Here is a 60,948-nt window from a genome sequence, read left to right as displayed (position 1 = left end):
TGGTTGTTAAGGCCTATGCAGGCACGGAATGTTGTGCCACAGGTTGGGCAGACATGGGGGCACCATTGTCAGAGCATTTGCATTTGCAGCCCTGGCTGTGTGGAGCGCTCGCTTCTCTACTGCTCAGATGTCTGGCAGCCATGGTGGATCAGCATGCACCATGTCGGTCAATCTTGTGCCAGGGTTTCCCAGGAGGTCGTGTTACTATTGAGGGACTTGAAGGGCAACATATTAGCACTTCTTGATGGAGCCAGACATGACATCACTTTCCTAATGTCAACCATGGGAAACAACTACAACATCCCACAGATTTGTATGTGTTCCGTTATTTGACAAAATGAGTGGATTGGTGACAATGGGCAATGGGATTGGTGACAATGGGCCGAGTGGGTGACAATGGGCAAACCAGAAGTCCATTTTTCTGAACATTTGATTTGCCCATTGAGCAGTTTTTTTGCACTCTGGGACTTCAGGGAAGCTTCCCCCAAAATCAGCTGGCTAGCATGCACATGTGCACTGGAGCTGACATAGAGCAACGCCTTGTGTGCCATAAGTTCACCATCACGGACCTACACCACAATTAGGTAACACCAGTCAAGTGTTATAACCACCTAGGGAGTGCTAGCATTAACCAGATATTAAAATATTAACAACAACCCATAAACTAGTTAATTTTCTACCCAAAGGTGTTAGTAGCAGCCAAGTTGGATTAATAAAAAGCTAACATTACTAATTAGGTTTTACAATATGCCTAATTTGGTGAATTATTGAGATTTTGTTTGGTCTTTTCCCCCTTGATTTGTATATTGGAAGGTGTTGGTGTTTTTATCTTTATTTTTTTTAAAATTCCCTTTATTTTTAATGGGCATTTACTAATAAAAAAGGTTAATAAATATATATGAAAATTGAAATGGAAGAGATGTGGAGAAATTTGAAATACTACAGCCTAATTAACTTGAGGCATTTAAAATTTGGATCAGCTTAAAAGATGTATTAGCGAATAGCAGCTATTTATTATCCAGATGTCAAAAGTAAAGGAGGTAGCATTGGATTTGTATACCATAATTTTAAAAATTAAATTATTAATGTATTTAAATAATTTGATGCTGTTGGTACTTTACATTGTACTGTGATTGGTGAGAAAATAAAAAAATTCTGTGAAAAAAAAAGAGCTGGAGTAGATGCACCCATGAAGCACCACTGGAAACCCAGCAAGAAAAAGGCAGGGACCTGATTTCAAATGACCACCATGTTTACAGTATAATTAACACTCTGCCCCATGCCTTGAATGCTGTGCATTCCTCCAGATCCAAGAGGAGAAGGAAGGAGGGAGAATTTGGTTGGTTGTGTGTGTGTGTGTGTCCAAGGATGAAGCCTGGCAGGTCTGGGGTCCCAACAAGGATCCAACAAACCTAGTTCAATCCTGGGCCTAGAAAGCCTAGAACTAAGACGCCTTAAACAAGATCTAAGTATTGCCCACAAGATCATATGCTGCAACGTCCTGTCTGTCGGTGACTACTTCAGCTTCAACCACAACAACACAAGAGCACACAACAGATTTAAACTTAATATTAACCACTCCAAACTTGACTGTAAAAAATATGACTTCAGTAACCGAGTTGTCGAAGCATGGAACTCATTACCGGACTCCACAGTGTCATCCCCAAACCCCCAACATGTTACCCTTGGATTATCCACAGTTGACCTATCCAGATTCCTAAGAGGTTAGTAAGGGGCGAGTACAAGTGCAGTACAGTGCCTTCCATCCCCTGTCCTATTGCTCTCCTATATCTCCTATACCTTTCTTCTATTCCTATATCTCTTCTTCTATTCTTTCAGTGATATGTTCTATGCCTATAACTTCTCTTCCATTCTTTCTTAGATATATTTTACTATGAGTATATCCTCTATAACCTTCATCATGTATTTTACTATGTATATACCCACTAAAACCCTCATTGTGTATTGGACAAAATCAATCAATCAATAAATAAATATGATTGATTGTCTGGTAGTGGGATCACTGAGCACATGTTATATGTTGTGAGTCTGTTTTACATTATAAAACTCAATAAAAATATTAATAAAAAAAATAAATAGTTCCTTCTGAGCAGGAATTCAAAGGAAGAGGATGAAGAACTGTTTAAACCTCCTTCTGCTTTTCCACTGGTTTTTGCTTTTTAAAAAAATGTGCTTGATGCATTAATAACAGAGTTGGAAGGGACCTTGAAAGTCTTCTAGTCCAACCCCTAGCTTAGGCAGGAAATCCTACACCAATTCAGACAAGGGGTTATCCAACATCTTCTTAAAAACATCCAGTGTTGGAGCACCCACAACTTCTGGAGGCAAGTTGTTCCATTGATTAGTTGTTCTGTCAGGACATTTCTTAGTTCCTAAATTGCTTCTCTCCTTGATTAGTTTCCACCCATGGCTTCTTGTCCTGCCCTCAGGTGCTTTGGAGAATAGCTTGACTCCCTCTTCTTTGTAGCAACCCCTGAGATATTGGAACACTGCTATCATGTCTCCACTAGTCCTTCTTTTCATTAAACTAGACATACCCAATTCCTGAAATTGTTCTTCATATGTTTTAGCCTCCAGTTCTTCTTTGTTGCTCGCTCTTCTCTGCACTTTTTCTAGAGTCTCAACATCTTTTTTACATTGTTACCAAAACTGAATGCCGCATTCCAAGTGTGGCTTTACCAAGGGATTATAAAGTGGTATTAGCATTTCATGTGATCTTGATTTTATCCCTCTCTTAATGCAGATTTGATGCAGATTTGTGTTGGCTTTTTTGGTAGTTGCTGCACATTGCTGGCTCATATTTAAATGATTGTCCTCTCATAGTTACTACTATTAAGCAAGGTACCACATATACTGTATGTGTGCATTTTGTTTTTCTTGTCTACAAGTAGAACCTTACTTTTTTCACCATTGAATTTCATTTTGTTATATAGCTCTCAATGTTTAAGTATGTCAAGATGCTTCTGTGTCTTGAGCATATCACAAAGCCAACACAATCCTAAGCTGCATCAAGAGGGGAATACACTCCAAGACCAGGGAAGTCTTAATACCACTCTACTACGCCCTGGTCAGACCACACCTGGAGTACTGTATTCAGTTCTGGTCACCACACTTCAAAAGAGACATTGAAACTCTGGAGAAGGTGCAAAAAAGAGCAACCAAGATGATTAAGAGATTGGAAACCAAGACTTATGAAGAGAGACTGAGGGAACTGGGCATGGATATCCTAGAGAAAAGGAGGGCCAGAGCGGACATGATAGCAGTCTACAAGTATATGAGGGGATATCACAGAGAGGAGGGGATCACTTTATTCTTCAGGGCACCAGAGGGACGAGTAACAACGGCTGGAAGCTGACCAAGGAGAGATTCAACATAAGGAGGAACTTCCTGATGGTCAGAGCGATCAACCAATGGAACAACCTACCAGCGGACGTTGTGAACTCCAACACTCTGGACATTTTAAAGAGAAGATTGAACTGCCACTTGACTGGTGTACTATAGGGTTCCTGCTTGGGCAGGGGGTTGAACTCGATGGCCTTCATGGTCCCTTTCAACTCTAACAATAAATAAACAAACAAACAAACAAACATACATACATACATACATACATACATACATACATACATACATACATCTTCTGGAGTGTTGGCTATTTCTATGCCAGTTTGGTGTCATCTACAAATTAGATGAATTTCCCCCCTATCTCTTTGTTTGAGTCATTAATGAAGATGTTGAAGACTACTGGGCCTAAAACAGAGCCTTGGGTACGCCGCTGCATACTTCCTCCAAGTAGATATAGTTCTATTGAGCACTACATGTCGTGCAGTTGGTCAGCAGTTTCGAATCCCTCTGATGGTGTTGCTGTATAAACCTCATTTTTCTACTTTATCTAGTAGCAGGTTACGGTGTACTTTGTCAAATGCCTTACTGAAGTCAGGTGATATAAGAACATAAGATCATGTCAGGATTAAGCTATATCCTGAGGTAATATCCCAATGTAGAAGGAAGGAATACAAAGAGAGTGCTGAATCATTCTAAGTCAATTAAATATACAGCAACCTGATTGGGTGATAAATATATAAATATGTAAGAGCTGTTGTATTGCTGCTCTGATGCTGTTGGTTTTCCCTATTGCTTTTTGTTGCTCTCTGTTGGTTTCTGTGAGTTGATCTAATTGAGATTGTTGTAATGGTAGTAGTGATAGATAGTAGGCTAAGTAGATAGATAGATAGTAATGTAAATAAGAAATAAATATATTTTTGCAAGAAATCCTGTTGCTGTGTTTCATTGAACACTTCGGAGACGGGCGGCATACAAATCTAATAAATAAATAAATAAATATTTATTGGCCTATGCCTGGCTGGCTGAATTTGGTAAGCTTCCGAAAGTGCAGCTCTGACAGAACATAAGAAGAGCCATGCTGAATCAGGCCAAAGCCCATTGAGTCCAGCATTCTGTGTCACGCAATGGTCCACCAATTGTACATGAGGATCTTGAGCAGAAAGAGAAGGCAAAACCCTCCCTTTCCCTTGACCATACTAGGATGTGGATGACACAGTGGATATGGAAGTTATGGGTGCAGCTCATCACACCAATAGTACCATTGGTTCCAATAGTCATTTCAGATTATTTGCAAGATCTTATCTTTCTCTTTCATCCAAATATCACCAAGAAAATTTGTGAACTCCATTATGGGATGACAGTGAAGTTTCTTTACTAGAGTGACTTACCTTATGTGTGGCCAGAATCTGAAAATAACATTTAACACAGCACAGTACTTGAGCAAAATGGTTTGGGTGAGAACGGCATATATGGGACTGGTTGGGCTAGATTACATAGCTCACATTAGAGAAACATCTTTCAGCTGTGGCGAGGGGGGTGTTTGCCCAGGTTCTCCTGGTGCACCAGTTGCAGCCCTATTTGGACCAGGAGTCACTGCTCACAGTCACTCATGCCCTTATCACCTCGAGGCTCAACTACTGTAATGCTCTCTACATGGGGCTACCTTTGAAGAGTGTTCGGAAACTTCAGATTGTGCAGAATGCAGCTGCAAGAGCAATCATGGGCTTCCCCAAATATACCCATGTTACACCAACACTCTGCAGTCTGCATTGGTTGCTGATCAGTTTCCGGTCACAATTCAAAGTGTTGGTTATGACCTATAAAGCCCTTCATGGCACCGGACCAGATTATCTCAGGGACCACCTTCTGCTGCACGAATTCCAGCGACCAGTTAGGTCCCACAGAGTTGGCCTTCTCCAGGTCCTGTCAACTAAGCAATGTCATTTGGCGGGACCTAGGGGAAGAGCCTTCTTTGTGGCGGCCCCGGCCCTCTGGAACCAGCTCCCCCCGGAGATTAGAATTGTCCCCACTCTCCTCTCCTTTCGTAAGCTTCTTAAAACCCATCTTTGCCATCAGGCATGGGGGAATTGAGATATTCTTTCCCCCTAGTCCTTTACAATTTATGCATGGTATGTTTGTATGTATGTTTGGTTTTATAATAAGTTTTTTTTTAGTTTTTTTAGTCTTCGGAGAGGGGCGGCATACAAATCCAAATAATAAATAAATAGATAAATAAATTGGATTGTTATATGCTGTTTTTTATCATTGTTGTTAGTCGCCCCGAGTCTACAGAGAGGGGCGGCATACAAATCAAATAAATAAATAAATAAATAAATAAACAAACAAACAAACAAACAAACAAACAAACAAACAAATAAATAAATTGTAGGAGTGACACCAAAATATAATTTTACCATATGTTATATGGTAAATATGTTATATGACAGACTTGGTCTTCATTGACATTTCATGCTAATCTTATTAAGTCCTCTGCATGTTCTGCACAACATTATTTGAAAGAATATATTAAAATTTTGTATTTCATTCCAATTTAATTTAAAACTGTTTTTATCCAATTCCATGTTAAATTGTTTTTATCAGATTTTAGTAATAATTTGTGCCTGGAATTTTGCACTTTTTATGGCTAAAGGCTGATCAATAAAGTAAACTAAAGCTAGAATGAAGAATCGTCTGCATTTGCAAGTTCCATTCCAACTATTTTTGCTTGCTTGTTGGTCTGAAAATGGGAGTGTACATTAGCTACAAATTGGACTTCTCTCTCTTTGGCATTTTCTGCTTCACAGATTCACAAAGTACCTCCATATAATCATTGAAGACTGATGTGCATGCTTGATGTGCAAGAACAGTGATTTACAATTGATAGCAATAGCACTTAGACAGTACTTTTACACAGTGCTTTTACAGCTCTCTCTAAGAAGAGTTATCTTATTGCTCCCAACAATCTGGGCCCTCATTTTTACTGAACTCAGAAGGGTAGAAGGCTGAGTCAACCTTGAGCCTGATGAGGATCGAGCTGCCAAATTACAGGCAGCAGGCAATCAGAAGAAGCAGTCTGCAGTACTGCATTCTAACCACTGCACCATCTCGGCTTCAATGCTGAACAAATATGCCCCTGAACTTGATTATCAGCCTTAACAAGACTGAATACTTTACAAGACTGAATACAGTACCAATTTGCCTTCATTGTCATTTAATAAATTTGGTCTGTTGAAACATGTTGAGAGTTCAAATTCCTCTGCCTCTCATTTACACATTTTTTCTGGTTGTAAGCTGCTCCTTTATATTCAGGTCTGGCCTCAGAATGATAATATAACACTTGGGGATGAAGATGCAGACAAGCAGACCAGAACTGGAGGCCAAGATGGAGAAAACCTGCACAGCCACCATGTATTTCCCTTTGGTGCTCAGATAGGTGGGGACAAAAGTCACCCATACACTGCAGAAGACCAACATGCTGAAGGTGATCAACTTGGCTTCATTGAAGGTCCCAGGAAGATGTCTGGCCAGGAAAGCCACCATGAAGCAGATAGCAGCCAGGAAGCCTAAGTAGCTGAGGGTGATGTAGAACATGAGAACAGACCCTTCATTGCATTGCAGGATGACTGCTACAGGCTGGGAATGAAAGTCAGAATCGGGGAATGGGGGAGAAACTCCAAGCCAGAAGAAACAGATGATAATTTGGACAGCAGAACAAGAAAGGATGATGGAATGGGCCAAGCTCTTCCCCAACCATCTTTTCATTTTGTTTCCTGGCTTTGTGGCCAGGAAGGCCAGCACCACCATTATTGTTTTAGCCAAGAGAGAAGAAATGGCAATTGAAAAGGTGATACTGAAAACCATTTGTTGGAGAAGGCAGGTGACTTTCCTTGGTTGACCAATGAAAAGAAAAGGAGATAAGAAGCAAAGCAAGAGGGAGATCAAAAGTATGTAAGAGAGGTCCCGGTTGTTGGCTTTCACAATTGGAGTTTCTAGATACTGTATGAATATGATTAAAACAAGTCCTGTAATTAGGAACCAGAATAGCACAAATAAGACCAGAATGATGCCCAGAGGTTCTTCATAAGTCAGGAAGATTATAATTTTGGGGATACATTTGATTTGGTCTTCATTTGGATGCTGATTATCTGGGCACTTGGTGCATTTTTCCATATCTAAGAAAACAAAAAAAAGCAATACTTATTTAATATTTTGCACTTTTTGCCCATTCCTTTTTCGGACAATACCTAATGGCAGGAGCATTCTCCAAGTTGCATTTCTTAGTATTTCCATAGAAAAAAGAAGATAAGAGGAACATCAATATCTGTTGGTTATGACCTATAAAGCCCTTCATGGCATCGGGCCAGAATATCTCCGGGACCGCCTTCTGCCGCACGAATCCCAGCGACCGGTTAGGGTCCCGTCGACTAAACAATGTCATCTGGCGGGACCCAGGGGAAGAGCCTTCTCTGTGGTGGCTCCGACCCTCTGGAACCAGCTCCCCCCAGAGATTAGGATTGTCCCCACCCTCCTTGCCTTTTGGAAACTCCTTAAAACCCACCTATGCCGTCAGGCATGGGGGAATTGAAACATCTCCCCCTTGCCCATGTAGTTTTTGTGTATGATTCGATTGTGTGCTTCTTTTGGATTTTTAACTTAAAACTGTAATTTAGATTGCTAAATATTAGATTTGTTACTATGTATTGTTTACCATTGTTGTGAGCCGCCCCGAGTCTACGGAGAGGGGCGGCATATAAATCCAATAAATCTAATCTAATCTAATCTAATCTAATCTAATCTAATCTAATCTAATCTAATCTAATCTAATCTAATCTAATCTAAATATATATTGTATATATATAACCCTAGACACAATCCTAACCTATTATGCCCTCCTATCTCTATTTATCCCCTGCTTCAAGATCTTTTATTTCTTTTAGATAAGGAATTGCACAATTAGAAAACAAAAAAGAACCAAGCTTCAATCCGTCTTTTATGAAAGTCTGTCTTGCACTTACATGAAAATACTCTGGATGAATCCACTTTCACTAAACCTGCTCTTTGATTCAAAATCCTCTCCTAAAGTGTTACCCACCTTCCTGAGTGGATATGCTCCCCTCTGGACAAGAAACACAGTCATAGCAGCAAATAGGTTCTCCCTCCCGAGCTCGCTTCACAAATCCAGGATGACAACTTTCCACACATTTGGACTGAGGCAGAGACTAAGCAGGAAAACAAGAAATGCCAAAGAAAATGTGTTAAGACTCCCAGCGACCGATTAGGTCCCACAGAGTTAACCTACTCCAGGTCCTATCAGCTAGACAATGGCGCCTAGGGGTAGAGCCTTCTCTGTGGCAGTCCCATCCCTTTGGAATCAGCTCCCCCCTGAGATTCGCACTGCTCCCACCCTCTTGGCTTTTCATAAATCTTTGAAACCTCATTTTTGCTGGCAGGCTTGGGGCTGATGACCATGGACACTCTGCTCTGGCCATGAATGTCAGTAGAATGAATGTGATTGATTTTGTTTTATAATAGAGGTTTTAGATAAATTTAGATACTTGGGGTTTTAGATAAACAGGATTATTATTTTTAGATAAACTTAGACTGCTTTATTTACTGGATTTCTTATATGTTTTTGTATTTGGTATCCTTCTGCACCGGCTGGAGGGGTTGGGAGTGGGAGGCACTGTTCTTCAGTGGTTCTCTTCCTACCACTCCGGTCGGTCGCAGTCAGTGTTAGTGGGGGGTCAGAGGTCGACCTCTAGGTCTCTCCCTTGTGGGGTACCTCAGGGGTCAGTCCTCTCCCCCCTGCTATTTAATATCTACATGAAACCGCTGGGTGAGATCATCCAAGGGCATGGGGTGAGGTATCATCAATATGCCAATGATACCCAGTTATACATCTCCACCCCATGTCCAGTCAACGAAGCAGTGGAAGTGATGTGCTGGTACCTGGAGACTGTTAGGGCCTGGATGGGTGTCAACAAACTCAAACTCAACCCAGACAAGACGGAGTGGCTGTGAGTCCTGCCTCCCAAGGACAATTCCATCTGTCCGTCCATTACCCTGGGGGGAGAATCATTGGCCCCCTCAGAGAGGATTCGCAACTTGGGCGTCCTCCTCGATCCACAGCTCACATTAGAGAAACACCTTTCAGTTGTGGTGAGGGGGGCGTTCGCCCAGATTTGCCTGGTGCACCAGTTGCGACCCTATTTGGACCAGGAGTCACTACTCACAGTCACTCATGCCCTCATCACCTTGAGGCTCGACTACTGTAATGCTCTCTACATGAGGCTACCTTTGAAAAGTGTTCGGAAACTTCAGATCGTGCAGAATGCAGCTGCGAGAGCTATCATGGGCTTTCCTAAATATGCCCATGTTACTCCAACACTCCGGAGTCTGCATTGGTTGCTGATCAGTTTCCGGTCACAATTCAAAGTGTTGGTTATGACCTATAAAGCCCTTCATGGCACCGGACCAGATTACCTCAGGGACCGCCTTCTGCTGCACGAATCCCAGTGACCAGTTAGGTCCCATGAACTAAACAATGTCGCTTGGTGGGACTCAGGGGAAGAGCCTTCTCTGTGGCGGCCCCGACCCTCTGGAACTCCCCCCAGAGATTAGAATTGCCCCCACCCTCCTTGACTTTCATAAGCTGCTTAGAACCCACCTCTGCCGCCAGGCATGGGGGAAGTAAGATACACTTTCCCCCTAGGCCTTTACAATTTTATGCATGGTATATTTGTATGTATGACTGGTTTTTATATAATGGGTTTTTAACTGCTTTTTAGTATTGGATTTTGTTATACTGTTTTACTGCTGTTGTTAGCCGCCCCGAGTCTGCGGAGAGGGGCGGCATACAAATCCAATAAATAAATAAATAAATAAATACATACATAAATAAATAAATAAATAAATAAATAAATAAATAAATAAATAAATTGTTCTGTTGAAAGCCGCCCTGAGTTTGCGGAGAAGGGGAGCATAGAAATCTAAGTAATAAATAAATAATAAATGAATAAATTTATGGAAAATGGAAGTTGACATAAACATAAGCCAAGTAGAACTGCAGAAAAAACAATTGCTGCCAATCCGCCTTCCATTGAGGACCTGTATACTGCACGAGTCAAAAAAGAGCTGTGAAAATATTTACTGATCATTCGCATCCTGGACATAAACTGTTCCAACTCCTACCCTCAAAACGTAGCTACAGAGCACTGCACACCAAGACAACTAGACACAAGAACAGTTTTTTTCCTGAACGCCATCACTCTACTAAACAAATAATTCCCTCAACAGGGTCAGAAGGCGGTCTCGGAGATATTCTGGTCCAGTGCCATGGAGGGCTTTAAAGGTCATAACCAACACTTTGAATTGTGACCGGAAGTTGATCGGCAACCAATGCAGACTGCGGAGTGTTGGTGAAACATGGGCATACCTAGGTAGGCCCATGACTGCTCTCGCAGCTGCATTCTGCACGATCTGAAGTTTCCGAACACTTTTCAAAGGTAGCCCCATGTAGAGAGCATTACAGTAGTCGAACCTCGAGGTGATGAGGGCATGAGTGACTGCGAGCAGTGAGTCCCGGTCCAGATAGGGCCGCAACTGGTGCACCAGGTGGACCTGGGCAAACGCCCCCCTCGCCACAGCTGAAAGATGGTTCTCTAATGTGAGCTGTGGATTGAGGAGGACTCCCAAGTTGCGGACCCTCTCTGAGGGGTTCAATAATCCCCCCCCCCCAGGGTAATGAAAGAACAGATGGAATTGTCCTTGGGAGGCAAAACCCACAGCCACTCCGTCTTATCCGGGTTGAGTTTGAGTCTGTTGACACCCATCCAGGCCCCAACAGCCTCCAGACACCGGCACATCACTTTCACCACTTCATTGACTGGACATGGGGTGGAGATGTAAAGCTGGGTATCATCAGCGTACTGATGATACCTCACCCCGTGCCCTTGGATGATCTCACCCAGCGGTTTCATGTAGATATTAAATAGTAGGGGGGAGAGGACCGACCCCTGAGGCACCCCACAAGGGAGAGACCTCGGAATCGACCTCTGACCCCCCACTAACACCGACTGCGACCGACCGGAGAGGTAGGAGGAGAACCACTAAAGAACAGTGCCTCCCACCCCCAACCCCTCCAGCCGGTGCAGAAGGATACCATGGTCGAGAAGCACCAGGACAGAGGATAAACCCCTGTCCCGGGCCCGCCAGAGGTCATCCATCAATGCGGCCAAAGCAGTTTCCATGCTGTAACCGGGCCTGAAACCCGACTGCTGGGGACCTAGATAATCGGCTTCTTCCAAGGATCGCTGGAGCTGGAGTGCCACCACCTTCTCGACAACCTTCCCCATAAAGGGAAGGTTGGAGACTGGCCGGTAGTTGTTAAGTACGGCTGGGTCCAGGGAAGGCTTCTTGAGGAGGGGGCGCACGAGCGCCTCTTTATAGGATGATGGAAAAGATCCCCTCCCCAAGGAAGCATTGATAATCTCCTGGACCCAGCTCCGTGTCACCTCCCTGCTGGCCAAGACCAGCCAGGAGGGACACGGATCCAGTAAACAGGTGGCGGAATTCACAGCTCCAATGGCCTTGTCCCCTTCATCAGGTGTCACCAGATCAAACTCTTCCCAGACAGGTGGACAAGTACGGGCCCCAGTCACCTCAACTGACTCGTTGTCAGCCGACTCTGTTTTATTTATTTTTATTTTTATTTTATTACTTCGATTTGTATGCCGCCCCTCTCCGAAGACTCGGGGCGGCTCACAACATGTAAAAACAAATCATAAGTAATCAAACAATTTAAAATTTTAAAGATTTAAAAAACCCCATATACTAACAGACACACACACAAGCATACCATATATAAATTAAACGTGCCCAGGGGGAGATGTTTCAATTCCCCCATGCCTGACGGCAAAGGTGGGTTTTAAGAAGTTTACGGAAGGCAGGAAGAGTAGGGGCAGTTCTAATCTCCGGGGGGAGTTGGTTCCAGAGGGCCGGTGCCGCCACAGAGAAGGCTCTTCCCCTGGGGCCCGCCAACCAACATTGCTTAGTTGACGGGACCCGGAGAAGGCCCACTCTGTGGGACCTAATTGGTCGCTGGGATTCGTGCGGCAGGAGGCGGTCTCGGAGATATTCTGGTCCAGTGCCATGAAGGGCTTTAAAGGTCATAACCAACACTTTGAATTGTGACCGGAAACTGATCGGCAGCCAATGCAGACTGCGGAGTGATGGAGAAACGTGGGCATACCTAGGTAAGCCCATGACTGCTCTCGCAGCTGCATTTTGCACGATCTGAAGTTTCCGAACACTTTTCAAAGGTAGCCCCATGTAGAGAGCATTACATTAGTCGAACCTCGAGGTGATGAGGGCATGAGTGACTGTGAGCAATGAGTCCCGGTCCAGATAGGGCCGCAACTGGTGCACCAGGCGAACCTGGGCAAACGCCCCCCTCGCCACAGCTGAGAGATGTTGTTCTAATGTGAGCTGTGGATCGAGGAGGACGCCCAAGTTGCGGACCCTCTCTGAGGGGGTCAATAATTCCCCCCCCAGGGTAATGGACGGACAGATGGAGTTGTCCTTGGGAGGCAAAACCCACAGCCACTCCGTCTTATCCGGGTTGAGCTTGAGTCTGTTGACACCCATCCAGGCCCCAACAGCCTCCAGGCACCGGCACATCACTTCCACCGCTTCGTTGACTGGGCATGGGGTGGAGATGTAAAGCTGGGTATCATCCGCATATTGATGATACCTCACCCCATGTCCTTGGATGATCTCGCCCAGCGGTTTCATGTAGATGTTAAATAGCAGGGGGGAGAGCACCGACCCCTGAGGCACCCCACAAGGGAGAGACCTAGGAGTCGACCTCTGTCCCCCCACTAACACCGACTGCGACCGGCCAGAGAGGTAGGAGGAGAACCACTGAAGAACAGTGCCTCCCACTCCCAACCCCTCCAGCCGGTGCAGAAGGATACCATGGTCGATGGTATCGAAAGCCGCTGAGAGGTCAAGGAGCACCAGGACAGAGGATAAACCCCTGTCCCGGGCCCGCCAGAGATCATCCATCAACGCGACCAAAGCAGTTTCCGTGCTGTAACCGGGCCTGAAACCCGACTGCTGGGGACCTAGATAATCGGCTTCTTCCAAGGACCGCTGGAGTTGGAGTGCCACCACCTTCTCAACAACCTTCCCCATAAAGGGAAGGTTGGAGACTGGACGGTAGTTATTAAGCACAGCTGGGTCCAGGGAGGGCTTCTTGAGGAGGGGGCGCACAAGCGCTTCTTTATAGAGTGATGGAAAAGCTCCCCTCCCCAAGGAAGCGTTGGTAATCTCCTGGGCCCAGCTCCGTGTCACCTCCCTGCCGGCCGAAACCAACCAGGAGGGACACGGATCCAGTAAACAGGTGGCGGAACTCACAGCTCCAGTGGCCTTGTCTACTTCATCAGGTGTCACCAGATCAAACTCTTCCCAGACAGGTGGACAAGTACGTGCCCCAGTCACCTCGACTGACTCGTTGTCAGTCGACTCTGTTTTACAATTGGAGTCGAGGTCGGCCCGAATCCGAGCGACTTTATCAGCGAAAAACGTGTTAAAGTCCTCGGCACTACTCTGCAAGGGCTCCCCAACTCCCCCCTGATTAAGAAGGGAGCGGGTCACCCTAAACAGAGCGGCCGGGCGGGATTCCGCTGATGCAATCAAGGTGGCATGGTACGCGCATCTTGCCGCCTTGAGCGCCACTTTGTAAGTCTTAATAAAAGCTCTTACAAGTGTTCGATCAGATTCAGACCTACTCTTCCTCCATCGCTTCTCTAGACGTCTCTTCTGGCGTTTCAACTCCCAGAGCTCCTCGTTGAACCATGGAGCTCTACGGGGTCTAGCGCCACGGAGAGGTCGCAAAGGCGGAATCCGGTCAAGGGCCTCTGCTGCAGCCTCGTTCCAGGCTTTCGCAAGACACTCTGCCGAACTGTGGACAAGTGCCTCTGGGATAACCCCAAGCGCCGTCTGAAAGCCCTCTGGGTCCATCAGGCGTCTGGGGCGGAACATCTTAATTGGTTCCGCCTCCCTGCGGGGAAGGATTGGAGCCAGGAAGTCAAGCCGTAGTAGAAAATGGTCTGACCATGACAAAGGCACTGCTTCTAAGCCCCTTAGTCTCAGACCATTACTCAATTGCTCAGAGAGGAATACCATGCCAGGTGTGTGTCCTCCCTCATGAGTCGGACCCTGAACTACTTGAGTCAGGTCCATGGCTGTCATGGTGGCCATGAACTCCTGTGCCAACCCAGTGGTTTCGCCGAGTGACGGCAGGTTGAAGTCCCCCAAGACAATAAGTCTGGGGAACTCCACCGCCAACCCGGCTACCTCCTCGAGTAGCACAGGCAGGGCTTTTGACACGTAGCTGGGAGGCAGGTACGTGAGAAATAAGCCCATCTGAACCCCTAAGTCCAACTTCATCAGGAGAGACTCGCAACCCGCAATCTCTGGAGCAATGAGTCCACATAGGCAAAGGCGCTCCCTGGCTATAATAGCCACTCCTCCCCCCCTTCCCTGGGGTCGAGGTTGATGCCATATCTGAAACCCGGCTGGGCAGATTCCAGAGAGAGGAACTCCTCCCTCTGGGCCCAGCCAGGTTTCAGTAATACATGCCAGGTCGGCCTCCTCATCCAGGATCAAATCCAGGATGAGGAGAGCTTTATTTACCAGCAACCTGGCATTAAGCAGCAGCAACCTGAGCCCAGGGCCAGAATTGCACTCATCACCAGCGTCCAAGGTTGGGCTCACGGAGCCAGAACAAGGGATCATTATAAGGCAACGATCCCTCGTTCCCCTGGAACGGCTAACTCCGTGGCCCCCGCCATATCTGCCTCTCCCCAGCAATACCGGGATATTCCGACCCTCTGCCACCCCAGAGATCGATGCCCCTTCCCCTCCCGCCTCTCGGGTGTCAGGTGGCCCAAATCCGTCATTCATACTGTTACCATTCACCTCATCCATACCGTGACCCCCCCCAACCATCCCAATCATACCAATCATTCGTCTCATGCACAGTGTTACATACATCCCAATCATCCATAGTTAAGAAATCCCCAATAGTTAAAAATAGATTAAATTAATAAAATAGTTAATAGTCATAAAAACATTACTAAAAGTCTCAGAATATACAATATAAAATAGAATATAAAAATAGAAAGAATATAAAGTGCAAGTTCTACGATGCTTAAAATTCTTAAGAAATATAGGAAGTAATTAAAAACAATTGTCCATCAGGTCAGCAATGCAGCTCTCAGTCCCTGGGGGGGGGGGGATTTGTTTTGTTTTTTGGGGGTAGGGATGTTCAGGGGAAAGATGTTCAGGAAGAACGTCCTGGTATATTTTCCTTCAGGTCTGTGGTGACAGCCCCTGCCACAGGCCGGCACCCCTGCCACAGGCCGGCACCCCTGCCACAGGCTGGCACCCTCATGTCTTTCTCTTGTTCTCCTAGGTATATGAGTTCTGTCCTCCAAAGTCTCTGAGGCAGGCTTTTCAGTTCTCTATATATCAGCCACCAATCTCGGCCCCTCTGACTCAGCAGTGCCGCTCAGCTCTCGATATTCCACCTAGCCTCTTCCCCGTGTCTCTGTTGTTGTCAGGTGATGCCTGTTGTGTTCTGTTGTGTTCTGTTGTGTTCTGTTGTGTTCTGTTGTGTTCTGTTGTGTTCTGTTGTGTTCTGTTGTGTTCTGTTGTGTTCTGTTGTGTTCTGTTGTGTTCTGTTGTGTTCTGTTGTGTTCTGTTGTGTTCTGTTGTGTTCTGTTGTGTTCTGTTGTGTTCTGTTGTGTTCTGTTGTGTTCTGTTGTGTTCTGTTGTGTTCTATTCTATTCTAAAATGTTTTACTCCTCATCCAAGAATCTCCTTCAGACCTGACCAGATGGTGGTCCTGGATCCGTCCATTTCCCACCATCCAGCTCTCTACATGGGGCTACCTTTGTAAAATGTTCGGAAACTTCAGATCGTGCAGAATGCAGCTGCGAGAGCAATCATGGGCTTCCCAAGGCATGCCCATGTTACACCAACACTCCGCAGTCTGCATTGGTTGCCGATCAATTTCCGGTCACAAATCAAAGTGTTGGTTATGACCTATAAAGCCCTTCATGGCATCGGACCAGAATATCTCTGGGACCGCCTTCTGCCACACGAATCCCAGAGACCGGTTAGGTCCCACAGAGTTGGCCTTCTCCAGGTCCCGTTGACTAAACAATGTCATTTGGCGGGACCCAGGAGAAGAGCCTTCTCTGTGGTGGCCCTGACCCTCTGGAACCAGCTCCGCCCAGATATCAGAGTTGCCCCCACCCTCCTTGCTTTTCGAAAGTTGTTTAAAACCCACCTCTGCCGCCAGGCATGGGGGAACTGAGATATACTTCCCCCCTAGGCCTTTATAATTTTATGCATGGTATGTCTGTATGTATGATTGGTTTTTATATAATGGGCTTTTAACTGTTTTTAGTATTGGATTTTGTTATATATTGTTTTATTGCAGTTGTTAGCCGCCCAGAGTGTGCGGAGAGGGGCGGCATACAAATCCAATAAATAAATAAATAAATAAATAAATAAACAAAGAAACAAACAAACAAATAAATAAATAAATAAATAAATGAATGAATGAATGAATGGATAAATAAATAAATAAATAAATAAATAACTTCTATTTATGGTGCACCGCAAATGCACAGCCGGTGGTTTGTTTAAAGCCGCTGGCTGAAATTGCCACAGGGCGGGGGCGACGCTGAGCCAGCTCTTCTCAGGGCTCAGCACTTCCGGGTTCATTCGGAACCCGGAAGTTCGGCTTCTGGCAGCGCGCCAATGAAAGCGCGCTGCCGGCTTGCTCTGCCGGGTCCCTGATCGCCCTATTTATAGGGCGATCCGGAAGGGACCCCCATGGCGCTTTACAGCGAACAGAGGAGTGACCAGACGTAGGCTGCTCGCTCGTCAGGACCACGTGGTGGGGCCTAACGAGGCCTCATCTCAGGCTTGTCGGGTCAGTGGCTTACGGGCCTCTGACTTTTTAATTTTCTTTCATTCATTTATTTTAGGAGTGAAAGTGTAGGATGGCCTACTCTCGGGACGGGTGTGGGGGTGTAGAGGATAACGAGGCCTAAGGGGCCTCACCCAGTAGGCAATTTTTCTTTAATTTACTATCTTAGTTGAAATAATTTCATTTTGTAAAAAATAGAGGAAATAAAAATAAATTCATTTTGGAATTAATTGATTAATTATTTAATTAATATTGAATTAATAATTAATATTCAATATTAATATTAATATTAATTTGGGACATTTTGTGGAGTTAATTCTCGATTAATTAATTATTTAATTAATATTTAATTAATATTTAATTAAGTCTTTAATTGATTAGCTCAGCTAAATTAATTTATTTTTGTAAAAATAGAAAATAAAAATAAATGTCATTTTAGGAACGGGATTTTGTTTGCGTTGGGGGTTAGCGGGCAGGCCTCTCTCCCCCCTTAAGGGGAGTCAACCCCCCCACACGCACGCACACACCACTTCCCCCCCCTGCCCCCCCAATTCTCCACGGGGGGGTGTGTTTTACTAAGGTGGGCTGGTAAGGGCTAAAGGAAGATAAGCCTCTTGATTTGGGACAAGGGGATTTGGGCACTTCGAGGCAAGGGTGGCCTTAGTGCAGGGTAGTGGGATCAAGTACTGCACCTAGTGGTGCGATCTGGTCCCAGCCCCCCCCCGTTCGGGTGTCTTGGCCTGGGTTGTGGGGGCATCCAGGTTTTTCCCTGTTAACAGTGTCCCAGGGTTTCCTGAACCCCAAGACCTCCCTTCCGGGTGGCTGGGGGTGAGCAGGCCTGGTTTGGGCCTACGATCTTAACTTTACCCCTGGATTTTAGAGGGATTGTCTACATGGCTCCCAAGAGGCGTGCCCCTACCCAGGGCCCCCTGGATCCTCGCCCTCGGAGGGCGAGGGTCCCTTCATTATGGGCTAGGGAGGCGGGGGAGATAGTTCCTACCCCTCGTGCGCAACCCTCTCCTGTCAGCCAAGCCACCCCAGGCCCCGAACCCATTATCTCGGCTCAATCTTTTTCCGCTTTACTAGATCGCCTAGTAAATGGACGCCCGCTGGACGCCCGCTGGGAAGCCGCCTTCGGGGCACACAGCGGATCCAGGCCCTCGGCAGCATTGGGAGCCCCACAGCGGATCCAGGCCCTCGGCAGCATTGGGAGCCCCTGTCAGCAGGGATGCACAAGATCCAGCTCCGGACCAGAGCGACCCGACGGTACAGGATGCCAGTTCAACGGCCGGGGCCCTCGGGGCCCCATTGGATGGCAGGGGTGAGTCAGTATCCATTGCACCCACACCGGTTGTACGGGGGTTATCCACCGTAACCCCCCCGGCGGGGCCGGCCAGCATGGCTCCCCCTTTGGGGTCCAGCACGCCTACGGTATGCTCCCAAGTTTGGGGTGCGACCGTGCAACCGGCTTTGGTCCCGGCCGGGGCGCCAATGGTGAACACGGGGTCCACCGCGGGGGGGAGCCAGGGTAGTATTTCTAATACACAGTGGCTCCAACCATTGCCCGGATCTTCGGGGCCAACCGGGTCATCGCTCAACATGACCCCAGTGGAGGACCCCAGGTAGCTCCTGTTGGGGTAGCTGGGTCGGTGACAGTGCCGGGTTTTTCTTCCCTTGCGGCGGCCTTTTCTGTGGCAGGGACGGCCAGTAACAGTGTGGCCACCTCGACCGACCCCATGGCTGCTGCCATGGGGGCGGTGCCTGTAGGCCTTCCATCAACCCCCTTGGGATATCATTTGCACCCCTCGATTAGGGATAAGATTTGGAGGGGAGAATATATCGACCTCTATACCCTGTTAAATAGGGAGGTTCCCAAGAAGGAGAGGGAGGAGGAAGCTTGGACCGATCGGGCCAAAAAGGTCAAGGTCCCCAGAAGTTTCAGGTCTTGGCTGTATGCCTTTTTGACCTATGCCACTGTTATAATACAAAAGGAACCGGGTAGGGCTATGGCACTACTTAAATACATCGACCTCATTGCCATGGCATACTTCGAGGTCAAGGGGGATGCCTGGCAGAACTATGATGAGGCATTCCGGATGAGGGTGGCTTTTGACCCTTCTCTCCTCTGGGATCGGGAAGTGCCCGACCTATGGTTTCAGGCGACCCGTAAGAGCGGGTCGGGTCAGCGGACCGATAGCGGTCATCTAATGGAGGAGGAGCCGGCTGCACCCCGCGCTGCTGCGGGGCAGGGTGTTCGAACCACCCAGCTTTGTTTTGAGTACAGTGCCAAGGGCTCTTCTTGTAAGTTCCGGCATGCTTGCGGTAAGTGTGGGGGTTCCCATGCCACCCACATGTGCACACGTCCCGGTGGAAACAGGAACAAAAGTAAGCTAGCCGTTCCTGCGACGCAAGGGGCCCAGTCCGGTCAAGCTTGAGCGCTTGGACGAACTCCTGCAAGGGTACCACCCACCAGAGAGGGTGGCTGCTATCCTTTGGGGCTTTTGTGAAGGCTTTAGTATCCCTTATCGGGGTCCACGTAAGGCCTTTATGTCAAAGAATTTGAAGTCAGTTTTGGGTAATGACGATTTAGTTAGAGCTAAGATTAAGAAAGAGGTAGACGAAGGGAGGGTCCTGGGCCCCTTCCCCCCATGCCTAATAGGAGGGTCCCCCCCCTGGGTGGTGCCCAAGAAAGCCCTAGGGGAATATCGGCCTATTCACCCCATAAAAAGGTAACCCTCAAACAGCTTCTGGAGCTTACAGGGCTGCTTAACTTCGCATGCCGGGTAATTGCTCCCGGTAGGGCGTTTTTACGCAGACTGTATTCCTCCATGCAGGGATTAAGCTCGCCCCATCATCGTGTGCAGCTCAATGCAGGGGCCAGAGAAGACTTGCGGGTATGGCAGACATCCCTGGCCTGATTTAATGGGATTTCCTTCTGGCAGCAAGATTTGCTTCTCCAAGCAGACTTGCCATTGCACTCCGATGCCTCGGGTTTCCTTGGCTTTGGGGTGATGCTAGGAGGAAGGTGGCGCCATTCACTGTGGCCAGCCGAATGGGAGACAGCAGGAATTTGTAGGGATCTTAGGGAACCTGGCGGGGCTACAGAACCAGGGAGGCAGGAGGCAGATCGGGCCTTTGGGCTGTCAATTGCTCCAAGCACCCGGGCTGCATACCACAGGACAGGTAAGGAATTTTGGAGTTCAGGGCTAGCAAGGGTTACAGGCAGGCCCCTTCCATTCATACGTTAGGCTTCCCCGATAGGGACCCGGGTATTGGCCGTTTTAATTGTTTGGTTTGTTGTTTCAGCCGTTGCTGTTTTTCCGGCCCATGGTTTGGCTTTTGGGCCGGCTGTTTTGCTGCGAGGTCTCCTGTCGGATCGCAGTTTTCCTTGGGCTCCAGGATGGACGTCGTCTGGATGGGCCGCAGGGGAATGTGCTGGGAGGGGCTCTGCCCCCTGCTTTTTGAGCAGTGTCGGTCCGGGAGAGCCCCCGAGTTGCTGGTGATCCACCTCGGGCGCAATGACCTCAGTGTTTTGAGTGGCTTGGCGGTGAGCATCCAGGCTCGCGAAGATCTGCAGGCCATCACCACTGCATATCCAGGCACACGCATAGTGTGGTCAGAGATTCTCCCCAGACTGGTCTGGCGGAATGCTATCTCACCTAAAGCTGTGAACTAGGCCAGGTTAAGGGTCAACCAGGCCATTGGAAGGGTGGTGGGGGAGTTGGGGGGGGGTGTAGTGAAGCATCCCCTGATAAAATTTGGAACCCCCTGGCTCTACCGGGCCGACGGCGTTCACTTCTCAGATGAGGGGGATGCCATTTTCCTATCGGACCTGCAGAGGTGCCTCCAGGAACTAGTTTAGGAGGCTGGGTGGGGGTTGGGTGGGCCAAAATTGAGATCTGACCCCCCCTCCGTGGCAGGTTGGGGGCGGAAATGGACAATTAGAAGCAACTGCGCATGCTCCTTTCGGGCATCATTTAAGGGTGATGGACCGCCTCTCTCCAGGAACTAGAGGTTTGAGCAATATCGGGGATTGGAGAGAGGATGTCCATGGGAATCATCGGATCCAATCTCCCCCGGGGATTGGAGGGTGAATTCCTCCCACACGAAGGGGCGTGGTTTGATCCAGGTGAAGGTGGTACCTCCACCTGGTTCAGCAAGGAGTTCATTGCCCAATGTTGCCAAGGAATGTTATGGTAGGAATTTCCGCCCCGTTAGTTTGGCTCTGCAGGTCCTTAGTCTGTTTGAATTATATATTCAAAGTTACGTATTTAAATTTATTTAAAGACATTTAAATTTATGATAATTAATAAATGACCCTTAATCCACAATATATGTCTCAGCGTCTTTACTCTGCCTCTGGGGGGCAAATGCACAGCCGGTGGTTTGTTTAAATCCGCCGGCTGAAATTGCCACAGGGCGGGGGCGATGCTGAGCCAGCTCTTCTCAGGGCTCAGCACTTCCGGGTTCATTCGGAACCCGGAAGTTCGGCTTCTGGCAGCGCGCCAATGAAAGCGCGCTGCTGGTTTGCTCTGCCGGGTCCCTGATCGCCCTATTTATAGGGCGATCCGGAAGGGACCCCCATGGCGCTTTACAGCGAACACCCGCCCACCCTCCGCTATCAACAGTGTGTCCTAAGGAGGTCGCCTTAGGGGCCGAATAGGAATTTTTTGTGGCCTCCCCTTTAGAGGCGGCCGTTTTTTCGCCTATTCCACACTGACGGTGCGGACTGGATTGGTTAGGGGGTGCGGTGCTTTGAGTTGTTTAAATAGGCCTCCCTTTGGTCACTGGGGGTTGGCAGTTTGGGGGCGGAAATGGGCAATTAGAAGCAACTGCGCATGCTCCTTTCGGGCATCATTTAAGGGTGATGGACCGCCTCTCTCCAGGAACTAGAGGTTTGAGCAACGTCGGGGATTGGAGAGAGGATGTCCATGGGAATCATCGGATCCAATCTCCCCCGGGGATTGGAGGGTGAATTCCTCCCACACGAAGGGGCGTGGTTTGATCCAGGTGAAGGTGGTACCTCCACCTGGTTCAGCAAGGAGTTCATTGCCCAATGTTGCCAAGGAATGTTATGGTAGGAATTTCAGCCCCGTTAGTTTGGCTCTGCAGGTCCTTAGTCTGTTTGAATTATATATTCAAAGTTACGTATTTAAATTTATTTAAAGTAATTTAAATTTATGATAATTAATAAATGACCCTTAATCCACAATATATGTCACAGAGTCTTTACTCCGCCTCTGGGGGGCAAATACATGTTCTCTCAAAATATGTTACTTGGTGGAATCGTCTGTATCTAAGCATAGAATCTAACTGCTCAAATCTTGCTCTAGTGAGTGCTGTTCTATGGTATTGGCTCAGACCCATTGTCAGGTATTTTTCTAGTTGAAAGGCTGTTTTGTTCTTGGCTAACCATTTCAATGACCTGCACTTAGCAAGTGCCTCAATATCAGTTTGTGCATTAACATCTAAAACTCTTTGTTTAAATAATTAAGAAATCTCTAGTGCTCTATTCTTCATATTCAATTCTCAATGAAAGTGGTGATCAGGCTTAATCCACTTGAAATGGGTCCCATAACTTTGGAAAACACAGACAAGACAGCAATATACCCCATACCTTGTTGAGGAAGATCAGCCTTGAAATAGCATCTTGGTTGATGCTAAGTCTCTGCCTTTCAAAACTGCCCAGCTGCTCTTTGATGGGATCCCCCTTCGGGAGAATGACCAAGCTCAGGATGTTCAGATCTGCTGCTACATCTCCATTTTGGTCTAAATACAGTTTTTGCTGGGATAGATTGCAAAATTCATTGTTCTCCAGAAATGGATGGAACTAGAAACATAGAAAGATAGAAGTCTGACGGCAGAAAAAGACCTCATGGTCCATCTAGTCTGCCCTTATACTATTTTCTGTATTTTATCTTAGGATGGAGATATGTTTATCCCAGGCATGTTTAAATTCAATTACTGTGGATTTACCAACCACGTCTGCTGGAAGTTTGTTCCAAGGATCTACTACTCTTTCAGTAAAATAATATTTTCTCATGTTGCTTTTGATCTTTCCCCCAACTAACTTCAGATTGTGTCCCCTTGTTCATGTGTTCACTTTCCTATTAAAAACACTTCCCTCCTGGACCTTATTTAACCCTTTGACATATTTAAATGTCTCGATCATGTCCCCCCTTTTCCTTCTGTCCTCCAGACTATACAGATTGAGTCCATGAAGTCTTTCCTGATACGTTTTATGCTTAAGACCTTCCACCATTCTTGTAGCCCGTCTTTGGACCCGTTCAATTTTGTCAATATCTTTTTGTAGGTTTCCAGAACTGAACACAGTATTCCAAATGTGGTCTCACCAGCGCTCTATATAGCAGGATCATAATCTCCCTCTTCCTGCTTGTTATACCTCTAGCTATGCAGCCAAGCATCCTACTTGCTTGTAGTAATTTTAAAAGCAGAAAACCTGTTTTATCCCACATGGTCTCTTCCCATTTGAATCTCCCTTCTACATTTTGTTGAACTTGTAAATATACTTGCTTTGATGCACAAGTGTCACCATGATCTTCAAAAGTGAAAACAAAGTTTCATCAAATTTCACAAACTGATATTGACAAAATGCAACTGCAATTATAGGGAGAAAAAGGTAGGGAAAATGCTAAGGCAAGTAAATCAAACACATAACCAAAAAAATTAAGAAAAAACAACAGGGAACAATCCATAAGGCATAGATTTTTCAAAAAGAAACTTCCCAGGTTAATCTTTTACCAAATAAACCAGACGAGAAACAAGAACAAGTGAGTTAATTATATGTATATTGTAAGACTATGGGAGATAAACAGAATCCACAAGAATCTCAGGCCTAAACATTTTGGTTTGGGGAGATTTCAACTCAAGTAAAAGTCCCCTTCCGGGCATCACACTTGGAGAAGACATTGCAGAAAAAGTGGATCCCATTTAACTAATGGTAAAGAAACCAAGAAAGAGATCAATGGAGCTTTTGTTAGTCTTGAGGAAAGACAACAAGGAGAAGAGCCATGTTGATCTACAAGAGCTGAAAATAAGAAATATGAGAGGATCTTTTTCAAGTAACAATCTCTTCTTTGCAGAAATTGAGAATAACATGCTCATCCAATAAATGAAGAATATTTCTCAGAAGTTTATCTCTTTATCTCTTTATCTCTTTATCTCTTTATCTCTTTATCTCTTTATCTCTTTATCTCTTTATCTCTTTATCTCTTTATCTCTTTATCTCTTTATCTCTTTATCTCTTTATCTCTTTATCTCTTTATCTCTTTATCTCTTTATCTCTTTATCTCTTTATCTCTTTATCTCTTTATCTCTTTATCTCTTTATCTCTTTATCTCTTTATCTCTTTATCTCTTTATCTCTTTATCTCTTTATCTCTTTAGCTCTTTATCTCTTTATCTCTTTATCTCTTTAGCTCTTTAGCTCTTTAGCTCTTTAGCTCTTTAGCTCTTTAGCTCTTTAGCTCTTTAGCTCTTTAGCTCTTTAGCTCTTTAGCTCTTTAGCTCTTTAGCTCTTTAGCTCTTTAGCTCTTTAGCTCTTTAGCTCTTTCTTTATCTTTGTATTTATCTATCTTTTTATCTTTACCTTTACCTTTCTATCATTTTATGCCTTGTGGGATTGGATTGCCCAGTCTGTGGGGTCTTTTGTAACATAAAGAGATTGAGATGGTTCTACCTTTTCTCCTTTGAATTTCTTTATGGGATTTCCTACCTGCCATGACTGTAGTCTTGGATATCCAAACATCTGTTTGCTCTCCTTACTTCTCCTCCTTGATCTGGAGGAATATGCAGCATTCAAGACATGGGCCAGAGTCTTAACAACAGTATAAACACCGTACTTATTTGTTATCTTAATCCTGTTCCATTTCTCTTGGGTCTGCAGTGGAAATTTCTGGGTGCATCTTCTCCGGCCTTTTACAGAAAAGAGGTGCTTTGAAAAGAGACAGTGAAAAAACCAACCTTGTAATGTAGGTCCCGCAAAGAATTTGGGATAAAAGGCATGATCTTTTGGGGTTTTTTTCTCCTGAAAAGCAAAGGTCCAAATACTATGGAGGTATTTGAAAAGTTTGTGCTTTCTCATTGAAAATCCCCCTAAAACTGTCATAATCCAGACTTTCCCTTCAGTGGGTCCTGGCAAATGTATAAGTGCTAAATGGAAAGGAAGAATTCTGTCCAAAAGGGAAATGTATTCTATGAAGTGAACAAAGACATTCACTTGTCTCCAGTTAGAGATGGCATCCCTGAGGGATTCTGTAGGTGCAATTGTTGATATTAGTTGTGATATAACCACACAAATACCATTCCTGAAAAGCAAAGGAGTAAAAGTTCTCATGAATTTTTCTCCATTCTCTACATTTGGAGCAAACAGACCAATCAAGGTCCACCTGAAATGGAGGAGCAATTGGACAATTCCTGGATAGTGGATCCCTTCTTTGGGGATAATCCGGTGGAAAAAAGGGAATTGACTTTTATCATTCAGATCTTCTGAAGCAGTTACATAACTGATCTAAAAAAAGCAATGAAGAGTGCTGTATTATATAGTATTTGGAGTCAGATCAAGTTTCAAATACAGTGGTACTTCTACTTAAGAACTTAATTTGTTCCGTGATCAGGTTCTTAAGTAGAAAAGTTTGTAAGTAGAAGCAATTTTTCCCATAGGAATCAATGTAAAAGCAAATAATGCATGCAAAACCAATAGGAAAGGAATAAAAGCTCAGAATTTGGGTGGGAGGAGGAGGAAGAAGAAGAGGAGGAGGACAGTCACTGCCCAGAGTGAAGGGAGTGTTTCTTTTCTCTGGTTTATTCCCTCTCCAAGCGCCCAGAGAAATGAAAATGCTTCATTCACTCTAGGCTGCCAAAGTCTCTTTAAGCGCCACCGAAAGGCTCCTCTGGCAGCCCAGAAAAGCCCGAGATGGCAGGAAACTGGCTGGGCTTTTGTGCCACTCTCAAATTTCCTGGGAAATTTTTCCGGGCTCAGATTCTAAAGTAGAAAATGGTTCTTAAGAGGAGGCAAAAAAATCTTGAACACCCAGTTCTTATCTAGAAAAGTTCTTAAGTAAAGGCATTCTTAAGTAGAGGTACCATTGTATTAGGGTTTCTTTTTAATAAAAACAACTTTGCACATCAGAGCATATTAGAATTGTTTATTGTTGATTGGCTATTAGGCAAATCAAGATACATAATATAATAAGAGTGTATATAAAATAAAGAATCTTTTGGATGAAAAATATTGAAATAAAGAATGCAAATCAAGCTTCTATATTACCCCTAGAAATTACTACAACCAGAACCATATATATAGAAACATAGAAACATAGAAGACTGATGGCAGAAAAAGACCTCATGGTCCATCTAGTCTGCCCTTATACTATTTCCTGTATTTTATCTTACAATGGATATATGTTTCATATATCTCATTTAAACTTTTTTGTTCCAATAATATATGCAAGTATTAAATTCTGAGTGCATGGGAAAGATATCAACTAAACGTGAGCCAACAATGTGCAGCAGCAGCTAAAAAAGCCAACACAATCCTAAGCTGCATCAACAGGGGAATATACTCCAAGACCAAGGAAGTCTTAATACCACTCTACTAAGCCCTGGTCAGACCACACCTGGAGTACTGTATTCAGTTCTGGTCACCACACTTCAAAAGAGACATTGAAACTCTGGAGAAGGTGCAAAAAACAGCAACCAAGATGATTAAGGGATTGGAAACCAAGACTTACAAAGAGAGACTGAGGGAACTGGGCATGGATAGCCTAGAGAAAAGGAGGGCCAGAGCAGACATGATAGCAGTCTACAAGTATATGAGGGGATGTCACAGAGAGGAGGGGATCACTTTATTCTTCAGGGCACCAGAGGGCCGGACGAGGAACAACGGCTGGAAGCTGACCAAGGAGAGATTCAACATGGAGATAAGGAGGAACTTCCTGACGGTCAGAGCGATCAACCAATGGAACAACTTACCAGCGGACGTTGTGAAGTCCAACTCTAACAATAAATAAATAAATAAATAAATAAATAAATAAATAAATAAATAAATAAATAAAAAAAGGCAATATCTTATAATATAAGAGATCCCTCTCTTTCTAATGCAACTGACATTAAAATAACACATGTGTTACATCTTCTACCTCAGAAAAAACAATTACTGCCAACCTGCAATTGAGGACCTGTATTTGAGTCAAAAAGAGAGCCGTGAAACTCAAATCCTGGACATAAATTGTTTCAACTCCTACCCTCAAAATGACACTACAGAGCACTGCACACCAAGACAACTAGACTCAAGAACAGGTTTTTCCCAAATGCCATCACTCTGCTGAACCAATAATTCTCTCCCCACTGTCAAACTATTCGCTAAGTTCACTGCATTATATTGTTACTAGTCTTCTCATTGTTCCTATCACCCATCTCCTCCCACTTATGACTGTAACTTGTTGCTTGTGTCCTTATGATTTACATTAATATTGATTGTTTCCTGATTGCTTATTTGTACCCAATGACAATCATTAAGTGTTGTAGCTCATGTTTCTTCACAAATGTATCTTTTCTTTTATGTACACTGAGAGCATACTTGTTTGTTTGCTTGTTTAATATATTTATATGCCCACCAAAAACAGAAGGACTCTGGACGGCTAATTTGTCATATGCACTAATGACAAATTCATTGTGTGTCCAATCATACTTGGCCAATAAAGAATTCTGTTCTGTTCTGTTCTCTGCTCTGCTCTGCTCTGATCTGCTCTGATCTTCTCAGGAGCTTTGCATATACAAATCTGTTCTTTATAAGAGAATTGGATACATAGTTCATATTTAAATATTGTACCTAGCTGTTCAAATTTTGCTTCAGTAAATATTCCTAATGATGTTTAGGAATTTTTGTGTTTAAATACTTGACAATTAAGAAATTGTCATTTATACTGTCTCATTTGTTTTTATTTATTTATCTTATCTTATCTTACCTTACCTTACCTTACCTTACCCTATCTATCTATCTATCTATCTATCTATCTATCTATCTATCTATCTATCTATCTCTATCTATCTATCTAATTCGATTTCTATGCCACCCAATCCCAAAGGACTCAGGGTGGCTTACAACAATATAAATACAAAATGATGAAAAAGAAGTCCAATTTAAAATCTTAAAAATTATAAAACCATTATTATTATTATTATTATTATTATTATTATTATTATTATTATTATTATTATTATTACTACTACTACTATTGGCTAATACTCACAACACCCCAATTTACATCTAAAAAGCCAAACACAACAGGCACCATATAAATAACACATATAGAATAACCCAAAGTGTTCATCTTTGATGACCACATATTCTCTAGTCTCAGTTGAGCATGGATTTGTGTTAATGGTTGGGGGATAGTTGTGGGAGGAATAAAGTTAATCTTTAAATAAAGAATTTCCTATGATTATTATTGGGTATTATAATTGTCCTATGTTAATAAGGTTTATCCACTGCTGTAGTTAATCCTAATTGTAACTATACGTCCATGAAACACATTGAAGAACCAATTGTATTGAATCTGGGTTTGTTCATAATTGAAAACATTAATTTTGCTATACAAAATATGACCATGCCATCAGTGCTGCACCATCCTTTTGTACAGGATTTTTTCAGTAGACATAGAGCCTCTCTTCAACTTCAAAAAATGTGCATCAGGAGACACTGAAACAATAAGTATGGTGTCATAAGACACCTTTGATCCCTGTCCACTGTGGATCTCAATCCCTGTCAATGACACATACAATGGTCATAGAAACATAGAAACATAGAAGACTGATGGCAGAAAAAGACCTCATGGTCCATCCAGTCTGCCCTTATACAATTTTCTGTATTTTATCTTAGGGTGGATATATGTTTATCCCAGGCATTTTAAAATTCAGTTACTGTGGATTTACCAACCACGTCTGCTGGAAGTTTGTTCCAAGGATCTACTACTCTTTCAGTAAAATAATATTTTCTCACGTTGCTTTTGATCTTTCCCCCAACTAACTTCAGATTGTGTCCCCTTGTTCTTGTGTTCACTTTCCTATTAAAAACACTTCCCTCCTGGACCTTATTTAACATATTTAAATGTTTCGATCATGTCCCCCCTTTTCCTTCTGTCCTCCAGACTATACAGATTGAGTTCATGAAGTCTTTCCTGATATGTTTTATGCTTCAGACCTTCCACCATTCCTGTAGCCCATCTTTGGATCCGTTCAATTTTGTCAATATCTTTTTTTAGGTGAGGTCTCCAGAACTGAACACAGTATTCCAAATGGGGTCTCACCAGCACTCTATATAGCGGGATCATAATCTCCCTCTTCCTGCTTTTTATATCTCTAGCTATGCAGCCAAGCATCCTACTTGCTTTCCCTAACGCCTGACTGCACTGTTCACTCATTTTGAGACTGTCAGAAATCACTACCCCTAAATCCTTCTCTTCTGAAGTTTTTGTTAACACAGAACTGCCAATAGAATACTCAGATTGAGGATTCCTTTCCCCCAAGTGCATTATTTTACATTTGGAAATATTAAACTGCAGTTTCCATTGCTTTGACCATTTATCTAGTAAAGCTAAATCATTTACCATATTACAGACGCCTCCAGGAATATCAACCCTATTGCACACTTTAGAGTCATTGGCAAATAGTGGAAAGCAGTTCTTAAATTCCACAGAAATGTTATGGTTGGATCATTCACCCACTACTACCCCACTCACTTTACCAGATAGAGAAAGATGCACACAAACAAACCTGTGGGGTTTTGTACATGCCTACTAATGTTGACATTTGGATAGAGATGTCACTTTTAGCTCCATCAAGAAGAGTCAAAAGGTTGTCCTTCCTTCCACAGCTGTAGTTGGGAACATTGGCTTCTCCAGTAGAGAGCATGTCCAGCAGGGCATCTGAAGTGCCAAGAGTGTTCAAATAGTTGTCATGGATGTTGTAGCCAAGAGTGAGATTTTGCAGGAGGTGGGGAATCTTGTTCACCACTTGAATGGCAAAAATGAAGCATAGAATTCTAGACTGATCAGTAGATAATTTACTGTAAAAAATGTTCATGTTATCATCATCATTAAAAAAAATCAAATATGTTTATTTATTTATTCCTCTTTTTTTTCCAGAACTCTATTGAGTCTTAAGTCAATCTTGGTCCAAAAGCCAAGGCAAATTATAATCACGCATTACCATTCATTTTCTAGGAAAGTTGAGAAGATGGGTTGGAGATACTCATCCAGCAGACTTAATAATCACAAATATAGCATTATTTGTAGAAGTGCTGGTTTTTATTTGTCCAATAACTAGACTCCAATGTCATTAAATCATGAAAGAACCATCAAAGAAGGAAGAGGATCTTTCATAAGATCCCCACACATATGTGCCAATCGTGCCTGCCTCTAGGGCAGTGGTTCTCAACCTTTCTAATGCCGCGACCCCTTAATATAGTTCCTCATCTTGTGGTGACCCCCAACCAATGTTCTCTCTAATTTTTTTCTGGTGTGGGCGGAAAGGTATAGTGTCTGAGCAGCAGTCCCCTGGGCAGCATAGAAGTGTAAATAAATAAATAAATAAACAAATAAACAAATAAATAAACAAATAAACAAACAAACAAACAAACAAACAAATAAATAAATAAATAAATAAATAAATAAATGATAGATAGATAGATAGATAGATAGATAGATGGATAGATAAATCCCTTCTTTTTTATTAAAAGAAATTAATAATTTAAAAAAACCAAAATCCATTACTATTAAAACTAAAACAACCAGCAAAACTATTCATAAAAACAGGTGAGGGTTGGGGGTTTTTTCTGTTATTATTTAAGTGCTTTTATCATATGCTTTAAATCAAGAGTCACTTCTCTCTCTGTTTCTCTCTCTTTCCTGTCATTCTCTGCCTCAATCATTTTCTCATTTCTCTTTTTTCTCCCCTTTTTCTATCATTTCTCTCTCTCTCTTCCTTCCACTCTTCTCTCTCTCTTTCTTCCTCTCTCTCACTCTCTTCCTTCCTCTCTCATCTCTTTCTTTCTTTCTCTCGCATTCTCTATCTTGCTTTCTTCCTCTCTCTCACTCTCTTCCTTCCTTCCTCTCTCATCTCTCTCTCTCTTTCTTTCTCTCTCTCTCTTTCTCTATCTCTCCCCCTCTTTCTCTATCTCTCCCCCTCTTGCTCTCTCTCGCGCGGGGGGGGCCTTTTGGGGTGCACTGGCGGAGGTGTGCGCAGCCTACAGGGAACGGTGCCCCCAACTATACATTTAGTGCCAATTCTTCCAACAGATCTTTAAGCTGATTAGCAAGAGGTCAGAGGGACACCCCCCTGTAAATGCCTGATCGGTTGGATTGTAAAAATATGTTCCGAGATGCCAGAATAGAAGCTTTAGTTGCTAACACCACTGGAAATTTGTCTTTTCCCATGGTCTTAGGCGACCCCTGTGAAATGGTCGATCGACCCCAAGGTTGAGAACCACTGCTCTAGGGGGTGGTGCTACTCTCCATTTCAAAGCCAAACAGCCAGCACTGTCCAAAGACCTCTCTGTGGTCATGTGGCTGGCATGACTAAACATCAAAGACACATAGAACACTGTTACCTTTTCACCCAAGGTAGTTCCCAGTTTTCTACTTGCATTTTTACGTGGTTTCGAACTGCTAGGTTGGCAGAAGCTGGGACAAGTAACTGGAGTTCACTCCATTACCTGTCACTAGGGATTCGAATCTCCAAACTGCTGACCTTTCTGATCGACAAGCTCAGCATCTTATTCACTAAGCTACTGTGTCCCGCAAATGTTTCATAACTGACTAAGAAGAGTAACAATATCTGTATTCCTACAAGGATCAGGCAGTGAAGAACCAAAAATCAGTTATAAAATATGGAAATGGGCTGAGCAGAAACATCTACAGACATAGAAACATAGAAGTCTGACAGCAGAAAAAGACCTCATGGTCCATCTAGTCTGCCCTTATACTATTTTCTGTATTTTATCTTAGGATGGATATATGTTTATCCCAGGCATGTTTAAATTCAGTTACTGTGGATTTATCTACCACATCTGCTGGAAGTTTGTTCCAAGGATCTACTACTCTTTTAGCAAAATAATATTTTCTCATGTTGCTTTTGATCTTTCCCCCAACTAACTTCAGATTGTGTCTCCTTGTCTCCTTTAACATATTTAAATGTTTCGATCATGTCCCCCCTTTTCCTTCTGTCCTCCAGACTATACAGATTGAGTTCATTAAGACTTTCCTGATACGTTTTATGCTTAAGACCTTCCACCATTCTTGTAGCCTGTCTTTGGACCCGTTCAATTTTGTCAATATCTTTTTGTAGGTGAGGTCTCCAGAACTGAACACAGTATTCCAAATGGGGTCTCACCAGCGCTCTGTATAGCGGGATCATAATCTCCCTCTTCCTGCTTGTTATACCTCTAGCTATTCAGCCAAGCATCCTACTTGCTTTCCCTACCGCCTGACTGCACTGCTCACCCATTTTGAGACTGTCAGAAATCACTACCCCTAAATCCTTCTGACGTTTTTGCTAACACAGAACTGCCAATACAATACTCAGATTGAGGATTCCTTTCCCCCAAGACATTTCAATAACTAAGCAAATTATTGGATTGAGGGGGATCTAGCTTCCCCCCACCTCAATTTTCTTTTTGCCCCATCTTGGGATTTGAGTCTCTTCCACAAAAAAGACAAAAGAGGGGAAACAGTATAATCAAAACTATTCAAGAAGTTAGTCAGATCCTGCAGTATAGGATTACAAGAAGAAAAGAATGGTAAATAGAGGGAATGCCACTCCATCATACTGAATGACTTACTACTCAGACTGTTTGTAAGGAGCCATGTTGAAAGGCAATGCTGAATGTGTTATTCTTGTTGCAGTGAGGACTATACTAATGAGATGGTCTCCTGGCCTGTAATAACTCCATGGTCTTATTCCGTCTTGGTGTTTCAAACTCTGAGAGCACTTCCTTCCAAGCTTCCCAAAGACTGGCTGAAATACCAGAAGCATCATAAGTAGAAGCAGAAACAGAAGATGCATATTTTATAGGGCTGAATCAATCCCCTTTCTGCATTACATTAAAAGTAGATTCAGAAGACTGCAAAGCACTCTCAGAAAAAGGAAATGCTAGTGGCTTTCCTGATTCAGAGACAAACCAAGCTTCACTGGGAAAGGAGACAAAGGGACATTGGAGAGCACAGCCCCTGACTATATCAAAACTTGTGCCACACAGAGGCATTTATTGTTTTCTAATGCAAGATCTCTTCCATATTGCTTCAGTTTGATGTATACATCAAAGGGAGTCACTGGAGAAGGAGCAGAAGACTGGGTGGCAATAATTATAGTGGGAAGTAACTACTCTGGGGAACTTGAATTTCTTTGGAGTTCCATGTGCAGAGGCACTAACATGAAAAACATGTTAGTGAAAAATCAGAGATATAGAAACATAGAAACATAGAAGACTGACGGCAGAAAAAGACCTCATGGTCCATCTAGTCTGCCCTTATACTATTTCCTGTATTTTATCTTAGGATGGAGATATGTTCATCCCAGGCATGATAAATTCAGTTACTGTGGATTTACCAACCATGTCTGCTGGAAGTTTGTTCCAAGGATCTACTACTCTTTCAGTAAAATAATATTTTCTCATGTTGCTTTTGATCTTTCCCCCAACTAACTTCAGATTGTGTCCCCTTGTTCTTGTGTTCACTTTCCTATTAAAAACACTTCCCTCCTGAACCCTATTTAACCCTTTGACATATTTAAATGTTCCAATCATGTCCCCCCTTTTCCTTCTGTCCTCCAGACTATACAGATTGAGTTCATGAAGTCTTTCCTGATACGTTTTATGCTTAAGACCTTCCACCATTCTTGTAGCCCATTTTGGACTCGTTCAATTTTGTCAATATCTTTTTGTAGGTGAGGTCTCCAGAACTGAACACAGTATTCCAAATGTGGTCTCACCAGCGCTCTGTATAGCGGGATCACAATCTCCCTCTTCCTGTTTGTTATACCTCTAGCTATGCAGCCAAGCATCCTACTTGCTTTTCCTACTGCCCAACCACACTGCTCACCCATTTTGAGACTGTCAGAAATCACTACCCCTAAATCCTTCTCTTCTGAAGTTTTTGCTAACACAGAACTGCCAATACAATACTCAGATTGAGGATTCCTTTTCCCCAAGTGCATTATTTTACATTTGGAAACATTAAACTGCAGTTTCCATTGCTTTGACCATTTATCTAGTAAAGCTAAATCATTTACCATATTACAGACCCCTCCAGGAATATCAACCCTATTGCACACTTTAGAGTCATTGGCAAATAGGCAAACCTTCCCTACCCCTGGGAGTACTGTTCGGTAATGGTTGTGGTCCTGTCAGGCCGAAGCCATCATGTGGAGTTAGAGATTTTGGCCTGTCACAGCATAAGGTGGGATGGGAGGGGTAGTGAGTAGTTAGTGGGAAAATTACTAGACACAACCAAAGATTCCTTTCTCTGAGCCAAGGTCTGTCAGTACATGTGCAGAAAGTCATATGGCAGGAAGGTGGTTGAATACTAAAGAATTAACTTCTTTTGTTCTTCAATTTAATGTCTTATCTCCAGAGTGATGGACTAGCCATTAAGAAACAGTAGGCACCCACCCAGGGACAGAATAAAAACTCAGAGGAATGTGACTATATAATAAGTCAATTTGAATCGCAAGAATTTTATTTATTTTATTTATTTATTTATTTATTAGATTTGTATGCCACCCCTCTCCGTAGACAGGGCGGCTCACAACAGCAATAGAACAATTCATAACAAATCTAATAATTTAAAAAACATTTTAAAAACCCCATTATTAATCAGACATACATACAAACAGTGTTCCCTCTAATTTTTTGCGGGGGTGGGCGGAAAAGTATAGTGTCTGAGCGGCAGTCCCTTTGGGACTGGGCGACACAGAAATAATAAATAAATAAATAAACAAACAAACAAATAAATAAAAAACCCACCCTGTTTTGCCTCAGAGAATTTCAAAATAAAATACTGTACTGTGTGTCTATAATAGTGAGCTCATAATAGGGCAACTCTATCAATATCAAAATGCCACTTAAATAGTTGAGCTAGTTTCAAACTAGATTTTGATTTTCTTTCTCTCTTCCTTACTCCCATTCTTTTTCTTTCTCTTTTCCTTCCTCTGTTTCTCTCTCTTCCTCTCTTCCCCTCTCTCTCCTTCCCTCTCACTCTTTCCCTCTCGGCTTCTGGGCAAGTTTGGAAAACTCTGAGTTGATGATGATTTTTAAGTGAGCGATTGCTCACTGCTCAGCTTAGAGGGAACTATGCATACAAACATACCATACTGTCAGGTGAACAATTAAGACATCTGAGAAAATAAATGAACTTCCACGTCTTATTTCTTTAGCGTAGAGTCATATTTATTAACAGAGCCAAATTAGATTCAACATCATTCCAACTTAAGCTCCCTTAAAATTACATCCAGGTCAAAAAGCTCATCTACCATCCCCACACCCACAAGGACCATCATGTGGACAAATCCAATGCAGATATTTCTAATTCCTTCCTGTGTTCAGTTACTTTAGATTCTGCGTGAAAGAATGTGTGCTACATGGCATATTCTCTCACTTTAAAAAAAACATTTTTTTTCTTTTACTGTGTCAGGCCAGCCTTTGAATTCACATTTTTACCTTGGGCCTGACACATACATAAATTGTATAGGCCCGGGGGAGATATCTCAATTCCCCCATGCCTGGCGGCAAAGGTGGGTTTTAAGGAGTTTACGGAAGGCAAGGAGGGTGGGGGCAGTTCTAATCTCTGGGGGGAGCTGGTTCCAGAGAGTCAGGGCTGACACAGAGAAGGCTCTTCCCCTGGGACCTGCCAAACGACATTGTTTAGTCAATGCGACCCGGAGAAGGTCAACTCTGTGGGACCTTATCGTTTGCTGGGATTCGTGCGGTAGCAGGCGGTTCCGGAGGTATTCTGGTCCAATGCCATGTAGGGATTTAAAGGTCATTACAACACTTTGAATTGTGACCCGAAACTGATCGGCAGCCAATGCAAGCTACAGAGTGTTGAAGAGACATGGGCGAACCTAAGTAAACCCACGATAGATCTCGCAGCTGCATTCTGCATGACCTGAAGTTTCAGAATACTTTTTAAAGGTAGCCCCATGTAGAGACCATTGCAGTAGTTGAACCTCGAGGTGATGAGGGCATGGGCGACTGTGAGCAATGACTCCCTGTCCAGATAGGGCTGCAACTGGTGAACCAGGCGAACCTGGGCAAACGCCCTCCTCGCCAAGCTGAAAGATGATGTTCCAATGTTAGCTGTGGATCGAGGAGGATGCCCAAGTTGTGGACCCTCTCTGAGGGGGGCAATAATACCCCCCCCAGGGTAATGGACGGACAGATGGAATTGTCCTTGGGAGGCAAAACCCACAGCCACTGCATCTTGTCAGGGTTGAGTTTGAGCTTGTTGACATCCATCCAGACCCCAACAGCCTCCAGGCTGTTTAGTTGTTTGGAAAGGCGGAGTGGCTGTGGGTTTTGCCTCCCAAGGGCAATCCCACCTGTCCGTCCATTACCCTGGGGGGGGAACTATTGACCCCCTCAGAGAGGGTCCGCAACTTGGGCGTCCTCCTCAATCCACAGCTCACTCCGCCTTTCCAAACAACTAAACAGCCTGGAGGCTGTTGGGGTCTGGACCGGGACTCATTGCTCACAGTCACTCATGCCCTCATCACCTCGAGGTTCGACTACTGTAATGCTCTCTACATGGGGCTACCTCTGAAAAGTGTTCGGAAACTTCAGATCGTGCAGAATGCAGCTGCGAGAGCAGTCATGGGCTTACCTAGGTATGCCCATATTTCACCATCACTCCGCAGTCTGCATTGGCTGCCGATCAGTTTCCGGTCACAATTCAAAGTGTTGGTTATGACCTTTAAAGCCCTTCATGGCATTGGACCAGAATATCTCCGAGACTGCCTCCTGCCGCACGAATCCCAGCGACCGATTAGGTCACACAGAGTGGGCCTTCTCCGGGTCCCGTCAACTAAACAATGTCGGTTGGCGGGCCCCAGGGGAAGAGCCTTCTCTGTGGCGGCACCGGCCCTCTGGAACCAGCTCCCCCCGGAGATTAGAACTGCCCCTACTCTTCCTGCCTTCCGTAAACTTCTTAAAACCCACCTTTGCCGTCAGGCATGGGGGAACTGAAACATCTCCCCCTGGGCATGTTTAATTTATACATGGTATGCTTGTGTGCGTGTCTGTTAGTATATGGGTTTTTTTTTTTAAAAAAAATCTTCAAATATTTTAAATTTAGTCGGATTATTTATGATTTGTTCCACTTGTTGTGAGCCGCCCCGAGTCTTCGGAGAGGGGCGGCATACAAATTCAAATAATAAATAAATAAATAAATAAATGTTATATCTGATCCTTCATCATTATTGTCCTTGGTGCAAGAGTTCATGGCTTCCATTTCAACCTGACTCAAGTAATTCTGAGTCCAACACATAAGGGGGACACACTCTCAGCATGATATTCCTTTCAGAGCAGTTGATCAATGATCTGAATTTAAGGGGCTTAGATATCTTGCCTTTGTCATGGTTGGATCATTTTCTGCTATGGCTCGATTTTAAGGCTCCAATCCTCCCCTTCAGGGATGTGGAACTGATTAGGTGGTTCTACCCCAGGCACCTGATGGACCTAGATGGCTTTCAGGGTGTACTTGGGGTTTTACCGGATTTGCTTGTACCGCCCTGTCCCCCTTCAGGGCCTCTTTGACAGCCCTTCCTGGCAGAGGTACCGCGTCTGCCTTCCCAATAGCTCCTGCCGCCGGCGCGTAGCTCTGCTCACCCGAAGCTGCTTTCCCGGGCATCCGGTTTTGCTGGCCGGCACAGGGCAGCCGCCATGACAACAACAACAACAATGACCCCGTGGCAGCCGCTGATGACGAGAGCCCGAAGCCTGCTCTCCAGCGTCAACGCCAGGCTTCAGGTAAGCAGAGCTGCGCACCGGTGGCAGGAGCTGTTGGGAAGGCAGACGTGGTGCCTCTGCTGGGAAGGGCTGTCAAGGAGGCCCTGAAGGGGGACAGGGCGGTCCCCGCCGCCTGTATCAGCAGCGAGGTGGCCGCGCCGGCCGGGGACGAGAAAAGGCTGGAGTTGCATGGAAAGTGGCATCCGCTGGTGGGCCCTGGTCTGAGAGGAGCCGCTGCTGTCGCTGCACCAATGGCAGCTGCTGTGGGGGCAGAGAGAAGGGGAGGGTGTGGAGGCGGTGCCCATCGGAGAAATGGAGAGAGAGAGAAGTGGAAGTGGGCTCGCCTTGTGCCACAGGGGGGAGGTGGTGGAGGTCAGGGGTTTGCAGCCACCTCCCCCCCACACACACACTTAGCCATGGCGCACTTAGCTGTGACTTTCAGTGGAGTCTTTGAATCACCAATTTCCTGAATCTCCCGTCCACACACCACGGAGGAGGAGGTGGGGAGGAGGTGGAGAGGCAAGAGGTGGGGAGGAAAGTGGGCCTGGAATTGGCCCCTTTCTTTCTCACCTTTAGGGAGAGAAGCTGCTGCTGCTCTGCCATAGGGCAGCAGCAGTTCCTCTCCCTAAAGGCGGCAAAGAAAGGGGCCAATTGCAGGCCCGCTTTCCTCCCTGCCTCTTGCCTCTCCACCTCCTCCTTGCTCAGCATCCGACCGCGGTGAGTGGACAGGAGATTCGGGAGATTATTATATCAATTGGTAAAATCTTGTGTGCAGCCACAGGCCGGTTAAAAGACCTCAGCGGGCTGCATTCGGCCCACGGGCCATAGTTTGGGGATTGCTGCTCAAAAGATACCCTGGCCAACCACTGCCCCTAGAGAGCATCTCCAACTGTCTTGACTCTTGTCCTGCTATTGGAGCAAGATGGAATCTGGGAAGAGAGAATGAGGCTGACTATGCTCACCTCTCCCTCAGTTTAATCCAATTCACACACAGGTCTTGATACCTTCTTCAAAAACGATGGACAAACATCATCATTCTCGGAGATGCTTCAATACCCAAACTCAGTGCATTGATGATGTCACCTAGTTTGTGTACTGAAATGTTGAACTATCTTCCTCCAGCATCACTTTCTGGACACGTCCTGACAAGAAGAAAAATATATTGCAAAACACTGGCCAAAGAAAGAAAGAGTATTAGATAAAATATTGCTGGGACCAGAAGACAAATCGATAAAAAGAATCTACCAATATTTACTGGAATACAAAATGGCAGAATAAGTCAAAGAAACAATGATCAAATAAGTGAAAAACTTTGGATACAATATCAGTTTAGCTAAATGGCAAGAACTATGGCATAGGAATAAAAAATTGACATTGGCCATATCATGTAAATAAAACGTATAAAAAAATGTTCTACAGGTGGCATATTCCTCCAGCAGAACTAGTGAAAATGGACAAAAAGCTTTCAGCACAATGCTGGAAAGGCAAAATAGTGAAAGGTTCATATTATGAACCTGACTGATTTGTTTAACCAATCCCTGTTAACAGATGTTCCTGAGGATTGGAGAATGGCCAGTGTTGTGCCTATCCACAAGAAGGGCAATAGAGAAGAAGCTAGTAACTACAGGCCAGTTAGCTTGACATCAGTTATAGCTAAAATGATGGAGACTCTACTCAAAAAGAGGATAAATCAGCACCTAAAAAACAATAACTTATTGGACCCAAATCAGCATGGCTTTTCTGAAGGCAAATCATGTCAGACTAATCTCATTGATTTCTTTGACTATGTCACAAAGGTGTTGGATCAAGGTGGTGCCATGGATATTGCCTATCTGGACTTCAGCAAAACCTTTGATACGGTTCCACATAAAGAGCTGATAAATTAGTGAAGATTGGACTTAATCCCTGGATAGTTCAATGGATTTGCAGCTGGCTGAAGTGTAGACATCAGAGAGTTATTGTTAATGGCGAGTATTCTGAGCAGAGACAGGTTACAAACGGTGTGCCACAAGGGTCTGTTCTGGGTCCTATTCTTTTTAATATGTTTGTGAGTGACATAGGGGAAGGTTTGGTAGGGAAGGTTTGCCTATTTGCCGATGACTCTAAAGTATGCAATAAGGTTGATATTCCTGGAGGGGTCTGTAATATGGTAAATGATTTAGCTTTACTAGATAAATGGTCAAAGCAATGGAAACTGCAGTTTAATGTTTCCAAATGTAAAATAATGCACTTGGGGAAAAGGAATCCTCAATCTGAGTATTGTATTGGCAATTGTGTGTTAGCAAAAACTTCAGAAGAAAAGGATTTAGGGGTAGTGATTTCTGACAGTCTCAAAATGAGTGAACAGTGCAGTCAGGCGGTAGGGAAAGCAGGTAGGATGCTTGGCTGCATAGCTAGAGGTATAACAAGCAGGAAGAGGGAGATTATGATCCCGTTATATAGAGTGCTGGTGAGACCACATTTGGAATACTGTGTTCAGTTCTGGAGACCTCACCTACAAAACGATATTAACAAAATGGAACGGGTCCAAAGACAGGCTACAAGAATGGTGGAAGGTCTTAAGCATAAAACGTATCAGGAAAGACTTAATGAACTCAATCTGTATAGTCTGCAGGACAGAAGGAAAAGGGGGGACATAATCAAAACATTTAAATATGTTAAAGGGTTAAATAAGGTCCAGGAGGGAAGTGTTTTTAATAGGAAAGTGAACACAAGAACAACATTTAAATATGTTAAAGGAGACAAGGAGACACAATCTGAAGTTAGTTGGGGGAAAGATCAAACATGAGAAAATATTATTTGACTGAAAGAGTAGTAGATCCTTGGAACAAACTTCCAGCAGACGTGGTAGATAAATCCACAGTAACTGAATTTAAACATGCCTGGAATAAACATATATCCATCGTAAGATAAAATACAGAAAATAGTATAAGGGCAGACTAGATGGATCATGAGGTCCTTTTCTGCCGTCAGTCTTCTATGTTTCTATGTTTCTGTTATTGTATGTGGTGACTATACAAAAAAGCAAAGATACTTTGGAAAAGGTCATGACATGGGTAGAAGTAGTACTAGGTAAAAAATAGAAATGAAACCAGAACTGTTTTTATTTACCCATGATAAATGTGAAAAAGGACAAATTTATCTAATTTTATGTTTAATTACTGCAGCAAGACTGATATATGCACAAAACTGGAAAAATGAAAATATTCCAATAGAAGAATAGAAAAAAATATTCATATGAGCAGAAATGGACAGACTAACACTGGAAATGGAAGAGGAGGATTGGACAGGATACTATGTAATATGGGACAAATTCTATCAATGGATAGAAAAGAAAAATAGTCAAAAACTGAAAAATAAAAGGGAAAAAAGCAAAAAAGAAGATTTGGATAAAGTTGAATAGTAATGAGGGATGATTATGTAAGATCCAAAAGAAATGTACTTTGAATAATAATGTTATTTATTGTCATGGAAATATTATTAATGGAATGACAAAACATGATATTCACAAAGTGTCCAATATTTTCAAATGTTTGTTTAGTGTTTGTTATGTGTAAATAAATAAATTTTGTAAAAAAAAAAGAAAAAAAAGAAGAACACTGGCCAAACTTGACCGAGTTGTCGAAGCGTGGAACTCATTACCGGACTCCATAGTGTCATCCCCAAACCCCCAACACTTTACCCTTAGATTATCTACGGTTGACCTATCCAGATTCCTAAGAGGTCAGTAAGGGGCGAGTACAAGTGCACTAGAGTACAAGTGCACTCTTCCTTTTGTGGTGGTTCTACCTTAATGATTGAATGGTTTTTGAATCCAGATTATTGGAGAAATAAAAATTTGTACTATGACAAATATATTTGTGACTGTTAACCCTGTTGAAGACTCTCCATCCCATCTTCTCAATACTTTCAAAAATCAATGAGTATAAATAGGATTTTGGAGACAGAGGAATACAGTAAATACTTAAAGCTATTTTGTTGCTTCTGCTACTAACATGAATATTTTTTACAGTAGTTTATCTACTAATAAGTCTAGAATCCTTCGCTTCATTTTCACCATTCAAGTGGTGAACAAGACTCCCCAGCTCCTGCACAATCTCACTCTTCCCTACAATATCCATGACAACTATTTTAACACACTTGGCACTTCAGATGCCTTGCTGGACACGCTCTCTATTGGAGAAGCCAATGTTCCCAACTACAGCTGTGGAAAGAAGGACAACCTTCTGGTTATTATTGATGGAGCTTCCAGTGATATTTCCATCCAGATGTCAACCTTAGTAGGCCCCTACAAAGTCCCACAGGTTTGTGTATATTTATTTATTTATTTATTTATTTATTTATTCATTCATTCATTCATTCATTCATTCATTCATTCAGTTAGTTAGTTAGTCCAATACATAATACACATTGAAGAGAAAGATGTGTAATAATATAAGTAAAGAAAAGAATAGAAGAAAAGATATAAAAGTATAGGTGAACATATTTGAAAGGAAGAAAAGATAAATGAGATAAGGAGAGACAATTGGACAGGGGATGGAAGGCACACTGGTGCACTTATGCACGCCCCTTACTGACCTCTAAGGAACCTGGAGAGGTCAATCGTGGATAGTCTAAGGGAAAAATGTTGGAGGTTAGGGGTTGACACTACTGAGTCAGGTAATGAGTTCCACGCTTCGACAACTCGGTTGCTGAAGTCATATTTTTTACAGTCAAGTTTGGAGCGGTTAATATTAAGTTTGAATCTGTTGCGTGCTCTTGTGTTGTTGCGTTTGAAGCTGAAATAGTCATTGACAGGTAGAAAGTTGCAGCATATGATCTTGTGGGCAATACTTAGATCGTGTTTTAGGCGATGTAGTTCTAACCTTTCTAAACCTAGGATTGATAGTCTGCTTTCGTAGGGTATTCTGTTTCGAGTGGAGGAGTAAAGGGCTCTTCTGGTGAAGTATCTTTGGACATTTACAAGGGTGTTTCTCTATGTGATAAAATGAGTGGGGTGATAGTGGGTGAGTGATAGATTAAACCACCTCTTCTTTATGGAATTCAAGAACTGCTTTTCACTTTGGCCATTGTAGGTGGCATGACTTGAGATTGGGATTCACACTAGGAATGGGCATGGATAAAAGCAGGCATATACTGTGACCTAGACTTTCATTCTTGGTACTGTTAAGTTGTAGTAATTCTTTACATACAATACAGCTCTTTCTCCTCTTTTGTTGGGTCTGTTTCTTTTTGATAAATTATATTTACATTTACATTTACAATTAACATTTAAATATGTTAAAGGGTTAAATAAGGTTCAGGAGGAAAGTGTTTTTAATAGGAAAGTGAACACAAGAATAAGGGGGCACAATCTGAAGTTAGCTGGGGGAAACATCAGAAGCAGCGTGAGAAAATATTATTTTACTGAAACAGTAGTAGATCCTTGGAACAAACTTCCAGCAGACCTGGTTGGTAAATCCACAGTAACTGAATTTAAACATGCCTGGGATAAATATATATCCATCCTAAGATAAAATACATGAAATAGTATAAGGGCAGACTAGATGGACCATGAGGTCTTTTTCTGCCGTCAATCTTCTATGTTTATATATTTCTATATTTATCCTTCTAGTATGTTCCAATGGTAGATTCCATCCCACCAAGTTTCAATAAACTCACCACTATCCTTATTGTTTGAATTGTTGCTTTGGATTGGTCCTACTTAAACCATTGTTTGTTTAGATATTAATGACTTACACAAGCTAATGAGCGATCTTAAAGTACACATTCGTAAGACACTAAATAAATATAGTAAAACCTTAACCATTTGACCTAGCTGATTCTCTAATGAAAAAACATGTTTCCTGTGCAATCAGAATTTAAAATTTATCTATTTACATAGCCTTTTCTTAGAAGAAAACAGCTCAATTAACATCGTCACATGTGAGTCTGATTGCAGTCAAATGTAGAATTGGCACCGAAATATGATTTGCATTCTTTATTCTTTGTAATTTAATTTGTATATTTCATTCTATTTATACTGTACATATAGTTTTATTAACATGCTGTACTTTACATTCTATATCCTGACATAGTCTATCAACTAATGAAAAATAAACTATCCTAAACCTCCTTCACTGGAAGATGAGGATGAGACAGAATACTTGTATTCTGGGGACAAATTCCCCAATATGGGACAAATTCTATCAATTCTTTCAATCCTGGGCCTAGAAAGTTTAGAACTAAGACGCCTTAAACAAGATCTAAGTATTGCCCACAAGATCATATGCTGCAACGTCCTGCCTGTTGGCGACTACTTCAGCTTCAACCACAACAACACAAGAGCACACAACAGATTTAAACTTAATATTAACCGCTCCAAACTTGACTGTAAAAAATATGACTTCAGTAACCGAGTTGTTGAAGCGTGGAACTCATTACTGGACTCCATAGTGTCATCCCCAAACCCCCAACACTTTACCCTTAGATTATCTACAGTTGACCTATCCAGATTCCTAAGAGGTCAGTAAGAAGTGAGTACAAGTGCACTAGAGTGCCTTCCGTCCCGTCCTATTGCTCTCCTATATCTCCTATACCTTTCTTCTATTCCTATATCTCTTCTTCTATTCTTTCATTGATATGTTCTATTACTATATCTTCTTTTCTATTATTTCTTAGATATATTTTACTATGAGTATCTCCTCTATAACCTTCATCATGTATTTTACTATGTGTATATAGATATATACCCACTAAAACCCTCATTATGTATTGGACTAAATAAACAAACAAACAAACAAACAAACAAATAAAAAATAACATATTAAATCCAACTCAATCTGTATAGTCTGGAGGACAGAAGAAAAAGGGGGTACATGATCAAAACATTTAAATATGTTAATGGGTTAAATAAGATCCAGGAGGGAAGTGTTTTTAATAGGAAAGTGAACACAAGAACAAGGGGACACAATCTGAAGTTAGTTGGGGGAAAAATCAAAAGCAACATGAGAAAATATTATTTTACTGAAAGAGTAGTAGATCCTTGGAACAAACTTCCAGCAGATGTGGTTGGTAAATCCACAGTAACTGAATTTAAACATGCCTGGGATAGACATAGATCCATCCTAAGATAAAATACAAAAAATACTATAAGGGCAGACTCGATGGATCATCAGGTCTTTTTCTGCCGTCAGTCTTCTATGTTTCTATGTTTCTAAATGTATTTTGGGCTTAATGTAATCCCATATATGGCACGTGATTCTTTGTTGCTTTTTCAGATCAGTGATAAAATTGTTTCAGAGGCTCTGAGTGATAAAAGTCTATTCCCATTTTTCCATCGGATGCTCCCCATAGTAGGATTCCACTATCCAGGAATTGTCCAACTGCTTCTCTATTTCAGATGGACTTTAATTGGACTTTTTGCTTCAGACACAGGGAATGGGGAGCATTTCATGAGAACTTTTACTTCTATGCTTGTCAGGAATGGAATTTGTGTTGTTATATCACAACGATTGTCAATCCCTGGAAATACAGCACAGCTCAGGGATGCCATCTCCAAATGGAGACAAGTCAATGTCTTTGTTCATTTCATAGAATATGCTCCCATTTTAGACAGAATCTCTCTTTTCTATTCAACATTTGAAGGCTTACCAGGACCCATTGAAGGAAAAATCTGGATTATGACCACTTTGGGGACATTTAAATTAAAAAAGGAGAGCCCTCTCAAATACATCCATAGTATTTGGACCTTTGCTTTTCAGGAAAAGAAAAGGCCAAATGATTTCTTTGAATCTTATCTCTATATTGAACCCCAATTTGAAGAACATTCTTTTCAATGTTTGTTTTCAAAGCATATCTTTTCTGCCAAAGGTCGGAGAAGGTGTACCCAGAAAGTACCACTGGAGACCAAACAGGAAAGGAATGGTATCCAGATCCGACATAACCACCATTTTTACAGTGTCATTAAGATTCTGGCCCAAACCTTGAATGCCGCCTATTCCTCCAGATCCAGGAGAAGAAGGAAGTATATGTGGTGGCCTTTGAGGTTGAAGCCATGGCAGGTATGGGGATGGATGGAAATGGATAGAAACTAACCAAGGAGTATAGCAAGGTGGAACTAAGGAGAAATTTCCCAATGATAAGAGCAATCAACCAATGGAACAGCTTGCCTTCAAAAATTGTGGCTGCTCCATCGCCGGAGACTTAAAAAAACACACCTGGATGACCATTTATCTGAAATAGAATAGGGTCTCTTCTTTGAGTAGGGTGTTGGACTAGAAGACCTGATTGATTAGGGGATGATGACGAGACTGGAGGTTAAAACATACAAAGAATGGTTGCAGGAACTAGGTATGTCTAGTTTAATGAAAAGAAGGACTTGGGGAGACATGATAGCAGTGCTCCAATATCTCAGGTGTTGCCACAAAGAAGAGTGAGTCAAACTATTCTCCAAAGCACCTGAAGGTAAGACAAGAAGCAATGAATGGAAACTAATCAGGGAAAGAAGCAACCTAGAACTAAGGAGAAATTTCCTGACAGAACAATTTATCAGTGGAACAACTTGCCACCAGAAGTTATGTATTCTCCAACACTGGAAGTTTTAAAGAAGATGTTGGATAACCATTTGTCTGAAGTGGTATAGGGTTTCCTGCCTAAGCAGGGAGTTAGATTATAAGACCTCCAGGGTGTTGTACATACCCCTGATCAGTTGGAGGATGATGAAGATATTGAGGACTCGGATTCAGACAGTGTTTTTGAAGTAGTGGGCCCCCCGGAGTTACAGGTAATAGAACAGGTGGGAGGCCAGCCACAGGATGGGGCTATGAATTCAGGATCTAGTGAGGGAGAATCAGATGCTCGCTGGGTTAATCCTAAATTCAGAAGAATTCAGAAACGTAGAGAGCAAAGGTCTGGAAGAAGATATTAAGGAGAGGAATGGGTTAAATATTGTAGTGAGGTAACTGGCACATCAGGGGGCTAGTGAAGAAGAAGGGTGGAGTTTCAACTTTGATGAAAGGAAATATGGAGGTGCTTTCACCACGCTAAAGTAAGCCAAAGTATTTTGTATTGTATTTAGTCAGTGCTGCTGTCTTTTTAAAAGCTATGTAGTTAGGAAATAAATCTTGTCTAAGTGAAGCAGGAAAAGGAATGTGAGAAATGCGGCTAGAAGAGAGATAACGGACCGATTGATGTCTGGAATGTGTTGAAGTACAAGAGAGCAGAGAAATAAACGGAGTTGCTTTATTCATGAAATGATGCATTTAATGAGAGTTAATTGTAATTACTAAACTTCTACCAGAAACCAGAACACAGGGTACCTTCCAACGCTGTTATTCTATTTCAATCTCCCTCCAAGATCCCTTCCATCTTTATTATTCTATCTTTCATGTTTCCGACAAGAATCCCTCAGACTTAGTTGTTTTTCAGAAGGAATCCAAAGGAGAAAGAGGGAAACCAACAGGATTGGCTAATATAAACACTTGGGGCATAATGTTCAGAAGACCAGGTGCTATGACAGATACGTTTCGATATTAAACACTGCTAATTTTTAATAGGATGGAGGAATTTTTAAATAATTTCTAAGAAAAACTTATCACACCCATAAGTATTGCACAAATGTGTGATGATAATGATGATGATGATGATGATGATGATGATGATGATGATGATAATAATAATAATAATAATAATAATAATAATAATAATAATAATAATAAAAGAATTGAATTGAAAAATCAACAGACGATCCAAAGTGCAGACTCTGTAAAGAAACAGATGAAACAATCGATCACATACTCAGCTGCTGCAAAAAGATCGCACAGACTGACTACAAGCATAGACACAATGCTGTGGCACAGATGATCCACTGGAACTTGTGCCGGAACTACCATTTACCAGTGGCAAAGACCTGATGGGATCATAAGCCCGAAAAAGTGGTCGAAAATGAGCAAGCAAAACTACTGTGGGACTTCCGATTTCAGACTGACCGAATGCTGAAGCATAACACACCAGACATCCTGATTGTGGAGAAAAAGAAAGTATGGATCATCGACATCACAATCCCAGCAGAATTGAGGAGGAGCAGCTAGAGAAATTAGTGAAATATGAAGATCTACAAATCGAGCTACAACGACTCTGGCATAAGCCAGTGAAAGTGGTCCCAGTAGTACTTGGCACGCTGGGCGCATTGCCAAAGGATCTCAGCGGACATTTGAAAACCATTGGAATTGACAAAATCTCCATCTGTCAATTGCAAAAGGCTGCTTTACTGGGATCGGCAAATGTAATTCACCACTACATCAAACAGTCCTAGGTGCTTGGGAAGCGCCTGACTGGTGATGAAATACGAAATCCAGCATAGTGATCTCATTTGCTGAGTGGTATTGACATAATAATAATAATAATAATAATAATAATAATAATAATAATAATAACAACAACAACAACAACAACAACAATAATAATAATAATTTATTTATTTATTAAATTTGTATGCCGCCCCTCTCCATAGACTCGGTGCGGCTCACAACAGTAATAGAAAAAACAATGTAGAATACAAATCTAATAATTAGAACTAAAAACCCATAATTTAAAAAAACATGCACACAACATACCATACATAAACAATATAGGCCTGCGGATGTTATATCAGTTCCCCCATGCCTGACGACAGAGGTAGGTTTTAAGGAGTTTACGAAAGGCAAGGAGGGTGGGGGTAGTTCTAATCTCCGAGGGGAGTTGGTTCCAGAGGATCAGAGCCGCAACAGAGAAGGCTCTTCCCCTGGGACCCGCCAAACGACATTGTTTAGTCGATGGGACCCGGAGAAGGCCAACTCTGTGGGACCTAATCGGTCGCTGGGATTCGTGCGGCAGAAGGCGGACCTGGAGATATTCTGGTCTGATAATTTATTAGATTTGTATGCCGCCTCTCTCTGAAGACTCGGAGCGGTGAAGTGACTTGGAGCGGACTCGGAGTGATATACTAGACCAGGAGTATTAAATTCATGGTGTCACATTGTCAAAACGTGATGTATCACGACTTCCCCCCTCTGCTAAACTGGGGCTGGGCATGGCCAGCACATGATGCATCCAGCCTGTGGGCCATTAGTTTGACATCGCTGTACTACACACATGTGAGATATGCGATGCTGGCTAATTAATCTGAAATATGAGATATGGGAGGGTAGGAGCCTGCAACGGCGTAATTGAAAGAGAAAAAAAATCTTAACTTTTCAAGCCATGCAAATATTTGGTGAGAGATTTCTACTTTCACACTTTCAAGTTTCATTTAATGTAGCCTTACAGATAGTAAAATCAGAGCTGAAGAAGCTTCTTGGATGAGAAGTGAAATGTCTTCAAAGAAAAACAAGAAAGCACAGTTGCCCCTTGAAAAAGCACCTTGGGACAACCATGACCTGGATGACTGAGCATCTCCATAGCCATTCATCTGGTCAACTTTCCCCTTTTTTCGACTTTCCCGATTCTACGGAGAGGGGCGGCATACAAATCTAATAAAAAATTTTTTAAAAAAAATGTCTTGCTGTGAAAATCCATATTTTCTGGTAATCACCCTGTTTTTCAAGTACTTTATGAATAATCTCTTTATTTATTTCTTTGTTCAGTTTGCTTGTGGCCTGCTCTACCACGTTCCTTTATAACTGAATAATTTTGACATTTATTTTGTTAACCTGTATTTTGTCATCAAATGTTGCTGAACCATAGTTATTCACTTTTAAAAACACTTATTTCCCTATCTAAGTGCACTTGCAAATTAATCAACTTGCAACTTGTTAGTCAACTTGTGCAAGAAACATTTAAATGTAAAAAGACCACATGGGACAAGAAATTAAGCTTTAATATTTCTGTCCCATTCTAGTTCCATGCCTTTCTGAAGAAGAATGAATGTTGCAATCTTTCGTGGAGGAAACTTTACTTGGATGAAAATGGCGATGTAGCAGCACATCTGAACGTCTTGAGCTTCTTGATTCTTTCCAAGGAAGATCCCATCAAAGAGCAATTGGGGAGTTTTGAAAGACAGCATCTTATTATCAACCAAGATGCTGTTTCAAGGCTAAAGTTGTTCAACAAGGTAGGTGTATCCCAAAGGCGTAAGAACAATTTCAATTGAATTAATCCTAGTCACCAAGGTGAGACTTCAATGGGTGGAAGAAAATCCTTATACAGGTAGTCCCCGACTTACGACGGGGATCCATTCCCATGGCCCGTCGTAAGCCGAGTTTTGTGTAAGTCGGAATATTCTGATTTACACGAATATTCTGACTTACACGGTGGCGGCAGTGACTTCTTCAAGGAACCAACAGCCGGCGAAGCCTCCTGCTGAACGTTCAGGCGAGGGGATCTCTGCAGTGGGCAGCCTCGGAGGCTACCTCAACGCAGCGCCAAGAAGGACCAGCTGTTGATCCCTTGAAGCTGGTTCTTCTCGGGGCTGCATTGCTGTAGCCTCCAAGGCCGCCCACTGCGGAGATCCTCTCGCCCAAAGGGAGGCGGCGGCGGCAGCCTCGGAGGCTGCAGCAACGCAGCACCGAGAAGGAACGGCTGTTGGTCCCTTGAAGTTGCCACCACCTCCATTCGGGCGAGGGGATCTCCACGGGGTCTCCGAAGCCGCCGCCAACTGCAAGATCCCTTTGGCGGCGGCAGCAGTGGCTTCGAAACTGTCCCCGGGTCATCGTAACAATGAAATGTCGTACATCGGGGATGACGTAACCCGGGGACTGCCTGTACTTTCTTAGCTGACTTTGATATAACTGACGAAAGCAGTGATAGCAAACCTTTTTTGGTCCGCATGCCAAAAGGGTGTGTGTGTGCACATGGTAGTGCATGAGCATATGGCCACATCCATTCCCTCCCCCATGCATTTGTACCCCTATGCTACACACTGCACATGTGCACCCCCCCTTGCATCCGTACAGGCCTCACTGAAGCCTGGAACAATAAAAAAGGGCAAATGGGCAAACCGGAAGTTCAGAAAAATGGACTTCCAGTTTGCCCTTTGGGCCATTTTTCACTCTCCAGAGATTCAGGAAGCTTCCTTGAAGTCTCCGGAGTATGAAAAACAGCACAGCGAGCAAAACAGAAGTCCATTTGTCCAAACCTCTGGTTTGCCCATTGAGCTATTTTTTACAGTCTGGGACTTCAGGGTGTTAGGATCTTAATTAGGGCTTAATTTGGGGGTTGGACTTGTATTGGGCACACTTGTAAAAATCAAGCTAGGACTTACTTTAGGGGTAGGTAATAAATCAAGCTAGGACTTACTTTAGGGGTAACCGGTAATATTTTCGGGAAAACACAATAATATCTTAGATATTTAGCTGGATCTTAGAAATATCCATTATTATTATTATTATTATTATTATTATTATTATTATTATTATTATTATTATTATTATTATTATTATTACTATTATTATTACTATTACTATTGTTATTGTTATTGTAATAATAATAATAATTACTATTATTACTATTATTATTATGTTATTATTATTATTATTATTATCATCATCATCATTATTATTATTAATTAGATTTGTATGCTGCCCCTCTCCGCAGACTTTACTGACAAAGGGCTTATACTCATGTCCCAGGTACTGATCCTCCTTCAACAAAGATAAGATCCTTGTCTTACCTTTGTTGAAGGACATGTTCTCACCTCCATTTCACCGCACTACAGCTCTAGAAATCAAGCAATCGTTTTTAATCTTATTTCACCAGCCTGGCAGCCATATGAATAGAAGTACTCTAAGAATTGTTTTCTTTGTATCTTAATTTGGAGATTGCAAAGTTTTATGTAGACCAGAAAAAAAAAACCCTTTTCAGGTTCTATGGACCAGAAGTTTCTTTCTTCATCACAGTTTTGTTCTATTTTAATAACTATAAACCTTTACAATAAACTTTAAAAATTAATTGAACAGATAATCATACTTTAATCTTACTTTAAAATCATAGATATATGAAGAGTTTAGGAATGCATGTTAATACTACCACGAGGAAGAACCACTGGTAGTCCCTAAGATGGTTTTCCAAAAGGCAATTGCATTTTCCTTGCTTTTCCTTGAAGATGTTTCACTTCTCATTCAAGAAGTTTCTTCTGTTCTGATTGAAGTTCAGATCTTCAATCAGAACTGGATGAGAAGCAAAATGTCTTCAAGGAAAAGAAAAGTCAATTAGTTTTTGAAAAAGCACCGTTGAATGACTGAGAACCTCCATAAACATTTGGCCACTAGTAGTAATTTAATTTTGAAATAATTTCTCAATTCTATCCCCTCCCCCATTATTAAGTTGAACATTTACTAAACATCTCTTTAATATGTTTGTGAGTGACATAGGGGAAGGTTTGGTAGGGAAGGTTTGCCTATTTGCCGATGACTCTAAAGTGTGCAATATGGTTGATATTCCTGGAGGCGTCTGTAATATGGTAAATGATTTAGCTTTACTAGATAAATGGTCAAAGCAATGGAAACTGCAGTTTAATGTTTCCAAATGTAAAATAATGCACTTGGGGAAAAGGAATCCTCAATCTGAGTATTGTATTGACAGTTCTGTGTTAGCAAATACTTCAGAAGAAAAAGATTTAGGGGTAGTGATTTCTGACAGTCTCAAAATGGGTGAACAGTGCAGTCAGGCGGTAGGGAAAGCAAGTAGGATGCTTGGCTGCATAGCTAGAGGTATAACAAGCAGGAAGAGGGAGATTATGATCCCGCTATATAGAATGCTGGTGAGACCACATTTGGAATACTGTGTTCAGTTCTGGAGACCTCACCTACAAAAAGATATTGACAAAATTGAACGGGTCCAAAGAAGGGCTACAAGAATGGTGGAAGGTCTTAAGCATAAAACATATCAGGAAAGACTTAATGAACTCAATCTGTATAGTCTGGAGGACAGAAGGAAAAGGGGGGACATGATTGAAACATTTAAATATATTAAAGGGTTAAATAAGGTCCAGGAAGGAAGTGTTTTTAATAGGAAAGTGAACACAAGAACAAGGGGACACAATCTGAAGTTAGTTGGGGGAAAGATCAAAAGCAACATGAGAAAATATTATTTTACTGAAAGAGTAGTAGATCCTTGGAACAAACTTCCAGCAGACGTGGTAGATAAATCCACAGTAACTGAATTTAAACATGCCTGGGATAAACATATATCCATCCTAAGATAAAATACAGAAAATAGTATAAGGGCAGACTAGATGGACCAGGAGGTCTTTTTCTGCCGTCAGACTTCTATGTTTCTATGTTTCTATGTTTACTTTATGGCAATTTGATATTCCAGAAACAAAGTGGAAAAACTAAGTGAAGTATCTTTACCTTTCAAAAAGAGTGAGAGATTTTGTATTTATCTAAGTGAAGCATAAAATACTACTTAAATAATGTTCATGCAACCTCCATTTTCCATAGATGGTCATTCTTGACATATTTGTTTGGCATTTTCTTGGTTTTTTATTTCCTGAAAAGTCTCTGCCTCAGTCCAAATGTGTGGAAAGTTGTCAACCTGGATTTGTGAAGCAGGCTCGGGAAGGATATCCAGTTTGCTGCTATGAATGCATTCTTTGTCCAGAGGGGAGCATCTCCACTCAGGAAGGTGAGTGACACTTGAGGAAAGGATATTGATTTCATCCAGAACATTGTGATCAAGTTGATTGTCGAAATATACTTCTAACCTTGACTATTTTGTTAGTCTTTATTTTCAACATGCCCACTTTCTTCCATAACCAGTGGCAGTGGCAAAGGTGAGTGAGGAGCGTCGCTGCAGGGACAACGGCTTAAGACCTAAATTTAGAGTTAACCCAAGGCCTGTACCCTCGGGTTTGGGCATGCCAAGGATCCCTACATATTTGGGTCTGGAGTGGCTGGGCAGAAACGCTGGCATTCTACAGTAGTTTTTGCAGTCAAAGCCTATGCTAAGAGAGCTGTGGGATGGTATGAGAAAGATGGCGGCTGCACTGTTCAGCGAGCAGTTTGATGTGCAGTTGTGAAGAAATTGTCAACTACCAAGGGACTGCAAAGCTGAGCAGAATAAGAGAGTGGAGAGTTTGCAGCCAAGGATGGAGCCCGATACGGATAGAGTGAAGCTGAGCTGAAGGCAGATGACGGACCTCCAAGGCTGCCTAAGTGAGAGCAGTTGTGAGAAAGAGCTGGAGAGAGAGAGAGAGAGAGAGAGAGAGAGAGAGAGAGAGAGTGAGACAGAGAGAGAGAGAGGTGATGGAGAGGTGATAGATTGAACTGAGCCAAGCTGAAACCGAAGCGGACCCAACACAAGGCTTGAGACGAAGCCCAACGCCAATGGGTGAGAGCGACTGCCCTTGGCCAGTGACCAGCTGGTGGGCAACTTTTGGAGGTTCTGGGTGACAAGACAAGGACGAGGACCCTGAGAATAACTGAGAACAGTGGCAGCAGCAGTGTCACCGTGAATGGAGAAATCACGTTGTTTTAACCGGCACTGTTTCTGGCCGATGGATGAGAGTGGCCAGCAGAGGACACTGCAGGCAAAAGTTGCTAAATCAACTAGTGGAAGGGGTTGGCATGGGCAACTTGACAGTGTGTAGGTAGGGGGGCATTGTGGACAGAATTGAGTGGGCAGGTGAGAGCTGCTACTGGAAGATAACATCCTGGAACACACTAAGAATGGACCAATCCGCTCATGAATGAATTATTCCAGCATTCCAACTTCTTTCAATGAAATAATATTACCCAACATTAACTATAATTGATTATCAGGTCATTGTGGGATCAGAAAGATGCTAATGGATGAAGCCGATTATCTGGGCCCTCAACAGTCAGGACTCAGACCTGGCTACAACATGGAAACTGCTTTGGTCACGCTGACAGATGATCTCTGGCAGGCCCGGGATAGGAGTTTATCCTCTATCCTAGTGCTCCTTGACCTATCAGTGATTTTTGATACCATCAACCATGCCAGCTAGAGGGTTTATAAGTGGGAGGCACCATTTTATGGTGGTTCTCCTCCTAGGTTGACTCCTAGGTCTCTCCCTTGTGTGGTTGCTTGGGGTCAGTCCTCTCCCTCCTGCTGTTCAATATCTACATGAAACTGGGTGAAAGCTGGGTGAAATCATCTGAGGACATGGGGTGAGTTACCATCAATATGCTGATGACATTCAGCTATACATCTCCACCCCATGTCCATTCAGTGAAGCAATGGAAGTAATATGCCAGTATCTAGAGGCTGTTAGGGTCTGGATGGGTGCTAACAGGCTCAAGATCAACCCTGACAAGAGTGGTTGTGGGTTCTACCTCCCGGGGACACTTCCATCCATCTGTCCATCACCCTGGGGGGAGGGGAAGCTTCTGATCCCCTCAGAGAGGGTCCACAACTTGGGCGTCCTCCTCGATCCACAGCTGACCCTAGAACATCATCTGTCAGCTGTGGCAAGGAAGGCATTTGCCCAGGTTCACCTGGTGCACCAGTTGTGGCCTTATTTGGGCACGGAATCTTTACTCACAGGGAATCTCTACCCTTATCACCTTGAGGCTCAACTTCTGCAATGCTCCCTGCATGGGGATATCTTTGAAGAGTGTTCGGAAACTGCAAATTGTGCAGAATGCAGCCGTGCGAGAAGTCTTGGGCCTGCCTAGCTATGCCCATGTCACTCCAACACTCTGTGGTCTGCACTGGCTGCCAATTGGTTTCTGGACACAATTCAAAGTGTTGGTTATGACCTACAAAGCCCTACATGGCATTGGACCAGAATACTTGCAGGCCTGCCTTCTGCCACATGAGTCCCAGTGACTGGTTAGGTCCCACAGAGTTGGTCTTCTCCAGAGCCTGTCAACTAGGGGAAGAGCCTTCTCAGTGGGGACCCCAGGCTTCTGGAATCAGCTCCCACGCTCGCGCGGCTGCATTCTGCACAATTTGCAGTTTCCGAACACTCTTCAAAGGTAGCCCCATATAGAGGAGATTTGTATTGCCACCACCCTCCTTGTCTTTTGTAAGAGTCTGAAGATTCATTTATGCTGCCAGGTTTGGGGTTATTAGAAACTACCCCCTAATTGACAGATGTATTCTGTGCTTGTTGACTGAATGGGTATGAGAGTTTTTAAATTGGTTTTGAGGTTTCTTTTAGACTATTAAGTTAAATTAATTGGATTTAAGATGCATATTATTTCCTTATAAGTTGTAAGCCACCCTGAGTCCTCGGAGAAGGGTGGCATATAAATCCAATAAATAAATAAATAAATAAATAACAGGAAGAATAATAATAAGATCTTGAAGGATGAGGTGGGAAGAGTTAGAAAGACATGATGGAATGGGCCAGGTTACTTCTGCATGGAAATGTCCTTCCATATTTACATCTTTTTTTTAAGGAACTAGGCTCTGATGGGGCTATGACATTGCCATTTGGGAACTGTTCTTCCACATTTGCTTTTCTTGGGAATATCTGAATTCTTTGAAACTTTAAGAATGGTTTCTATTCAACAACTAGTCCTAGCGTACAACCATTTAAATATGAGCCAGCAGTGTGCTGCAGCTACCCCAAAAAGACAACACAGTTCTAGGCTGCATAAACAGAGGGATAGAATCAAGGTCACACAAAGTGTTAATACCACTTTATAATTGTTCTGTCGGGCTCTCTGGTAGAATCCTCCCCAAAATTCACAGGTACAAATTTGAGACACACACACGTTTGAAAATTAAAAACAATGTTCTTTATAATGAAAATTCCCTTAAACCAAACCCTCTTTTGGTATAGCCAAGAGCACTCGTCTCCAAACAAACTGGTAATTTGTACAAGTCCCTTGTCAGTTCTGTGATACTTAGCTTGCAGCTGTGAGGCAATTCACAGTCCTTCTTTCACAAAGTGAAACACACTTTGCTCTGGTTTAGTTTCAAAGTGGGGAAAAATCAGCATACAAAAAGTCAAAGTCAGTAAAGCAGTCACGAAACACAATGATCAGATAATCCTCCACAATGGCCAAACCCACAGGCTGCTATTTATAGCAGCCTCACTAATTACCACAGCCCCACCCAACCACAGGTGGCCTCATTTTCTTTGATAATAATCTCTCAGTTGTTGCTGCCTATGCATCGCTCTCCGCATGCGTGGCTGTATCATTAACTCTTGTTCTGAATCCAAGGAGGAGCTAAATAATTGATCTCCTTCTGAGCTGTCTGCCCCACTCTCCTCCTCCCTGTCACTCATGTCTTCTTGGTCAGAGGAGCCTTCATCAGCAGATTCCACCGGGGGCAAAACAGGCCTGCAGCATGTGGATGTCTCCCCCACATCCACAGTCCTTGGGGCAGGAGCAGGGCCAGAGCTAATCACAACAATAATGCATTTGTAAGGTCGCACTTGGAATACTGCATGTAATTTTGGTTTCCACTATGTAAAAAAGATGTTGAGACTCTAGAAAGAGTGCAGAGAATAGCAACAAATCTTCAGAGCAGTGAGTCTTCGGAGAGGGGCAGCATAGAAATTCAATAAATAAATAAACAAAAAATTACAAGGGGACTGAAGACTAAAACATATAAAGAATGGTTGGAGGAACTGGGTATGTCTAGTTTAATGAAAAGAAGGACTATGGGTGACATGATAGCAGTGTTCAAATATCTCAGAGGCTGCCATGAAGAAGAGAGGGGCACCTATTCTCCAGAGCCCATGAGGGTAGGACAAGAAGCAAGGGGTGGAAATTAATTAATGAGAGAAGCAATCTAGAACTAAGGGGAAATTTCCTGACAGAACAATTTATCAATTGAACAATTTGCCTTCAGAATTTGGAAATGCTCCAACACTGAAAGTTTTAAAGAAGCGATTGGATTTGTCAGAAGCAGTGTAGGTGTTCCAAGGTCCCTTCCAACTCTGTTATTCTGTTAACTTTTGTTCATGCAAACCAACTTTATTTTACTAGCCAAAGGATTCATCAATCAATCAATCAATAAATCAATATGTCAATATTTATGAAGACCATACAGCCAAATAAGTATAAGATACCTGGCAACTTCAAATATCAACCAACAAATGCTTTACCCTCCACATTGGCAAAAAGAATCCAAACCGCACATACGAACTGAATAATCAATCTCTCACTGCTAACCCACATTCTGTAAAGGACCTTGGAATACTAATATCGAATGACCTAAGTGCTAAAACCCACTGCAACAATATCGCCAACAAAGCCTTTAGAGTTGTTAACCTGATCCTACGCAGCTTCTGCTCAGGCAATCTCACACTACTCAACAATCGAGTTATCGAAGCGTGGAGCTCATTACCGGACTCAATTGTGTCAACCCCTAACCCCCACCACTTCTCCCTTAGACTCTCCATGATTGACCTCTCCAGGTTCCTAAGAGGCCAGTAAGGGGCGTACATAAGTGCACTGGTGTGCCTTTCGTCCCCTGTCCAATTGTCTTTCATTTCTTTCATCTATCTTATATATTCTCTTCCTTTCATATATCCTCTCCTCTAAGTTGACTTTCTCCCTCTTTTATATTATCACATGTCTATCTTTCTTCCTATGTATTTGTGTATTGGACAAATGAATGAATAAATAAATAAATAAAATAAGATATAAATGGGAGGACTGTGAAAGAGAGCGGCTAGGTTCAAGGAACATGACAAGAGAATTGGGGGACTCCCCACAAAGTACAGGCTCACAGTTCCTTTCTGACAACAAGGTGGGGTTTTATAATGAAGGGTGGTTTTGGCTTCAGGAATTCTCTTGTGGTTTTATTTTTGTTGTTGTTTTTCATTATGTATATATTGCAGCTGCAAAAAAGCCCCTATGCTTTAAATGTCCCGATGTTTGATTTAAGATTAGAAGCCAGGTAAATGTTTTATATCTATTACTATTATTTTTATTTCTGCTTAGGATTCTTTTCCTTCTCTCAGTATCATCTGTCACCCAAATATTCAAAGTGTTGGTTATGACCTATAAAGCCCTTCATGGCATCGGACCAGAATATCTCCGGGACCGTCTTCTGCCGCACGAATCCCAGTGACCAGTTAGGTCCTACAGAGTTGGCCTTCTCCGGGTCCCATTGACTAAACAATGTTGTTTGGCGGGACCCAGGGGAAGAGCCTTCTCTGTGGTGGCCCTGACCCTCTGGAACCAACTCCCCCCAGATATCAGAGTTGCCCCCACCCTCCTTGCCTTTCGTAAGCTCCTTAAAACCCACCTCTGTCGTCAGGCATGGGGGAATTGAGATATTCCCTTCCCCTAGGCTTATAAAATTTATGCATGGTATGTCTGTATGTATGATTGGTTTCTTAAATTGGGGTTTTTACATTACTTTTAATATTAGATTTGTTCATATTGTCTTTTTACTGTTGTTAGCCACCCCGAGTCTACTGAGAGGGGCGGCATACAAATAAATGAATAAATGAATAAATGAATAAATGAATAAATGAATAAATGAATAAATGAATAAATGAATAAATGAATAAATGAATAAATGAATAAATGAATAAATGAATAAATGAATAAATGAATAAATGAATAAATGAATAAATGAATAAATGAATGAATGAATGAATAAATAAATAAATAAATAAAGTCTTTCTTGAAATGTGAAAGGAGAAAGCTTAATTATTACTTTCTGTTTTGCCAGATACTGAAGAATGTGCCATGTGCCCAGATGATAAATTTCCAAACAAGGATCATGTCCAATGTATCCCCAAAATAATAACCTTCCTATCCTATGAAGAATCTTTGGGCATCATCACAGTCTCTTTTACCCTGCTCTTGTTCCTAGTCACAGGTATTGTATTTATTATATTCATTAAGAACCGAGAAACTCCCATTGTCAAAGCCAACAACCGGGACCTCTCCTACATCCTCCTGGTTTCCCTCCTGCTTTGCTTCTTATCAACCTTTTTCTTCTTTGGAAAACCAAGGAAATCCACCTGCCTTCTTCAAAAAACAGTCTTCAGTTTTGTCTTCTCAGTTGCCATTTCTTCCCTCCTGGCCAAAACGATCACTGTTGTGTTGGCCTTCCTGGCCACAAAACCAGGAAACCAAGTGAAGAGGTGGTTGGGGAAGAGGCTGACCAACTCTATCATCGTGTCTTGTTCTTCTGGCCAAATGATCATCTGTACCACATGGCTTGGAGTTTCTCCTCCATTCCCTGACTCTGACCTGCATTCCCAGCCTGGAGAGATTATCCTCCAATGCAATGAAGGGTCAGTCACCATGTTTATTGTTGAACTTAGCTACATGGGTTTCCTAGCTGCCATTTGCTTTATGGTAGCTTTCCTGGCCAGAAACCTATCTGGGGCCTTCAATGAAGCCAAGTCAATTACCTTCAGCATGCTGGTCTTTTGCAGTGTCTGGGTCTCCTTCCTGCCCACCTATCTGAGCACCAAAGGAAAATATATGGTGGCTGTGCAGATCTTCTCCATCTTGGCCTCTAGTGCTGGACTGCCAGGCTGCATGTTCTTCCCCAAGTGCTACATTATCATCCTTAGACCAGATTTAAACACTAAGGGACATCTAACAATAAAAGTAGTTAAATAATAGTAAAATTATTTCTTACACTCGAAATATGTAATCATTCATTGTAAATACAGTTGGGTTCCCATGCTTTCTTTGCATCTGTTTCACCATTAA

The 60,948-nt window shown here is 42.8% G+C and overlaps 1 protein-coding gene across 1 annotated transcript; it reads right to left on the bottom strand.

Annotated features, from left to right (window-relative positions):
- Positions 1-6,630: 6,630 nt before the first annotated feature.
- On the bottom strand, positions 6,631-33,450 carry LOC139159082 (vomeronasal type-2 receptor 26-like). The gene is made up of 6 exons (XM_070736445.1): positions 33,234-33,450; positions 30,163-30,494; positions 25,103-25,897; positions 22,986-23,198; positions 8,456-8,582; positions 6,631-7,535 (listed from the first exon to the last, which is right to left on the bottom strand). The coding sequence occupies exons 1-6, from the start codon at positions 33,448-33,450 to the stop codon at positions 6,631-6,633; spliced, it is 2,589 nt and encodes an 862-aa protein (XP_070592546.1).
- Positions 33,451-60,948: the final 27,498 nt, after the last annotated feature.

This window comes from Erythrolamprus reginae, chromosome 2 (genome assembly GCF_031021105.1).
Source record: "Erythrolamprus reginae isolate rEryReg1 chromosome 2, rEryReg1.hap1, whole genome shotgun sequence".
Taxonomy (NCBI): Eukaryota; Metazoa; Chordata; class Lepidosauria; order Squamata; family Dipsadidae; genus Erythrolamprus; species Erythrolamprus reginae.
This window is presented reverse-complemented; position numbering and strand designations above follow the sequence as displayed.

Bases quoted from the DNA above. Each gene is read 5' to 3' on its own strand.
- LOC139159082 (XM_070736445.1), bottom strand. From the start codon at position 33,450: ATGCATCTTCTGTTTCTGCTTCTACTTATGATGCTTCTGGTATTTCAG. The intron at 30,495-33,233 runs CTGAGTAGTAAG...AAACATATTTGA, and splicing joins CATGGCTCCTTACAAACAGT to TTTTTTTTAATGATGATGAT. The intron at 23,199-25,102 runs GTAGGAAATCCC...CTATGTTTCTAG, and splicing joins CAAGACTACAGTCATGGCAG to TTCCATCCATTTCTGGAGAA.